This window comes from Schistocerca serialis, unplaced genomic scaffold (genome assembly GCF_023864345.2).
Source record: "Schistocerca serialis cubense isolate TAMUIC-IGC-003099 unplaced genomic scaffold, iqSchSeri2.2 HiC_scaffold_1466, whole genome shotgun sequence".
Classification (NCBI taxonomy): Eukaryota; Metazoa; Arthropoda; class Insecta; order Orthoptera; family Acrididae; genus Schistocerca; species Schistocerca serialis.
Genome location: NW_026047698.1, coordinates 155043 through 227131, shown reverse-complemented (window position 1 = coordinate 227131; position 72089 = coordinate 155043). Strand labels below are relative to the sequence as shown.

The following is a 72089-nucleotide window of genomic DNA, read 5'->3' as shown; positions in this document are numbered from 1 at the left end:
ACTAAACTGTGCTGGATTCCTCCAAGCTGTACTACTGTGCTACTTTTGGGGGTGATCTTTCAACAGGACAAGACATTTATACACTTTCACTACTCTCCAATACGTACCACAGTTCCCTCTGAAGTGACAAATCAGATACGCTCGCAGTTGCGTGGCATGGGGAACTTTAACATGAAACGATCCTCCTGTGTCTGAGGAATTACCGAACTCTGCAGGTGTCCAGAGTGTTGTCCTGCCTCTGCTGGGTGAGTAGGAGACGATGTTCCACAAGAACACCGGCCTTTCCGTCGCTTTCTGCGATAAGTGGCACAAGTTGTTCTGATGTCCATCAGCTCCCCTGGCAGTGACATGCCACCTCACTTTGAGTATCATGTTTTAGAGGAACCATTAAGGGGCTCCGGAACGCCCTATACTTGCAATGTTAAAATAACGCTTATAAATTACATCTTTCCTCACAAAGTATTTGAGGTAGGAAGTTGAAATTTTTACAGATTATTTATTGGAATATGGGCTACAACTTAACACAGGGATGTTACAAAATTTTGGTTCAGTTATTAAAGATGATTTTTTTTCAATTGTAATGAAAATTCACAACATTTTTTTGCAATTTTTTATTTATATATTCAAAAATATACAGTTTTTTGGGAAAAGGCTGTGTTAAATTATGCAGAAGGTACTGTGTAACATTTACTGAAAGTTTGAAACAAATATGTTTGGAAGATCCTTAGAAAACATGTAATTAGTGTGAGAAAATAAAAGTTTTGGGAATCGAGCGACAAAGATTGGATTAACTTTTTAGTGCATTCCAGGTCCATAGGATGGATTATCTTCATCCTCTGCAAACTCCTCCTCCAGCTTCCTCTTGTTCCTCCTCCTGTTTACTCTTGCTTGTATTTCTAGACTCTTTACAGCCCTGTCTGCAGCCCGAAGGCGTTCCTTGTCTAAAGCAAGCATCGCTCGTACCATGTTAGAACCTATCTTCATTCCCAGCTGTTGTGTTCGTAGATTTTGCTACCATTTTCTTCAGTTGCAGTTACTGCAACACTGTTCCAAATGGTGGTCATGTATGAACACTTATAACATTTCAGTTGTATTTCACTAGCAAGTCCTACGTGCTTTATTATGGAGAGTTCCAGACCAACTTCACTACAATGAATACATCTTACACAGTTTGAAAAAATTCCTTTGAGAACCGACATATCAAATATTTCATTCACATCCGATTCGCCCATAAAACATTCATAGTTTTCACTCATTGAAGCAAGCTTCTTCTGTGAAGTATTTTCTTTCCCACTTTGACTGCTATGGGCAGGTGTACTTGAGAGGTTAGGTTCACTCACTTGGTTATCGACTTTATTGTTTACAGTAATAACACATACCTTTGGCTTTCCAACATTTCTCCTTTTCTTAAAAGCCTTCAGAGGATTTCTAATAACTTTACTTTTACCCATTATTACACTTCAACAAAACAGAGACTCAAGAAACAGAATTAATTACGAATATTTTCGAGGTAACGACAGAGTAAATAAACATGGAACAATCGACAATCACACCAGCGATATATATTGAACCATCACAGGTTAGCCACAACACGTACTTTATCTCACATCACTAAAATGTACCTGATGAACACGGACGTTAATAATAACACCATTTGACAGCAGTTTAACAGCGCCACAGTGGGTCACGCCCATGTAGAACACATTTCAAAAAAAATTTAAAAATAGTTGTAGTCTTCGGAATTGAATAAGTTATTTATCTATTAAAAGGTAATAGTCTGCAGATTCAGAAAACGCAAAAAAGTAAAAATTGAACTTTTCATGATATTAAGCCTTTCCGGAGCCCCTTAAGCAAACAATCACTGATGATTGATCAATGAATAATACAGCATGGTCAATGGTACTTGGTAACAACCTTAACGAATGTATCTACTGTTTCTTTGCCATATTTAGCGAGTATGTGTAACTGAATAGATACCATTGTACGCACATTAATCTCTCTGACTTCGTTCTCGAGGTTCCTACTTCAGACGTGCATTAGTTTCAACGTAAATGTAGCACATTTTGCCTCGAATTCCTTTTCTGTAAATTTACCTAATTGAATTTCACGCCAGCCGCTGTGGCCGAGTGGTTCTAGCCGCTTCAGTCCCGAACCGTGGTGCTGCTACGGTCGCAGGTTCTAATCCTGTCTCGGGCATGGATGTGTGTGATGTCCTTAAGTTGGTTAGGTTTAAATAGTTCTAAGTCTAGGGGACTGATGACCTCAGATGTTGTCCCATAATGCTGAGCCATTTAAACCATTTTTTTTTAGAATTTCACGAAAACAACTTCGTCCTTCTGTCAAACACTGCGGTTTGAATTCCACAACCACCTCTGTTACTTCTGCGTATGCTCAGTCCTAGCACTCTTTCTGATTTTGCTCCATAGCCGCTGTCATGCCGACTTGACCAGGTCTCCAGGTGCTGCAGCAGAAGTCTACATCTACACCTACATCTACATCTACATGGATACTCTGAAAATCCAATTTAAGTGCCTGTCGGAGGGTTCATAGAACCACCTTCACAATTCTCTGTTATTTCAATCAAGTATAGTGCATGGAAAATACAACGCTTATATATTTCCGTGCGACCTCTGATTTCCCTTATTTTATTATGGTGATCGTTTCTTCATATGTAGGTCGGCGTACACTCCTTGAACATCCACATTCAGGTTCAGGTTCTTCCTGGCGTTCAAAATCAGCATATCTGTACACTGAAACGTCGTGCATTTCTGTATCATCCCCATTACATTTCTGAATTGTTACGTTATACACTGAAGAGCCAAAGAAACTGCTACACCGGCCTAATATCATGTGGGGCCCCCGTGAGCTCACAGAAGCGCCGCAACACGACTAATGACTGAATGAGTTCTAGGGAGAAATAACACCATGAATCCTGCTGGGCTGTCCATAAATCTGTGAGAGTACGAGCAGCTGGAGATCTCTTCTGAACAGCACGTTGCAAGGCTTATGTACGTGTCACCTGTCAGAGTCGAATCTAGACGTATCAAGGGTCCCATATCAGCCAAAAACGGCACACACCCAACACCATTACAGAGCCTCCACCAGCATGAACAGCCCCTGCTGACATGCAGAGTCCTCGGATTCATGAGGTTGCCTCTATACCCGTACACGTCCATCCGCTCGATACAACTCTTACCTTTCATTTTCTTTGGCTGATAATACTAAGTTTATGACACTAGTTAATTCATTTGATGCGAGGTATTCTTCGGCTTCCTGGAAGACCCTGACAAAAATACTTAAATTAAGGACGTTTTTAGCAACATACTGGCTGAAACAAAATATCAGTGCAACAAGAAACCAGACAATGTGGGATATTTCACTTTTTTATTCACTTGATAGCTAGTTTGGAGCCAGGACCCATTATCTTCCTTTTACGAGTTTCCACCCGCTCAGGGTAGATGCGTTGCTTATAGCGACTATGAGGCAATAGAGCGACTGCTGTCAGGTACGTAGGTTGTTCTTGAACATTAGCCAGATTTTCTGAAAAGCAATTTGAACCAGACGCTCTGTCTTGCAATGCTGATCGGCACACATGAGAGGAGTCAGGCATCACATCTGGATAAAGAGGGAGGACATCCTGGCCACGAATCGGCTTAATGGCAGTAACAGGAGAAAGTCGGTAAGAGGTCGTAGGAAAGGGTGACTTAAACGGAACAGACAAATTTAGAGGCGTCTCAGTTTTTCTGTTGTTTAATCATTGCAACACCAGAAGTCCCAACGACTGCCCCACGCCTGCATGTTTCTGGAAGATGCTAGGACACACACCAGCCACACTTTAGGTGATGATAAAGAACGTCGCTACTTCCTCATTATATGTTGTATGAATGCGGTACTCACAAAACTGTAGATGGGAAGGAGTGTTCTTCTTTACTACCATCTCCACTGAACGGATCCTACTGTAACTCTGTGAAGGATATTGAGTGGACTAGCGTTCACATCGTATACCCCTCACATCACTCTAAGAGACCAAAGTAAACTGTTGTTACACACGAGGACACGAAAACGCTGAGAGAAAGCTGTCCAGGTATGCACGTTCTGTGGTGAGGCAGTAAACTGGCGACCCTCCCACCTGGTGCTCGATGCGAAATACCCTTGGACCACGGCTGCAGAAATATCATAGAAGAATGATGTCGTATTTGCAAATCAGATTTCTCTGGTCAATGTGTTGCATTGGAACTGTTCACGAATTTCTGAGTGACTATTTACGCAACTTGTCTATAGAATGAGGCAGACGAATGCGTTGGCAACAAATTTCTCTGAACATTATTCGACAGTAGTCATTCATTTGATGTGCACAGGGGGCGTTCACAGAAAATACCAGCTCTGGAAAATGAGACAAGTCAATTCCCAGGTTTGGAGGTGTGGATTACATTAGAGGGATACAATTCCCATGTTTGGTCAGTAAGTAGCTACAGAAGTACCTTTCTGTTGTACACTTTTCTTGTATGATTTTTACTTGCAGTTTTCACGTTTCTTTACAGTCGAGGCGTAGTTCTGTGTATTTTAGTGAGTTAGTAATTTGGATAGCATATTTCGATGAGGCAGTAGTTATGAGGATGAAAAGTGGTTGTTTGTCTTACATAATTGCCTGGGTTTTGGAATGGCTAGATTCAAGGTGTGTCTGGTTAGCATGGTTGAGGTGGGATGGTCAACACATTGGAGGAAATGGACAGGATGTCTGAACCCGGCCGCTCCTAATGTTTCCATAAACAGTACATCTTCTTGTCAATAAGAGTAGGGTTCACTTGGAACTTCTCCTTCATTGACTGTTCACTTGGAACTTCTCCTTCATTGACATGTTCTGCAACTTATCCACTACCTCAATAAGAACAAATTTGTCGTCTTTGCAGCTCTTAACCTTCTGACTATGTGTGTGTGTGAGTGGAACAGGAAGTACGAGCTAGTCGCACAGGGAAAGAAATGAAAAAAATGTGAAGCTTCAGTCACAAACAAACACAGGAATAAATGCCAGTGTCCTACCAACTGTTTAATTGACATTCAAATAGTTATGAAAGATATGGCGCATAAAATCTTGTCCACTAGCGTAAATTCACGTGCTTTTCTTCAAGACCAGACCATGATTTCCATATGTCGTCAACCATATGTCTGCAACCCCTTGCACTCGTACTTAGACTAAATATATTCCCCAACAGGTGAGACATGTTAATTGACAATCGATTGTCCGGTATTGGCGGATAAATGCAATACTGCAGTTCCTGTGTTGTTCATAAATACGATGGAATGTTTCCTCGGACGTGCATGCGTACGTATTTGCATGCATGTCCGAAAGGACATTACAGTGTACTTGTGAAGAACACAGGTGGAGCAGTATAGTACTGGCCCACGAAAAGCTCTCGTGCGAAGCAAAAATGTTGACCAATATTTTAGTCACACTCTTTAGGTTGTTTACGTCCGTAGGACATGTTTGAGTTGTGGTCTGAGGGAAAGTCTGTATAGTTCTTTGTCATTAGCAGAACTGGAAATTATGAACAATGTGTCGCAAATTGACTTGCGCACCAGCGTGTAACGTATGGATGCTAATATCTGTATGTAATGCTTTCAGGTGTACCTACTGACGTAAGGAATTTCTGATACCTCCAACCATTCATTGCTTGCTTTTCCGATTTTTTTGCACTACCTCACACATCCTTCGGTTACCTACTTAACGATTCCTTGATATCTGAGGATGTATCCTGTCAATCGATTCCTTCTATTAGTCAGACAGTGGCTCTATTGTTTCCTATCAGTTCGATCCTGTACCTCTTCATTATATATTCTATTTCACCACCTTATCTTCAGAATTATTCTGTATCGCATTTCAGATTCTGCTACGATGGGAGCATGACACTTGTATTTTCTGGTTGCCATCATCCGCCCATAACACCAACGTATGGAGGGCCGGTGGGCTAATGTTGCAGGGCCAGACCTTCTGAAACTCATCTGGACTGACCCCCTCTAACTAAAGGACAGGCTGCCCCCCTCTCCGTGAACCATATGTTGGTCTGGCTGCTGTATAGACGCCCCTTCCACGTTGTTGCATCTGTAGTACGGCTGTCTGCTTCACTGAGGCACTCAGGCCAACCCAATCTTGCATAGCCTTGCTGCTAAACAGTGGAGGTGGAGGTGGGAGTGGAGTATTGTAGCATACGCTGTCCAATATTTTCCTTGGTTCGTAAATGACATGAGGGTATCACAGGCTCTCTATATTGTCCCTTGCACTGATAATCGTCGGGTAAGATTGTCTAGACGTCTACTGAATCCTTTTAGTCTTCTGAGTCTTTCTTCATATTCTTATGTAAAATTTATAAATTACGTATTTCTATCTCTAGGTATACAGATAAAACAGAATGAAGCGATTACCAGCGGCTGTAGATATTCCGTACGGAGCAAATTTATTTTAGATTCTTTATAGATATTTTGTATGAAGCCCTTGTCGACACAGACAGTATGTAAGCGAGAACATTTCGTATCATACAGTTAGATGCGGCTGTGGATGAATTGTCGCATCAGAAATGAGCGATTTGTGTTGTGTAATGGTTTTAGACATAGATATTTCACATAACCCCTGGAAAAGAAATGAGTTGGTGTCAGAGCCAGAACTCTAGCTGGCAGGGAACGCAGTGCCGTCGTGGCAAGGACGACGGATTCAACGTTTTGGGAGGTGCTGATTCTAAAGTGTGCAGCGGCTTCGGATTCGCAGCTCTTGCATAACGATGGAAATTCTGCAGTTAATTTTACATTCTCTGTAATGCTTATCAATGTACTGGTACGTGTTAGCTGCAGTCACGTGTCACCGCTGTAGTGATTTTGGGTTGGCCCGTACGGTGGGCCCCAAACTGTACGGTCTCGGTCCGTGTCGCTGGCCTCCCACGCCCTGCATTATAACGCCCACGGCCGCGCTGTCGCAACCGGGACTCAGTTTGGGGCACAGACAGGATTTCAGCTGACCGCAAACCGCTAGCCGCCTGCGGTCACAGCCGGGATATGACGCCAGCACTCTTGCCTGCTCTTCCCACACACACGCACGTAAGAAGCTGGAGTATTCCTGGCGCACATCTGCAATGATCTCGTTACGCAAATATGCGTTCCTGCGTAAGTGGCTTGCCACTAAAGGATAAACATGTCCTTAAAAGGCAAATGCGTCTATACTGCATGGAGGCCTGTGTGTAGCACATCCTGACACGTAACACTAGCTTTAAAATGGTTATGAATATTCCTAGCTAGGTTTGGAAGGTCATTTACCAGCTTCAGTGACACATATGTGAAAATGTGAAATATGCATTTGAGTATAATTAGTCCAGGACAATGTTCAGTTAAGCGAGTAGCAACAGTGTTTCTTGATCGCATCATACAATTGCAATCAGCACAAGTAAATTTTATAAGATTGTTTTGATAAACATTGTACTCAGAAAATGGAAGCATTATATTGTTATAATGATTTTTACTTGTTGCACCTTATCATATTTACCATGTTTTAAAATTTCACAAAGATTCCAAAATTACTGTCAGTTTTATTTGCGTCCTTATCAAAATATCAAACCAGAACACACGAGGTTTTAACATATTCTACATCTGTTGACTCATCAGCGAGAACACTGAATTCAGTGTGTCTCAGTTTTCTTCGAACATCGTTCTACGTTGTTATGGCTCTCTCCTATCACATTGTTTACGATCTGGAAACATTCAGTTCAACGCATTTGAGTAGCATCTGAAATTTTAGAAACAGGGAAACAACTCTCGAGTACGTCCCGCAGCTGACTTACTACACTCAAAAGAAGACTGTTTTGTCACGAATCCTGTCAAGTAAACACTGGATGATTGAACAGTGGAAACATGCTGTGTGGAGTGACGAATCACGGTACAGAATGTGGCGATCCGATGGCAGGGTGTGGGTATGGCGAATGCCCGGTGAACGTCATAGGCCGGCGTGTGTAGTGCCAACAGTAAAATTCGGAGGCAGTAGTGTTGTGGTGCGGTCGTGTTTCTCATGAATGGGGCTTGCACGTCTTCTTCTTTTGCCTGGTACTATCATAGCAGAGGCCTACATTAATCTTTTAAGCACATTCTTGCTTCCCAATGTTGAAGAGCAATTCGGGGATGGTGATCGCATCTTTCAACACGATCGAGCACCTGTTCATAATGCACAGCCTTTGGCGGAGTGGTTGGACTAAAAAATCATCTCTGTAACGGACAGGCCTGCACAGAGTCCTGACCTGAATCCTACAGAACACCTCTGGGATGTTTTGGAACGCCGACTTCGTGCCAGGCCTCACCGACCGACATCGATACTTCTCCTCAGTGCAGCACTCCGTGAAGAATGGGCTGCCACTCCGCAAGAAACTTTCCAGAATATGATTCAACGTATGCCTGCGAGAGGTGTCATCAAGGCTAAGGAAGGGCTAATACCATATTTAATTCCTGCATTATCGATGGAGGGTGCCACGAACTTGTGAATCATTTTCAGCCAGGTGTTCAGATAGTTTCTTAATGGAAAAATTAAAAGTTATTCATATGATGTGGGCTATAAACTGAAAGTAATAGCGTATGCAGAAGAACATGGAAACAGAGCAGCTGAGTGGCATTTCGGCCATCCACCAATAGAAGTGGTGGCTCCGTCTTGGTGTGGGCTGTCTTCCATGGAACAGGCTGAGTCCTCTGGCCCAGCTGAATCAATCGAGGCTAGAGATGGTAACGCTCGGGTATTTGGTGAACATTTGCAGCCATTCAATGGACTTTATCTTCCCAAACAACAATGCGTCATGTCACCAGGACACAAGTGTTCGCTACGGATTTGAAGAACAACCTGGACAGTTAGAGCGGATGATTTGGCCACCCGCCCAGCCCGACAGGCGTCCCGCCCAACATTTATGGGACGAAATCACTCCGTGCACACAATCCTGTGCTGGGAACACCATGCCTCAGTAGCAGTGCAGGGGCTTCCTACGTCCTGTTGAGTCCCGCCACGCCGACTCGTCGGACTACGCCAGGCAAGAGGAGGTCCGGCACGATGTTAGGAGGTGCCCCATGACTGTTACTAATGGTAAGTGGAAACCAACTGTTTAGCTGATTTACTTTCCGCTGGGCGACATTCCCTACATCTACACGTAATAATTACTGAGTAAGGCGGTGCATGGCGTAGGGAAAATCGTGTCTGTACTATTTATTTCCTTCCATACCCCATTCACGTAAAAATGACTGTCCGTAAGCCACCATACGCAGACTAACCTCTCTCATCTTATCCTCATTCTACCAACGCGAGATACACAATGAGGTGGGATACCTCATTATACCGTGTGGGACCTGCTTCTGCCCAGTGTAGTACAGCGACTTTATGTGGCATGGCCTCAGCAAGTCATTGGAAGTCCCCTCCAGAAGTACTGAGCCATGCTACCTCTAACAGCCGGACGCAGCGAGTCTACTAACAACAGTTTCACGACCATGCAGCTAAGATCAAACTGAAAAGTCAGGAGCAGGTAGATGCGCTTCCCTCTGTTGCTCCATTGCACCTGGCAATAACGTGGCAACAATCTCGTGAGCAGTAGAAACGATATCAACACAAATATCCTCCACTAGCAATTAGTTAATAGGTGGCCACTTTAGCTGATGAGAAAGCACGTCGCTAGTTCCTCATAATATGATGTATGAATGCGGTACGCACAAAACTGTAGATGGGAAGGAGTGTTGTATTTTACTACCATCTCCACTGAATGGATCCTAAGTCTGCGAAGGGTATTGAGTGGAATGGCGTTCACATCGTATACCCGTCACATCACTCTAAGAGACCAAAGTATACTCTTCTGGCCAAGACGGTGTGTTACACACGAGGCCACGAAAACACTGAGGGAAAGCTGTCCAGGCATGCGCGTACTGTGGTGAGGCAGTAAACTGGCGACCCTCCCATCTGGCGCTCGATGCGGAACTACCCCTGGACCACGGCTGCAGAAATATCGTAGAAGAATCTATATCATGACATCACATTTCCAACTCAGATCCCGCTGGACACTATGCTCCATTGGAACAGGAATTCCTGAGTGACTGATTACGCAACTTGTCGATAGAATGCGGCAGACGAATGCTTTGGCAACAAATTTCTCTGAACATTATTCGACAGGTACTCACTTTGTGCGCATTTGTGTGCGTGTTCCACGTGATGTGTACAGCTGGAGTGCCTGACATCCCCACGCTGTGGCCATACACGGAACGCCAGCAGAAACCAAAAATGTACAGGAAAAGCTGTGGTACAGAGGTAACGATCAAATCACGGTCCATCTTCCCAGATTTAGGTTTTTTGTGGTTTCGCCAAACCACTGCAGAAACCAGTGCGGCCTTCCCTTGAATACTGGTACTGTTGATTTCTGCCCTCATTCTTCTGTAGTGAGAGTACATGTCCCTACTCGAATGGTCTCGACGTCAAGAGGAGTTGAAACTTTAAACATTCCTCCTATTCTTCGAGAGCAGAACTCGCCGCTTCCTGCGAAAACTTGAATGTTCAGTACGGCTTTGCTGAAAAAGCAACAGACAGTGATCCGTATATCAGTTAGGGCACGTGCAGAGACTACATTCACAAAACCCTAGGTTATGTATGGGCGTATGCAGACATGTTGGCTGATGCTAACGACGATCTCATTTTGGTTAAAATGCATTCGTGTCCAACAACGTTCACCTCCGTCTTAACCGTTAATTTACGTCTGATGCATTCTATAGTAATTCGCTACTCGCCTGTTCTCTGTCAATATCACGAAAATGTAGTTGCAGTGGGTTGGAGCCTCGTCTCACGGCGCTAGGCAGTCGACAGTAGTCATTCATTTGATGTCCACAGGGGGCGTCATAGAACATACCAGCGACACTCCAGGCTCTGGAAAATGAGACAAGTCAATTCCCAGGTTTGTAGTTGTGGAGTACAGTAGAAGGATGCAATTCTCATGTTTGATCAGTAAGTAGCTACAGAAGTATTCTTATGTTGTACACTTTCCTTGTATAGTCTGTATGTGCAGCTTTCACATTAGTGTACAGTCTAAGGTTAGTCTTGGGTATTTTAATAAGTTAGTAAATTGGATAGGATGGTTTCTTAAGGCTGTAGTTACGAGTTTGAAAAGTGGTTGTTTGTTTTATAAAATTGCGTGCGTCTAGGAATGGCTAGAGTCAAGGTGTGTCTGTTTGCACATGATTGAGGTGGGGTGATCAACACATTGGAGGGAATGGACCTCTGAACACGGCTGCATTTAATGTTTCCATAACCAGTACATCTTCTTGTCAATAAGAGTGGGGTTCACTTGAAACTTCTCCTTCATCGACTATGTTCTGCAACTCATCCACTACCTCAATAAGAACAAATTCGTTGTCTTTGCAGCTCTTAACCTTCTGACTATGTGTGTGTGTGTGTGTGTGTGTGTGTGTGAGTGTGTGTATGCACAGGGGCGTGGACTGGTGCCCATACCACTGGTATAGACAGAACACTACCGCCTGTTACTGCTCTCACCCAGCGCAATGTATTAATTTCCATCGCTACAGCAGTCATTGCATTATCACACAATGGGTAAATAGTTCTTTATTTCTTTCTTTGTCAATGTGTTGTGTTTCTATCTAACACTGAGTCGTACAATTGTACGTCGCAGGTTACGGAGACCGCCAAGTGAGTCAGTCGGCCCTCAGACACGACGAGGCGGAGGTCTCCGTGTTGTGCCAGGAGCGTGGACTTCCCTCTGTACGAGTCAGTTACGTTCATTGATATCAGGTATGCATTACTCGAACATTCGCAGTGGTTAATTACAAGTGGCATACAGCAATGGCATCCCGATTTTTCGGTTAACAGTAGCACCTGCCCGCAGTCCCATCAGAAGCGACTGTTTGTATGTTTACAGCCCGGTAGCCACACCGACGGCGAGAGACGTCGTCAGAATTAGCAGTCTCACTGGGCAGGTACGGAACTTTCAGAATGTTTACCGGCGAGGTCAGCTCACCGCCGAGGTAACCTCGGCTGGGCTGCCTTAGCGAAGCGGATCTGACGAGTGAAGCTGCGCGGGCTAACCGTCTGTTCCTTCACAGAGACATTACGCTTTCTTCTTTCCTTTTGCTTCATTTTGAACTCACTGAGGGTTTTGTCACGCATTTGCTCAAAAAGACGTGAGTCGCTCGTGAGGGAATGAGCAGGCAGAATATCTTTTGTGTGTCCAGAGATTCTGCCGTAACCTTTCTGGCAGGTGAGAACAGATCAGCGCTTTTTAGTGCAAAGCCACTCTCTGCCACTCAGTGCCTTCATTGCTGCTTTATCTGCGGCGAGCAACCGTATGTCAACCGCACTCGCATATCGGTCGACAGTTTCAGTTCGATTATTTCAAAAATGATCTCAACATTTGATGAGTACTTAGCCATTACATTTGTACATTTGCTTTCTCCCTGCTCCGTAAGCGCTGAACGTTCCCACACAAGTACAAAGAGACAGAAGTGCAACTACTGCCTCGGAAGTGTTCAGAACAACGAATGGCAGCGCCTCTGCTACTTACCTAACGAGATATCCTGGGTAAACACGGCTACAGCTAAGAGGAAAATACAGCTCAGAGGCGGATCCCAGAGATTAAAGCGAGAGGAGAGTGGTATGCCGATTACTTCATTGGGAATTCCAGCTTTTCCGGCTGCAGTTACTTGACTGTGACGCAGTACTTGGCAGGTAGACTGTGACGAGACAGGCCAAGTGTACGGCGCTCCAGGAGATGAGAGTACAGAATGCCCGGGGGTCGTCATTCACGGCCCAGCCTGGACTGGAGATCTGAAGTCGCCAGGAAAGGCTCCCACCGACTGCCGCTCCAGTCTGGAGCGCCCTGCCGCCTGCAGCCCAGCTGCGTCTCGGCCAGCCTGGAGTCTCCTCTCCAGCCCCGCACTGCCAGCTCTGACACCAACGTGAGACCATATGTCTTATTCCCAATCTCGCCAATCAAACCAGTTAACGATAAGTGTGATTTTGACTTAAATAATACTGTCTACGCCTAGCCAGGTACATCGCACGTTCCTGTGGTAGCGGTGCTAACTCTGTCAAGCTGGGGCAGAACAGCATGGCTGACATGCGACATTAAATTATTTTGTTGAAAGGATGTCGAAAATATCGCAAGCGAGCTGTCTCAAGGACTCAGAAATGTAACAGCTGCGACCAGTGTAACCAATCACGTATTGTATACCGAGTGGCTCCCCGTGAGATCGTCGAGAGTGCAACGTGGCATTCTCCGCTCCGCTCAGGGCCTCGATGCACCGACCGCCCACACCGCTGCTGCAGTCAGAACCTCGGCTCATACGGAATGACGGCACAGTGTCCAGTGTTGTACTGTCGGCGCAGCTCTGCCCGCTCCTTCGCCAAGGGGAGCCGCAGCAGTGGCCGCCGTGCCGACAGTCGGCTGACTTGTTGACCTTTTGCTTGTAGAAGTGTGCAGCACACCTCACGCCGTGTCCATTATCGTTGGCTGCAGCTCTCTTAGTGTTTCACTTTCAGTAGCTGCTAGTAGTGATGAGCATATGAGTAGCCCGTGGAAGCTCGTGAGTCAGAGTGCAGACCTCGAGGTGACTGAAGAACGTTTTGCAGTTTGGGTACCGGGGCTCACAAGGTGCCACAGCCCGGAGCAGCCGCCCCCCGCGTGGTTAGCTGCGCTGCGTCTGCTAGACCGCCTCTGGGACTCCAGACTGCCGCCGCCGCCAGCAGCTGGAGCGGCGGAGGGAGGGGGGTGCGCCGGCGCCCTGGCGCAGCTCCGCCGCCTCACGTGGGGCGAATCCTTGCAACTCCTCGAGGAGCTCGACTGCTGGATCGCTGACGACTGTCTCGACTCCTGCTCTGTACCGAGGTATGTAGACCACTCGACGCCATTACTACTAACCGTACAACTACTTCTTTCCATAAATTTATTCTCAATGCTGTCACCTACTTTTCCTATTTTGCGATACTAACTATCTGTCAATAAGGGCACATTTGTGAGACCAAAAGAGGAAGCGCGCTAATACCTTCTGCCGCCGCCTCTTCTGTTGACACTTTCCACTGAGCAGTCAATGGAATGTGCCTCGTGGCACACGTCTCTCTCCGCTCTCTGTCTCCGCATGTCGCTACAGCAGACAGTAAATGATCTGATGATGACAGTCAGAGACTGAAAGCGGTAACGAACAAAAAAAGCTTTTCATCGAGACTGCTTGCCTTACTAAAATTGAATTTATATTCCTATTTCCCAACCGTATTATCAAAAATCAATAAAAGTACAGCGTCGTTTGAGATGACAACAGCTGTAGCTCGGTATCGTTGTTAGTTGTAAATTAGTTCAAAAGTGAACCATAAACACTGCAAGTGGCTAAATTAATTACTTTTCGAAAGAAGCAATTATAGAGTCAACACCCAGCACCACCAGATTACAGTAATACTCCACAACATTTGCTGTACATACATAATTAAAATCTCTAACATGGCAGCAGTCAACAACAGTAAAATTATGGAAGCCATAGGAATCGAACAGCCAACCAGTGGCACGTCAGATGTTTATTCACACTTTTACCTTGCTTTACTGTTCATTAAGCCATCTGGCTATACGTTAGCATTTATATGGGTCATTTTAGTGTTGACTGAGCTTTATGACCTGTTTTCTCTATTCGCACAATAAGTTTACACACGTTGCTACTTCTTGCAAGGAAGAAAGGCTTATATCCGTTTAAACCTAGGTAAGGATTCGAATAAACTTGTCAAGTACAACTAGCTGGTGCATGATTCCCATTCATTCCGTACGTCATTAAGTTATAGTAAGACAGTCACATTCAGGCCAACTTTTGCTTCAAGGATCATGAAATGGCATCACGGTATTACCGCCTCTAGCCTCGAAGACTTCGTCAACTCGGCGGGGAAGAGAGTTCCGGAAGTTTCTTCAGATACGCAGCACCTGCCCGAGGCCTCCCACTGACGCATCAGATCGCGCAGAGCTACCAGTGTGTGGGGACGTCGGCTGCCACGTCTCAGCCGCTGTTCCAGACAGTACCGTACAACGTCTGCGGCTCTGAGACCGGGTTGTCTAGTGGTCGCCTCGAGGTGCTGTAGGGCGCCCGAGTGTTCGTGAAACCGGGAGTGTATGCACGCAGCCCTGGGAACACGACTGTGTGTGTCATCTTCTACAACGCAAGTGTCCAGAGAATGGGGCAACACTTCGTCACCGACAATGTTGAAATAAACGTGCTGCTTCAGGTTCACATTAACCTTGGTGACTGAATCCAAGTCACGGCGACAGAAACAGCCCTATGACACCATGCAACCACCAGTGGCTTGAACTGCATCCCCTATAGGCCGTCAGTCCAATCGCCATAATTTCAGAAGAGGCGAAATCGCGCGACTCGTGTGACGCACCTCCACCCGGCCACTGTCCGTCTCTGTGTGGTTTGGCCCACGCAAGACGCGCAGCTGTGTGTGTCTGTGTGAACGACGGCCGCCGACTCCAAATGTCGAGTCTGTGCAGCCGCCTTCCGAACGATTGCTAGGCGGCTGGTTCAGATGGAGCTGCTTTGCCAGGAATTCGCAATTTGCGTCTCGTTTGAAAGCGATCGCCAGTCACTTGGAGTGACACTCGTCAACAGCCCTGTCGGCTAGGATCTTTTTACGCCACTGCCTCACATCACTACGAGTGGTTCACCATTCGTTGCAGATACTTGGACAGTCCACATTGGTAGACCAACAGATCGTGTAAGCCAGCAGTCTGGCTTTAGCTGTCGCCGCGGTCGCACGCTCCTCGAGTTTGCTCCGTGAACGTTCAGTGTTTACGCCAGTGTTTTCGTGTTTCGTGACTGTTTATTGGCTATTGGTCTTCGTTCATGTTGTCTTTCTACGTAGTGCTGTTGGGATTTCGGCGTTGTCCGAAATTTCTTCGCTGCAGAACACCGTGGCAAACTCCGTGAGAAAAAACACCGTGATTTTCACCTTCGACAAGTACACCCGTCGAGTACAGCCCTCTGCACTGGAAATACACGACTAGATTACCGAGGTATTTGGGCTTCATCCTGAATCTGCTCATACCATGCAGCTAGACTCTGATGAATACTGCATGTTTGTAAAGTTTAACGATTCCGTGAGTGTAGACCGCATTCTGGAAAAATTTGGTTATGAAACGGAATTTATACACCGTGATGGTACTACAAGTACTGTAAAACTCAGGAATTCCGAGTTTGTAATTAGAAATGTTAGGGTTTTGAATATTCCCATAGAAGTAGACAACTCGAAAATTAAAGATGTCCTTTCAAAGTGTGGGGTTGTCAGGCAAATAGTCAACGAAAGGTGGGCTTCGCATTTCAAGCTGCACTGCTTTAACGGCATTCGCTCCGTGGAGATGGAAGTGAAGGCAAACATTCCCTCCCACATCTTTGTTGACGGGCACAAGGCGCATGTTATTTACTCAGGGCAAACCCCCAAGAGGCGGCGGCTGTCGTGGATCCTGTTACTACCTCTGAAAATGTTGCACTTAATGTTAATGACTTTCCGCCTTCAAAACCTGCATTAACTGCTGAAATTCCGTCCCGTGACAGCGAGACTCCCACTAAAAAGCGTCCTCTAGAGGACACTGAAAAAAATGTTGATGAGGACTCTTCCTGTGAATCACCCGTTGCCAGGAAGCCGAAGCCGAGTCCTGTTGGAAGTGGTAAAAGGAGATGAAATGCAGTTCGATGTGGCTCCCACTCCCGCACAAGCACTTACACCGCCACGAGCAGATAGTGACGCAGCTCGTAGTGACCTTTCACGGAAATGTGACCCTGAGCCTGAGGTCACAGCTGCAATAACCGCATCGAGTGCACAGCCCATACAGTGCGAACAGTACGAGGAAGTACCAAGTAGACAACCTGCTGGCTCCGAAGCGCAACACCGCGCCGAGGGAGGAAATAAACAAACATCACCGCCTCGCCAGCAAGACAGCGCAACCGACAACACCCCGGAGCCAAATATTGACGACTCGCAAGCCACAGCCGTTGCGCAAGACGGCCACCGTCGGAGGCTGCGACCGAAACAAGGTCTTGCTGTCACGCGTCATCGAGCGAAAACCACACCACAGAAGAAAGACGTCAAGAAAAAGAATATTAAATATGAAGTCATCAGGGCCAACACTGACGAGGAGAAAGAGAAAGACGACAGTGACTTATAGCAATGCATTGTCAGGATTTCAGGATAATTTTCTTTTCAAGCACTTTGTTTAAAAGCAGTAAAATTTTTTCTATGAAGTTAGTGCATGTAATGGGCACACAGCTTGTAAGGATCGTGACTTGGAGAGAAGGTCGTTGCTGCTATAATCATACCGATCCTCATCCCAAATAGCTTCTTCTGGTACGTCTGTGATGCAAGTTTATAGCACTACTACTATTAACATTAATAAAATACAGTCACCCTTCAAATTGGCAGGATCAGAAGAATTCTTGTACTAGTGTGGGACAGATATCGCGTTGCTACAAGAAGTTGCGATGACGGCATTTCGGATCCCAGGCTTTTTTGAAATTGTTAGTATTTCTACGGAAGCCATATCGGTACAGCCATTCTTATAAGGGAAGGCATTCCGGTGACTGAAATCGAACGACTAGAATCAGGAAGAGCCGTAGGCATAAAAATTTTCGATATGACCGTGCTTAACCTCTACGCCCCATCAGGAAATTCCCATAAACTGGATGGTGCGATGTTTTTTCAAGATGAACTAATTTATTTATTGCGGAAAAATCCGTGTTCTCTTATATTAGGTGGACATATTAACTGTGTTTTAAACCAGAAAGATCAGCAATCCAATTTCAGCTACTCACCACAGTTAAAAAAGTTAGTAAGTGATCTACAACTCAAAGATGTATAGGAACTTCAGCACCCGACATCAGTCGACTTCACGTATATAACCAGCCACTCCCGCAGCAGACTAGATAGAATTTACGTGTCACCAAATTTGCAAAATTTTTTATTAAACGTTGAAACTGTTCCTGTGTATTTTAGCGATCACAGTACACTTTTAACTTGCTTTAATTCAAGTGTACAGCCAACCCGTCGATTCAGAGGGCAATGGATTTGAATATGTCTGTTTTAACTGACGAAGAACTGGAACAGGAAATAAGAGTAGCGTGGACTATGTGCGTCCGCACAGCAGACAAGCACCCAACAGTCACTGACTGGTGGACTAGGAGGGCTGAACCAAGGTTGCTGAAAGTTGTCTTGCAGTATAGTGTAGCGAGGCGCAGGGAGTTGAGGAATACAATGGAGTTTTATTATAAAGTTTTAAGAGACTTTTATCAAGAGGCAAATGATGACGTAATTCGTCTGAATGATATCAAAAAACAAAAGCCAAGTTATTAAGCATTAAACAGCAACAGATGGAGGGACTAAAAATTAAATCGAAAGCCACATCAGCAGCAGCTGGTGAAACTGCTTCTCTGTATCACTTGGTGCGGCATGCTGAAAACAGACGTCAAGCTTTTATTGATGAAGTCCAGACGCATACTGGTACAAGGCTCACATGCCAGCAAGAAATACTGGACCAAGTCCACAGGTACTATGACAACTTATACGCCCCCACCACAGTGGACGATGCAGCTCTCGAGGACTTTCTCACTATTTTAGGTCCACAGTTGTCGGGAACAGAAAACGCTGACATCCTGTCACCTATTACTACAGATGAAGTGCATGAGGCAGTGCGTAACTCACCTCTCAAAAAATCTCCGGGACTTGGTGGCCTCCCTGTGGATTTTTATGCCCGCTACTGGTCTGTAATTGGGGACAAGATCACTTCCATGGCGAATGTGGTCCTGACCGGAAAAGCGGTCTCTGCAGAGTTTAAGGAAAGTAAAATAGTACTGATTCCTAAGAGTAAAGGCAAAACCAACTTAAACAATTTTCGGCCTCTTTCGCTACTAAATTCTAATTACAAAATAATTTCGCGTATTATCAACAAAAGACTCCGTGCCTTTTCCAACAAAATATTGAGTCATCATTAATCTTGTTCTCCAACCAGAACGATATTCGAAAGTCTATCTGCATACAGAGACGTCATTGCAGTTACGTCAGTGGCAAGTATAAAATGTGCTTTAATCTTTATAGATTTCAACAAAGCTTTTGACCGCGTTAGTCATAGATACCTCTTTGCGACGTTGTCAAGAATGGCTTTGCACCCTCAGATTGTCAACATGCTAAGAAATATTGCAACAGGTATAAATGCGAAAATAGTAATCAATGGCCAAACATCTAAACCCATACAGATAAGGCGAGGGGTTCCACAGGGCAGTCCCTTATCTATGTTTTTATTTTCCGTACCTTTAGAGCCCTTTCTCCGCAGTGTCCACGCAAGACTAACAGGCATAACATTGAGTGGTGAGAAAACCGTCATACGAGCTTATGCTGATGACGTGGGTGTTGTAATAAGGAATAAGGAGGAGACAGTTACACTGGAAAGAGAAATACAAAAGTATTGTCTAGCGTCGGGAGCGACAACCAATGAAAACAAAAGTAAAATATTGAATCTGCGGGGCCTAGATCACCTCCGACTGTCATGGGCAAAACAAGACAACAAACACAAAACTTTGGGAATAACCTTAATGACATGTCCGATGAGGATGGCTGCTTTTAACTGGACGGAAGCTAGGAGGAAAGTTCATGGTGCTGTAATGGAGAACATCCATCGAACTGTGGACCAGGTGCGAAAAGTCAGATTCACGAACTCCTGCATTTTGTCTAAAACGTATTTCACTGCACAGGTATTTCCAATCCCCAAACTAGTATCGAAAGGGATCATGTCCACTGTTACCAATTATTTGTGGCGAGGAGACATATTCAGGGTTGGTGCGACTACCGTTATACTGGATGTCATAAACGGGGGCCTCGGTTTGGTGGACATTCGAAATAAAGCGTCTGCTCTGTTCCTCAAACGGACTTTCCATGTACTCCGAGAACTTACACAATGTATAACCGCAAAGCTCTTTGCGGCTGTGACACCCCATAGCCTGCAAGCACCGATTGATGTGCGAAGGATTAATGCCCGTCTGCAGTATGTGACGAACTTTTTCCTCGAAGCAAGTTACCTTAGTGACGAAATCAGAAGCAACACATGTACCACAGCGCGCGACATCATACTTGAAAGGAAGTTAAGTGAGGGCAGAAACAAAATTGAAAAGAAATTCCCTAATTGTGACTGGAAAGCTGTGTGGCGGAACATCAACTATGCTGGGCTATCTGCAGACGCTATTTCCGCATGGTACAAAACAGTTAACAATGTCATCAGCACTAACGAGACACTGTATGGGATCGGTTTAAACCAGACACACCTTTGTGGAAAATGCAGTCTGGTGGATACACTCATCCACAGATTCACCTGTGGCGGCAGTGTGAATAACTGGAATTGGATCAGGCAACAAAGCGCCTTTGTCGCCAGATCCTCGGCCGAATATATAACGCAATCGCTCCTCCTGAGACCAGACATGACATACTTTCCGAAATTAAAAACGAACGCCATTAGCTGGTTATTGGGAAAATATGTTAGTTATGTCATCAACAAACTTGGGTCGGACAACGAGATAGAATTCCGCGTTTACATGGAGTGTGAATACGCAGAAATCAGCACGTATCGCAACCGCAAGAAGCACTACGGCAACATGCTGGAGATCATTTTTGAAAGAATGGGTGTCGGTTAAATATGTGGAACCACTACAACACCTTGGACGAGAACGAACAGAAGAAAATTAAAAGTCAGTTGTGTTATTATTATTTACCATTACCTTGCTTCCGAATCTTCTATGTTACACGAAGAGTTTTCTCAAAACATTTTGTTCAGAATTACTCGTGTTCGACTTCCAAAGTATTTGTGTGATTCAAGAAGAATTGTTAAGTTTTTATAAGTGTTCAGTTTCTACTCAGAGAAGAGGTTTCTTTGTGTTTCTTACATCGGAGAATGGGAATTTTGCGTTAAGATTTCTGCACACTTAGTGCTATGACCCAACTGGGGACATGAGAAAAGGGGTGGGAGGAGGGGTTTGGGCCCCGACGCACCGGCAGTGCCGTGAAGAGACCCCACTGCTAGTGCGGCGTGTACCACGACCTGTGACCTTCCTTAAAAAGAAAAAAATGTAGTTAGCGCGCGGGAATAGGATACGGAAGCTCATGGGTTCGTGCGTGGGTGGATGCGAAAAATTTTCTTTTCCTCTTCATAAAAAAAGAAAATAAAAAAAAGTTGGTAGAGCACTTGCCCGCAAAAGGAAAAAGTCTTGAGTTCGAGTCTCGGTCCGGCACACAGTTTTAATCTGCCAGGAAGTTTCATACCAGCGCACACTCCGCTGTAGAGAGAAAATTTCATTCTAGAAAGAATATATTGTTACAATGGGAAACGTATAATTTTAGAATTGTACATTTGCATTCAAAACGCTCTCAGAAAGATGTATGCGTTAATGGCACATGCTGTTGCTGATGTCCCTGTCTGCTATTTCCAGTTTGGCTGGTATCTCGGTATTGTAGATGACATGCAGCGACATGAACAACGGCATGTGCTACTATGGTTTACATGTCTGTTATAACGTTCTGAGCAAAAATAACACATTCCCAAAAATATGCGTATCCCATTGCGATAGATTACTCTTTACTCTGCAAAAGAATAAAGGAAACCCGCTGGTGATAATGAAATATGGACGAAATACATATCGGTAAAAAGAGAAGAAACCGTGTTTGTTCAAGGTTGAATCTTTTCAAATTTTTGTTCTTAAATCAAAGACGAGATAAAAAAAAGTGAGATTTCATGTCGAGAAATCACCTCAAGATGAATACCTACTCACAACATTCAAAGAAACTGTATGAAGCGAAGAATCTGAGAATACGAGACGGAAGCCTGGCTGTCGCTCTCGTAGGGCCGGCAAAGACGAGGTCACGCTAATTACAGGGCGCACAGGAGCAAAGTGGCCGGGGAGACGGTCCGGTGTGTGCTACTGCAGGAAAAACCCTCTACCACGCACTTCGCAGGGGTTTGTGGAGTATGGAAGTGGAAGTTGATTTAGATATTACCAACATGTTATTTTTACAGCCTTATGACTGAATATTTACTTTCGCACAGAAAAAAATTAATTTCACGAGCTATGGTGACTGACGCAAAAGCGGTAGTGCATGATATAGAAAAATATACTGTCCCAAATAATATATGATCTCAACCACATGCACTCTTATTTATTCTGTAATTACTGCTTCCATTTCCTTACAGTTTGTATCCTTCAGCTTTACCTTTAGTTGCCAACATTAAAAATGGTGTTACAAGCAATTTGAGTGAGTGAGGCGCAGGAGTTTGAACTTTCTTCGACGTACAAGTCTTTATTGTTTAAACTTTTGCAAATCCCGTTAACGTTAGTAACGTCTTCACACTACGACATTCAGTAAACAGATAACCGAAGATTTCCGCTGCTCGCCTGACATTGTCCTCGTTATATACCAGCTTATTTTGATGTTATTCTCAGATATGTACATACTACTCACACAGCTGATACCATCAGCTGGTCTCATGACATTTCTCAAAATATTGCAGTGTTCTCTGTGATTATGTCTAGTTGATAGCTCTTGATACTGCTGTATTCCTCGGCAATATTGTGCTTTTAATATGTGTTATTCTGATGCATTGTGTTTTACACGCTTGCTGTTTGTCACTTTTAAAAATGGACATATTTTTCCTGGAAAATATGAAACGAACATATGTGATCTTACATCCAACCTGTGGCCACCGGTGACGCCTCAGGAGTTGACTGAGTGACTTCGCCGCAGCTGGGTAGGGGCTCATAATGACGGCCGGCCGCGCCGTGCCTCAAGTCACGCGTGCAGCGTGTCTGGCCCACGGGCCCGGCCTGCCTGCCGCTCGGCTCCGCTCGGTCTTTGTCGGAGGCGCCCGGAAGAGCGCCGCGCTTCGCCCGGCGTCGCGGTGCGGCGTGGCGTCTTCCGGCCGGCACAAGTCCCTCGAGTCCGGCAGACTCGCGCTGTCAGCGCTGTCTAGCCTTCGCTGTGTGATCTCGGTACGGTGGAGGTTCACTGGGCCAGTGGCTGTTTGCACGAAGGAGGCAGTCGAGCGGTCTACCGTCGCGATTCTTTAAAATGAGTGGCAGTGACAGAAGAGAGCGAAGAGGTTTCTCAATTCATATACGTTACAGGTAGTGCATACCTACTGTGAAACGACATTAGATGTACATGTACACGGATGCTCTGCAGATCACACCTAAGTGCTTGGCGGAGGGTTCATCGAATGACCTTCACAACGATTCTCGATTATTCCAATATCGAACAGTGCGAGGAAAAAACGAATGCCTATACCTTTCCCTGATAGCTCCCGTTTCCTTTATTTTATTGCGACGATCGTTTCTCCCTAAGTATGTCTGCGTTAGCAAAATATTTTCGCATTCGAAGGAGAAAGTTTGAAATTTCGTGAGATGATTCTGCCACAATGAAAAACGACTTTTTGATGTCCACCCCAAATTCTGTAACATGTCAGTAACACTGTTTCCCCTATTTCGGGGTAATACAGAACGTGCAGCTCTTCTTTGAACTTTCTCAATGTACTCCATTAACCCGATCTGGTCAATAGCACTCAACACTTCGTGCTTCACAAGAATGATGTTTTCTTAATCCGTCTTTACTGTGTGTCAATAGACCGTTTTATTCGAGGTAATTCATAGTCCTCACACGCAATATATGTTCCAAAATCCTACTGGATATCGACGTTAATAATATGGACCTGCAATTTACTGGATTACTCCTTCCACCGTTCTTGAATATTGGTGTAACCTGTCCAGCTTTCCAATCTTTTCATACGGATCTTTCGTCCAGCGGACGGTTGTGTGAGGTTGTTATGCATGGAGCTGTTGCATCAGCATACTCTCAAGGAAACGTAATTGGTATGCAGTACGGACCGGGAGACTTGCTGTTATTAAGAGATTTAAGTTGCCTCACAAATCGGAGGATACCTGCCTCTAGGTTACTCATGTGGAGAACTGTTCTTGATTCGGATTCTGGAATATGCAGAAAGAGTTTAAAGATTTGATTGACAATGAAACAGGATTAAATCACGAATGTCGACGGACGAGATTACTTGTTTTGTACATCAAAAAGCACTTTGTGCTAAACTTGCAGGCCTTTGGCACATGGCGAAATTGGAAGAAAGCATAGTATAATTGCTGAAATCACACGCATCTTCCGTTTTCAGCTGCAACGGTTTTCAGTGAAACTGAACGATTCCTATGGAGACTTCATATCGTACTGCAAAGTACGTAGGTTATGTCGAAACACATACCTGGAACGACTTAAAACTTGGTACCGTTTAATTTTTTGACAAAAAAAGCAATGCAGGAACAAAAATGAAAACATGTGTAATCTAGTGCAGATTTCACATTTTAACTGGACTTGACTGTACACTGCCCACAGTAATGCACTGCAAGGTAACTTTTTCATTTGATGGGGATGCATTTAAAAGGAAAATCGCGTTTATGGAACGGACACATTCTGACAAAGACAGTGAAGTTCCCTAAGATCACTGGTGTTAAACAAAATACGAAGTTTGAAGAATACGTTGTGGCCTAGAAAGAATTACAAGGGTAGTTTTATGAAGTTTTTGAGATTTTTAAAAGTTTGTTTGCATTAGCGCTTCATTGCGTATTAATACAGGTTACGTAACATCAGTGCTCTTGTGCCAAGTTATCCTCTTCCTTTGTGTAAATTTTTCTGTCAAAACATGTCTAGCAAATGTGATGTTTACTGTAGAAATCTGAAGGCGGGGGTGTGAAGACTGTGTAGGTTATGGTTTATTGGGGCGAATGTAGCGGCGAGGAAACTGGGTAAATAAGACGCTCTCCATGGCAACGTACGTTATGTGGAAAGGACAGAAAAGTCGCTGAAAAGGAGGTAAAAATTTGTGCCATTGAGGCTGAATTACAAAATGAGGACTTGGAATTATGTAGGCTAAGGGAAGAAACAGGGACAGGAAAGGTAGAAGCAAAAAGAGAAACTTGAAAAAACTTCGAAATTCAGTTAGTAAATCAGTTTGGCTTGCTATCTGAAGTAGTGGAGGAAGGCCCTCATCCAGATGTAGTTGAATGTATTTTGAAGCAGAATATTAGCTTCAAGAAAAAAAGACACGTAGGGATCAAATCAGAATAGGAAAAGAAGAATATTGCTTCTAGTTAACAGTCAAGGCCAGGACCTTCAGGAGGAGTTAGGTGCAGCGTACCAGCTCACAAGTTTTGTGAAAACAAATGCTAGGGAGACCAGGAAATTACAGTTGGGGCAGCAGGAAACAGCCTGCGGTATGAATCCAAGCTGTACTATTGCGAGAGACTTGGATGAAATAGGAACATGAACTGGCCACACAAATGTGGTGTCTGTGGAGGTCTTTCAGCGCCATGTTCGGTCCTGCGTAAACACTGCTGCAAGGCGTGTTAACACTCTGGCTTGCTATCTGAAGTAGTGGAGGAACGGGATGTTCCAGATACCCCCAAAACCTCACACACGCGATGTTCCTGTTGACACTACTGGTAGGTGAGGACACACTACGCATGGCCTGCACCTAAATAGGAAGGGGAAAGATAAGTCAGCTGACACTGTAAGGGGGAGCCTCAGTCACACGAGGGTGACCCCTGTGGTTAATGGCACCAGGCAGACACGTTTTTTATGTCAAGGTCAAAGTCCAAACAGGCAACACGCAAGAAAAACAGAATAACAGAAGCTTCATGTACAGTAAATAGGGATGAAGCTAAGGGTAATATCAACTCACTTCAGCAGAATATCAGGGGAATAAAAAATAAAGTAGATGATCTGTTAACATCTACATCTACATTTATACTCCGCAAGCCACCCAACGGTGTGTGGCGGAGGGCACTTTACGTGCCACTGTCATTACCTCCCTTTCCTGTTCCAGTCGCTTATGGTTCGCGGGAAGAACGACTGTCTGAAAGCCTCCGTGCGCGCTCTAATCTCTCTAATTTTACATTCGTGGTCTCCTCGGGAGGTATAAGTAGGGGGAACCAACATATTCGATACCTCATCCAGAAACGTACCCTCTCGAAACCTGGCGAGCAAGCTACACCGCGATGCAGAGCGCCTCTCTTGCAGAGTCTGCCACTTGAGTTTGCTAAACATCTCTGTAACGCTGTCACGCTTACCAAATAACCCTGTGACGAAACGCGCCGCTCTTCTTTGGATCTTCTCTATCTCCTCCGTCAACCCGACCTGGTACAGATCCCACACTGTTGAGCAATACTCAAGTATAGTTCGAACGAGTGTTTTGTAAGCCACCTCCTTTGTTCATGGACTACATTTTATAAGGACTCTCCCAATGAATCTCAACCGGGCACCCGCCTTACCAACAATTAACTTTATATGATCATTCCACTTCAAATCGTTCCGCACGCATACTCCCAGATATTTTACAGAAGTAACTGCTACCAGTGTTTGTTCCGCTATCATATAATCCTACAATAAAGGATCCTTCTTTCTATGTATTCGCAATACATTACATTTGTCTGTGTTAAGAGTCAGTTGCCACTCCCAGCACCAAGTGCCTATCCGCTGCAGATCTTCCTGCATTTCGCTACAATTTTCTAATGCCGCAACTTTGCTGTATACTACAGCATCATCCGCGAAAAGCCGCATGGAACTTCCTACACTATCTACTAGGTCATTTCTATATATTGTGAAAAGCAATGGTCCCATAACACTCCCCTGTGGCACGCCAGAGGTTACTTTAACGTCTGTAGACGTCTCTCCATTGATAACAACATGCTGTGTTCTGTTTGCTAAAAACTCTTCAATCCAGCCACACAGCTGGTCTGATATTCCGTAGGCTCTTACTTTGTTTATCAGGCGACAGTGCGGAACTGTATCGAACGCCTTCTGGAAGTCAAGGAAAACAGCATTTACCTGGGAGCCTGTATCTAATATTTTCTGGATCTCACGAACAAATAAAGCGAGTTGGGCCTCACACGATCGCTGTTTCCGGAATCCATGTTGATTCCTACAGATTACATTCTGGGTTTCCAAAAACGACATGACACGCGAGCAAAAAACATGTTCTAAAATTCTACAACAGATCGACGTCAGAGATATAGGTCTACAGTTTTGCGCATCTGCTCGACGACCCTTCGTGAAAACAGGGACTACCTGTGCTCTTTTCCAATCATTTGGAACCTTCCGTTCCTCTAGAGACTTGCGGTACACGGCTGTTAGAAGGGGGGCAAGTTCTTTCGCGTACTCTGTGTAGAATCGAATTGGTATGTCGTCAGGTCCAGTGGACTTTCCTCTGTTGGGTGATTCCAGTTGCTTTTCTATTCCTTGGACACTTATTTTGATGCCAGCCATTTTTTCGTTTGTGCGAGGATTTAGAGAACGAACTGCAATGCGGTCTTCCTCTGTGAAACAGCTTTGGAAAAAGGTGTTTAGTATTTCAGCTTTACGCGTGTCATCCTCTGTTTCAATGCCATCATCATCCCGGAGTGTCTGGATATGCTGTTTCGAGCCACTTACTGATTTAACGTAAGACCAGAACTTCCTAGGATTTTCTGTCAAGTCGGTACATAGAATTTTACTTTCGAATTCACTGAACGCTTCACGCATAGCCCTCCTTACGCTAAGTTTGACATCGTTTAGGTTCTGTTTGTCTGAGAGGTTTTCGCTGCGTTTAACCTTGGAGTGAAGCTCTCTTTGTAGATGACCTCACAAATAACAGTGGGATTGATATACTTTGTCTGAACACCATGTAACTGTGGTGATGGATAGTGTCCGTATAAATTAGTATAATTTAGCCTCTTACACTTCCAGATATAGCATGGATAAAGGAGGGGTTGCCGTTTACAAAAAAAGAAAAAAGGATATAAGTACAAAACTGTAGAAGTACGCAAATTCTGCATTGATCAGCACTTTGAAGTTTGTGCATATAAACTACAGCTAGATAATGCAGTGTTGATGCTAGCAACAGTGTACAGGTCCCCATTAGGAGATTGGGAGCTACTCATAAAAAAGTTTGACTACCTATTACGCTGTCTGTCAGCCAAAAACAGGAAGTTGTTAATCTGTGATGATTTCTAAGTAAACTTTCTAACCAGTTCAGAACGGAAAAGTGTAAGTGTTATTAATTGCACAGAACATAGAATCAGCTATCAATTTCCCTACACGTATAGCTCAAGGCAGTAGCGCTCTAATAGATAATGTATTTGTACAGCAAGAGGGTGTAAAACTAACACATGCTTTCACATTGATAAATGGATTATCAGCCCATGATGTACAATTGATTAAATTAGAAAACACAGCAAGGTGTACAGTTCAGAAACCATGAAATAAAACTGTACGGTTGCTCAGCCCAGTGTTTATTGAGCACTTCAGAGAAAATTTAAGAAATGTTAATTGGGGAGATGTGTATAACGAGCCAAATGCACTTGTGCCCGGGCGTGGCCCGTGAGCTGATGTCTTGGCCACCCCATTTCTACACTCCTCGTTTCTTTTGTAATTCCAGCAAACACTAACACCTGTATTCGTACTGATAACTAATTTAAATACAACCTACTGGTGAATTTTGCTTAATAGGTATTCGGCCACTGTCCATGGCATATTTGTGTGCCTAAGACTTCGTCTCCTAAATGTGGAGGCAATAAACAATGACACAACACTTAACTTGTGGAGAGAGACCTATCCGAGATTTCAATTCTGATGTATTCTAGAGCTTCCAGCAGATAAGGGCAACGCTACAATGCTCATGAAATAATGAACCTACTGCAGAAAAACTTGTGTTGTATTGCAACCACGAAGGTACAGTGAGATTAAAAGCAATCTCCCAAGATCAGTACTTAGGGTAACGCATCAGCTAGTAAAAGCCTCTTCGATTTCTCTCACCAACTAGAAATGTCTTACTACATCAGAACTGGTCCCATCAAGATTGTGTGGTATACCAAAAATTCACAAACCTGTCATTCCATTAAGACCAGTTGTTAGCGCTATGGACTGCTCGACAAGCGTGACTGCCAAATACCTGGACAGTCTTCAACAGACCTCTGTAGCAAAAAAAGACGTATAAAAGGTTCAGTTCATTATACAAAAAATAGAATCCCTCATGTCCATCAGATATTAGCCCATTTAGACGTTCTATTACTGCTTACTATAGTTGCTCTTAATAAAACGATGTCACATATGGAATTTACACTCTTAGACAAAAAAAGGAACACTCCGTGAAGGAAATATCCGGAAGGTACAGAAAGTAGTAGTTGTGCTGTACATGAGCAGACAAACGAGTGAATGACTTCTTCAAGAGGGAAGCTTAACAAGTTAAGTAAGTCAATAATGCGTCCTTATGTAAGCAATTTTTCATCTTGACATTGATTGACAGAGTTGTTGGATGCCTCCCTGAGGAACATCATGCCATATTTTGTCCAAATTCTGCGGTAGATCGTCAAAATCCCGACCTGGTAGGACGTCCCTGCCTATATCGCTCCAATTATTCTCAATTGGGAAGAAGTCTGGCAACCTTGCTGGCCAAGGTAGGGTTTGGCAAGTCTAAAAGCAAATAGTAAAAACTCTCCCCATATGTAAGAGGGCATTATTTTGGAAAAAAAAAGTTAGCCAAGAATGGCTTACCTTGAAGGCAGCAAAACGGGGTGTAGAACAGCATAGACGAACTGCTGTGCTGTAAGGGTACCACAGATTAAAACCAAAGAAATCCTGCTGTGAAAAAAAATGACATCCCACACCATCACTCGAGGTTGTCAGACCATATGGCGGACGACAGTAAGATTGGTATACCACGACCATCTGGGGCATCTCCAGATGCGACTTCGGCCAGGAATCTCATTGACTGGAACAGTCTTCTATGATGAGCCTCGCTTCTAATTGAGCCCCAATGTCCAGCAAAGATGTGTCTGGAAACGCCTTGAAGACTTGGGGGGGGGGGGGGGGGTTCCAACCTGACTGTCGCCCGCCATGAAGCCCAACAACCGAGAGTGATGGTCTGGGGTGCCGTTCACTTTCATAGCAGGACCACTTTAGTAGTCACCCACACAGCAGAGCGGTACGTCGACGATATTCGATGTTCCACGTCCAGCTTTGTTGTCCTTCATGGCAAGCCATACTGACATTACATATCAGCAAGGTAATGCCCGCCCACACACACAACGAGTGTTTTTATTGCTCGCCAAACATACCTTGACTAGGAAGGGCGCCAAACCTCTCCCCAACTGACAACGTTTGGGGCATACCGGGCAGGGGACTCGAACGATCTCGGGGTTTTCATGACTTAAGCTGCCAGCTGGACATGATTTCGGACGATGTCCCTCAGGAGGACATTCAACAGCTCTGCCAGTAAATGCGAAGCCGAATAACTGAGGCGGACCAAAGTGTTACTGACTTCGCTCAGTTTGTGAGGCTCTCGAATAAATCATCCAGTTTTCTGAAACTGTATTCATTACAGGAAACACACTCAGCACAGTTACAACGGAGTTCTGTACGTAAAACTGGAAGGAACAGCTCATCAGCCCAGCAAGAAAAATCACTATCGTTGGTTTTGTTATATTGATGATACTCACACTTCGTTATATAGCCTCATGGACAAAAAGAACTCGGACTTTCTAAACTTTCCGAATGATATTAGTTATAATATAAAATCCAGTATAGAAAAAGAGAAAGAAGTTGAAATATTTTAAAATGTACGGCTACTTAGAAAATCCACAGATGTTAGGCACAGAAGGTCTGCAAAAACCTCACTCACACATGTGGATACATTAACAAAAATTCCAGTCATTGTCCCTAACTGAAAAGAGCGGTAATGAGAACATTGGTGGGCTTGGCTTAAATAATGTGTCACCAGAGTAGTTGGAGGAACGCTCCGACCATTTAAACACAACTTTCAGAATAAATGAGTAATCTGAGAAATAGATAAATAGGGCAATAAGTCCATAAAGGTATGGAGCTTCTCACGAAGAAGAAACAAAGATTTACTCCCATTCGTAAAAGCAGTCACGGTTCACATGATCAGAGTACGAGGAATACATAGTGTTGATGCAGTGTTTATACCAATTATGAAAGAGCGTGAATGTTTCGAACACTGTAAAGAATGTACGGCCAGCACTTGCCACAGGAGGAATATATAAATTGTCTTGCACACACAGTGAAGCACACATGTGTAGTACAAACAGAAGAGCAGTTGTCATCTGCGAAATAGCAATAAATCGGCAGTTGCAGAATATCCACTCGGACCAGGGAAACTAAAAATTCGTCTCTGCAATACAGAACCAATATTACTGTGCTTGAATTTACAGAGAGGGCATTCAAATTCCAAAGCACGAGAGCAACTTTAACGGAAAGAAGAATGAGAGAAATTAGACTAGTTGCTGGCCTCAGTGCTGAATACAGAAACCAGCGCCAAGTGTTCCCCAGCAGAAGCTCGACAACGCACGCACTCGTGACTCTGCGCCCTTAAGCAGCCGTCTGATGACGTCACAGCCCGACTGTGGCAGGGATCCGAACAAACAGTTCAGCTTGTAGAGTTTATAGAAGTTTCAAACTGCTGCCAAAGCCTTTTTAGCCTCTGAAGATGTCTCCAGCATTTGGAGACGGAACGTTAGAGACCTTTCCATTTTTTTTTTTTTTTTTTGAGCCATCTGTCTTCTCATTCGTTTGATGTGGTCCACCACGAATTCCTCTCCTATGCCAACCTCTTCACCTCAGAGCAGCACTTGCGACCTACGTCCTCAATTATTTGCTGGATGTATTCTCCAATTTCGTACCATGGAAGTCATTCCCTGATGTCTTAGCAGATGTCCTATCATCGTGTCCCTTCCACATATTCCTTTCCTCTTCCATTCTGCGCAGAACCTCCTCATTCCTTACTTTGTAAGTTGACCTAATTTTCAGCATTCGTCTGTAGTACATCATCTCAAATGCGTTGATTCTCTCCTTTTCCGGTTTTCCCACAATCCATGTTTCACTACCATTCTAGGTTCTGCTCCAAACGTACATTCTCAGAACATTCTTCCTAAAATTAAGGCCTATCTTTGATACTAATGGACTTCTCTTCGTCAGGAATGCCTTTTTTGCTGGTGCAAATCTGCTTTCGATGTCCTCCTTGCTCCATGTGTCATTGGTTATTTTGCTGCCTAGGTAGTAGAATTCCTTAATTTGATATACTTCGTGACAATTAATCCTGATGTTATGTTTATCTCTGTTCTCATTCCTACTACTTCCAATTCCTTTCGTCTTTCTTCGATTTATTCTCAACCCATATTTTGTACTCATTAGACTGTCCATTCCATTCAGCCCATCATGTAATTCTTCTTCACTTTCACTTTCAGGATAGTAATGTCATCAGCGAATCGTATCATTCATGCCCTTTCACCTTCAATTTTAATCCCACTCCTGAACCTTTCTTGTATTTCCATCATTGCTTCATCGATGTACATATTGAAAATACGGGCGAAACACTACATCCCTGCCTACATCCTTTTTAATCCGAGCACTTCATTCTTGGTCATCCACTCTTATTGTTTCCCTCTTGGCTTTTGTACATATTGTGTATTACCTGTCTCTTTCTACAGCTTACCCCTGTTTGTCTCAGAATTTCTAACACTTTGCGCCATTTTACATTGCTCAACATCTTGTCCAGGTCGACAAATCCTATAAACGTAACTTTATTGTTCTTTAGTCTTGCTGCTATCACGGACAGCAACGTCGGAATTGCCTCTCTGTTGCATCCACCTTTCCTAAGGCCAAATTGATAGTCATCTAACTCATCCTCAATTTTCTTTTCCATTCTCCAATATGTTATTCTTGTCAGCAATTTGGATGCATGAGATGTTAAGCAGACTGTTCGATAATTGTCGCACTTGTCAGTTCTTGCAGTCTTAGGAATTGTGTGGATGACATTTTTTCGAAAGCTAGATGGTATGTCGGCGGACTCATATATTTTACACACCAACATGAATAGTCGCTTTGTCGCCAGTTCCCCCCAATGGTTTTAGACATCCTGATGGAAAGTTATCTACCCCTTCTGCCTTATTTGATCTTAAGTCCTCCAAAGCTCTTTTAAATTCTATTACTGGGTCTCCTATCTCTTCCAAATCGACTCTTCTTTCTTCTTCTATCACATCAGACAAATCTTCCCTCCTCATGGAGGCCTTCAATGTACTCATTCCATATATTCACTTCCTCCTCCTTTTTCGACGGTGAAATTCCCACTGCACTTTTCATGTTACCACCCTTTGCTAACAATTTCACTCAAGGTTGCTTTGACTTTCATATGCGTTGACTCAGTCCTTCCAACAATAATTTCTTTTTCGATTTCTTCACATTTTTCAGGCAGCTATTTCGTCTTAGCTTTCCTACACATCCTGTCTATTTCATGCCTCAGTGACTAGCCTTTCTGTATTCCTGAATTTCCCTGAACATTTTTGAACTTCCTTCTTTCATCATGGGTAATAAAAGAAATACTTCAGTTATTTATTTTAATTCCCATGGTTTCTTTGCAGTTACTTTCTTTGTATCTATATTTTTCTTTCCAACGTCTATTATTGTCCTTTTCAGAGATATCCATTCCTCTTGAAGTGGACTGCCTACTGGATTATTCCTTGTTTCTGTATCCATAGCCTTGCAGATCTTCAAGAGTATCTCGTCATTCCTTAGTACTTCTGTATCTGACACATTTGCGTATCGATTCTTTCTGACTTATCTCTTAACCTTCAACGTACTGTTTATCATTACTACATTGTGATATGAGTCTATATCTGCTCCTGTGTATGCTTTACAATCCACTATATCATTTCAGAATCTCCTTCGGACCATGATGTAATGTAACTGTTGTTCCCCATATCACCCGGCCTTTTCCAATTATACATCCTCCTCTTGTGATTAAGGGTATTCGCTATTACTAGCCGAAGTTTATTACAGGACTGAGTTAGTCTTTCTTCTCTCTCATTCCCTGTCCCAACCCCATATTCTCCAGTAACCATTTCTTCCACGTTTTCTCCTACAACTGCATTCCAGTCTCCCACGAGTAATGGAGTTTCATGTCCCTTTACGTACTGTATTACCCTTTCAATACGTTCATATACTTTTTCTGTCATCTTAAGCTTCCGACGTCGGCATGTACTATCTGAACTATCGTTGTCGGAGTTGGTTTGCTGTCGATTGTGATAAGCTTAACTGTATCACTGAGCTGTTCACTGTAACACACTCTCTGCTCTACCTTCCTAAAGAATCCTACTCCCGTTATACTGTTTTCTGCTACTCTTAGTATTACCATAATAGCAGGCCAAACTACGACAGTCCCGCCCCGTAGCAGAACCCATGGATAGAGACCTGCACCGGTGCCTGGTCACCTACACAGCCTTGCACGACGAGCCCCAGTCGACGTTCGAAACCTGTACTCGCCGGTGAACACAAGCCCACTCCACTGATCCAGGTTCCGTTTCACGTAGGCAATTTCTTCGCACTCCAAGGTCCCAGGTAGTTGTTTACTGTTGTTCGTAGTGGTCGCCTAGTGACCACATTCATCGTGTGAAACTGGCTACTTTCTGACTGTGTCGACGAGCCTCCGAGTTGACACCAAACTGAGGGAGTACTTTTACAGACAGAGGCTCCAGCAAAACACAAGTGGAACTGAGCCCACAGAGTTCTACCTCCATGATACAGAGGCACACAGGCAGTCATATGAGCCCCTGGATAGGACCAAAATTTCCTGCAGCTATTTCCTTAATTACCTTGGTGTCTCCCTCTTCCTGTCACTGTCATTTATGCAGCACTGCGCGGACCTGTGAAAGTCGTTTGGTTCTATTCTAAATCAACTGCACTACATTCCTGCAAAAAAACTGGGGAGCAAATATAGACAAACAAAACAACGCTGCAATTTCTGTTGGTTATTGAGCTGTCGCATACTGTGCTAAAGCGTTAAGGAGCCATGTTGACTCTTAATGACATTGCTACAACAGCTCCCACTTAGTGGTTGCATGTTCTGTCCAATTTTGTCCCTGCTAATCTCACAATCAAGGATGCCAAGGTACTAATTCCTAAGACAGAGTGCTATAAGAATTCAGTCCAACTGAGTAAGGTAGTGCAGTATGGTCTTTCTTGTCACGAAAGACCAAGATTCAACCTCATCCAAATGGCACAAGAGAGACATGGCAACGTCTTGAAAACGTGGTATTATAGTGGAGGTGCTGCTCGTGACTATGGCGCCCAGGAGCAGACGGTGAGCCGTGTTGTGGGGGAGCGGCCACTCCATGCCTTTGAAGGCGGTCTGCCGTGCTTGTCCAATCATAGTTCTGGCTGCATGTTTGTATGTGAATTCTTGTATTTCATCAGAAATTATCAGTTCACCAGAATATGTTAGCAGACTCGCATACCAGCCGTAATGTACGCAACAATTCCTGTCTGACACCCCGATTCGTCTCTAATGGGCTGGCGACCTCTATCAATGGGAAACGTAAGAGCTGGAGAAGGGCAAGTTCAGTTTAGTTTTCACTATTCTAGTCTACAAAATACAGTCAAGTTTCAGAATATCATCTGTCACATAAGCTGACTCCATTTTATTTTGAAAGGTTGAACAACATGGAATGGAACGTGACAACGCTGCAAGCGGCTGATCTGAGGCATCATATCCTGTCCCAGTCAGCGCGTGCTGTTCGGCGCATCGCAAGAGCCACGTCCGGCAGGGTGAGATGTGAGAGGTGGCGTGGTGTTCCGTTAGAGTGGTTGGATAAACCTGGTGAGTATATTATTTGGAAGTTCGTTATTGTTAAATAAAGCGTAATGTGCTCATTTAGGTTTTCTATAAAAACTCTCGTCGAGGCTTATGAACACATGATGATGGAGTTGCACCACATTTGAAAATTCAGTCCTAATAACAGTGCACAGAAATAAAAACATAAGAACTAAATAATAATCACACTGAAGAAAAGAAACAGTTGTCTAACCACAACCGATTGCATCTCACAAGAGAAGATGACCAACCTGGTCTCACATACAAAACGCACACTTGCAAGGTGTGAGCCCCAGCTGTCTATGTCGCGCGGAGATTTTGGCCACGATTATGACTGTATGCAGTTAAGACCTTCTGACCACATAGGTTTTTAACGCTCGTGTACCATTTGTTTCTGGCACGCTCCACTGCGTTCGCCCATCGTCGGAGCTCGAACTACTGCACGGTACGGTGAGTAAGAGGTTCGCGTTTATAGTGCCGGTGAACCGACAAGCGACAGTGTGGCACGTCCAGGAGCAGTATACAGTGACGGTCAAATTGCCACGCCTAAACGTCAAAGCTCGCGACAGTTGTGACCGGTAAGCGTCGTTATATGTGGCTATTCGACTAACTCTTACACGAGGCAAAAGAAACTCTATGAGCGTTTCTTTGTGCTACTATTTGTACCTTGCGATTTAGTTGCGGCAGTCATAGAGAAGACCCGTTAAATGGAGAGAAGAATAGTTGATTGACGTTAGACTAATCTTTATGAGAGGATGGTGGTGACAATGATGACGATACTCTTTCACCACGATCATTGTCGTCAAACAACTTCATTGGCACAACGCGACGGAGACGTCAAATCACCAACTGACTGTTTAGGAAGCTTGCTTTAAAGAGGTAATATTGTCAGATTTTACCTTGCCTCTGTCCGTAACAGAGATCTGTGTGTGTGTGTGTGTGTGTGTGTGTGTGTGTGTGTGTGTGTGTGTGTGTGTGTGCGCGCGCGCGTGTGTTTTATAAAAAACTGCTGCAGAATATGTCCTAAAATATTGCTAAACAGTGTTGACCATATATGCGCATGGCATTGAAATATTATCTGCTCATATTGCTTACCCGTTTTTCATGTTAAATAACGTGTGTTCTACTCGAAGAACAAAGTTTCGAAGCACATGGGGCAGACGTGACCGGCTCCACACACGTCTTCCCACACTTGCGACGTGAAGCGGGTCTGAGGGCTCTGGACGTCACCCCGCTGCACAGTGCTCTGCACTCGTGCATCAGGCAGCTGCAGTGGGGCGCAGCCAGTGGCAGGCAACCTGCACCTACAGAACTCTAAAAACTCTGCATTCAAGACGTCTGAAATGAGTTATATCATAAGTATGGCCATTTATTTTAAGAGCGGGCTGGTGTGTGGTATCTAGGGTTGAGATCTTGAAAGTGTACGTTTTTCTCCTTACAAAAGAAGGTCGAGTTAGTTATGTTTACGTGAAAGGTTACAAGTAAAAAACATGAAGGTTGAGGACAGATTTCATTCGATGTCAGATAAGGAGAGATCATGCTGACACAGGAGTAGAGCACACCGCCTCTAGCCTCGACAAGGGCCTAAGTTGGCCGACAAAGAGAGTCCACGAGTCTCTCCAGTTGTGTCGTGTTCAGCTGACGTCACTCAACAGGTCCCGTAGAGCCGCCAGATCGCAGCGACGTTGAGACCGCCGCTGTCCACACGCTGGAGCCAGACATTTGCTGTGAGGCTGAGACCGGATGGCTTAGCGGGCATGTCGGGATGCGGCAGGACGGCTGAGCGTTCGGTCTTCCAGCCAGGAGCGTGTCCACGTGGCCAGTGAACACGGCTGCTGTCTTGGGAGCGTCCCCAGGGCACTCAGCATGAAGGTAGCGCACAGGTCCCGATTAAAAAATCACTATGCGATGTGATGCGATCTAGACTGCACGCTCACTAAACTTCAGCACAGATCTGAGACACGTGACGTTTTAAGACTCCCGTTCATTGTCGTTGCGATAAAAGTGACAGTGCCGGAAGGCACAGTAACTTTTACGAAATTTTTAGACCTTTAATGCCATACGCTACAGAGCGTACGGGGATCCACTACACGATGCCAACCCCAGCAGAACAGACACTAAGAGTTGCAAGAAACGACAGAGCCCGTGTCCTTAGAAATAGTGTAAAGTGCGTTATAAAAAGTGGCGGAATTTGGCACATTGTGTACATTTATTTACTTCTTTATGCGTGTATTCCACCTGATAAAATTAAGGCATTAGTGCACTCTCTTACATATAACCTGACATCTCAATGGGTCAACATTACGGCATGCGAGGTACACGAGCAGCACACGGTAGTGGTAATTATACTACTTCTGATAATAACAACAACAACAATGGAGACACATTAGAATACACGTTTCTCTTGATGGGACATGCAGGACTGTTGATACACATCCCCAGTGATAAAATCAACTGCTGATGTAAAATGTTGCAACTCTAGCAGGTATTATCACTGATGACAGAAATTAATGTATGGGGTTTCATAAATTCCACATGCCATGCTTTATATCAGAATACACATACTACAAAAATTGTAGCTCTGCATCTCTAAGTTGACTTAAATGTAAAACAGTGTAACTGTCTCAAACTGTGGATGCATTACTTTTACATGTTTATTCGCCTTTCTTTTAACAAATTACATAATGATAAAAATATCAAAACTTTACGTACTGCAATTACATAACATTATTGCTTCAATACAAACAGTCATGATTGCACACGACGTTTGGCCTTGGAGCGGAGTGGAAGAGAGGGGAGTCCCTTTCTCTCTCCCTCTGTCGCTCTTTGTTTTAACTCGTAACCGTCGGTAGCTCGCTTCCCCACGGGAGGTATGCTTCGAAAAGGATCGAGGCACAGGAAAGTTCCATCTGAAGTTACGTCCTGGTGAGGCTCTTGTTAATACTCGTACTTCCGTATTTATGGGAAGAATTTTCCGATTATCTACGTCTAGAAATCGAAATCTATCGTTTTCTAAATCCTGCTCTTAGGTTGTGTGGCTCGCCTAGGGCCAGATATAAGCTCAGATCTCAATTGAATTGCGATGAAGAGTGGATAGGAGTTTAAGAGAATTGTCTGGCCGGATAAATGCGGGAAGGAGTGGGACACTGAAGTGGAGAGCATTCATGAAATGCCTCTGAATTTCTCTTGGGCTGTAGATACTACGTTGATGAATACCACACAGGCAGTTCAGTTGAAGAGGAATGGACGTCTATGAAAAGGGCATCACAGAAGTTGGACAAACAAAGTTAATAACTGGCAACCAATGCTCTACAATCGCTATAAAGTTAAGAGATGTTCAATTGACTCTTTTATTAGAACATGTTACGCGTTTCGGGTTTAACACCCATCTTCAGATATATGTTACAAACACGTACAAAACATAAGCGAACAGCACACTCAACGCGTCTCAACGTTACAGAAAGTGAGATGTAGTCATATGAGTTACATACCACAAACTTCAACTCCTTCCTACCCAACCAGGCGTACAGCCTTGACAACTCAAAGAAGGTGTCCAGTAACATATGACTGCGGCACGAGCAGTCTTGAAGCAGAGTGTATACTGACGCTAAACAAGTCAACCAGCGGCGAAGCGCCCTCGGTAGGGGGTGCTGTATGGTTTACATGTAATTTAAGAATAATATACTCATCATATAAATCTAACAGGGTGTAATTACGACTAGCAGTCGGAATAGTACTTCTGTACACGTTAACACTAAAAGTTTTAAAAAATTTTTCTAAACTCCAAATTTTTTTACATTGCCATACTATGCCTATAGCCAGTAGTGGCACTAAACACTACTCAAAACATATGTCAATATAAAATAAATAATAGGGAGAGGGGGTCGGAGTTCCTTGGCGAATAAACCTTTCAACCTCTCAAATCTCTAAAAGAATACCACCAAATTAAATATAACCAACATTATCCATCATAAACTAAATCCCTGTGATCAGCTCGCGTACACAAACGTCTTAGGCGCCATCTGTTATAGCCAACGGCAACCACATCGGCGGAAGCCATCCGCCTATCGAGTTACAGCCAAGTGATACTCATGGGCCATGATTGCCCAAACAGAAGCCTTCAAACAGCAACTTACACCCCTCTACCACATGGAAAAAGTTTAATGGTGAGAGGAAGAGCATTTTCATAAAATCCCAAAAGATACGTGGGCTATACCTCATTCATTCCTTATATAAACTAGTGGCACGACAATTGCCCGAGTCCTACCTATGCTATCTGGATACCGGAGAGCTATAGATTTTTAAAAAACAAATACAAAACAATAAAAGTGTTAAAACTTTAGTCTAAAATCAATAAAATAAACCATGGTGTCACCAAAGAGCACCCAAAGGGCACGGTGGTGAACAAATCTGTAAATGCCAACCTATACGCCCATCTAACGTTCCCTGTATGACGTTAAACTAGCCAACCACTCGGCAAAAAACCTAGCTTATCGTAACGCTACGTGGACAGAACACCACCAACTCCTATAAAATACACAATCACACTTCTAATGAGGGGATGATAGATACCAAGTTCAAAACAGTATCCGTTCAAACAAGTCAGAAAACCAGTTGTTCCCACCGGAAGCCTGTTTATTAAATACTGGGTGTGCAGCGTGCTGTATACGCGCGTAGATCTCCATATCTTCAAAGTTATCTAAAATCTTCCCTTTAGGTTATAAATGCTGAATTCTTAGGCTATCTTCTATCAGGGCCCGCTTTTGGCCAGTCTCCCTCATATAACACCCCAGCCCACTATTATTACTATAGTTATGTTCTGTAAACCTTGTGGCAAAATCCCTATCCGTCTGGCCAATGTATGTCCCAGCACATCCCCCACACTTAATTTCGTATACACCGGATTGCTTAAACTTATCCGTTTTCCCTTCGTCCGTATGTACTAATATTCCTCCCAACTACTTCCTTGTATGGAAGCCTAGCGAACGCCAGCCTTCCTAAAGGCTCTAGTTGTTTTTTTGGCAACATGGTCCAACATATTCCATTGACACAATATTACTATTTAATTTTTGGCGGCCTGACTGCCGCGTCTTGTTAAGAATTTTAGCTCCAAACTGTCGTATAAATTTTTCCGAGTACCCGTTAGCCCGTCGTAATTACACCCTGTTAGATTTATATTCTGAGTATATTATTATTGAATTACATGTGAATGCATGGAGCACATGACCATGCAGCGCCCCGACACCTTCTTTGAGTTGTCAAGACTGTACGCCTGGTAGGGTAGGAAGGAGTTCAGGTTTGTGGTATGTAACTCATATGGCCAGATCTCATTTTCTGTAACGTTGAGACGTGTTGAGTGTGCTGTTCACTTATGTTTTGTACTTGCTTGTAACATATGTCTGAAGATGGGTGTAATCCCGAAACGCATAATATGTTATAATAAAAGATTCAATTGAACATCTCATGCGATTGTACAGCATCGATGGCCAATTATTAACATAAAAATGATTGCAGGCCTCAGACGGGATTTTATGTTCCATATATCAAACAAAGTTAGATATAAGGAGCTAAAGGAAAAGAAACCTTGGCAAACAGAAAAAAACACTGCAACTGATCGGTAAATGTAGAAGGTGCAAAAACGTTCAGAGGAACACAGGAATACAGCAGTATAAGTCACTTGGGAACGGAGTAGCTAGGGGTAGATGTGAAACCAAAGCGAAATGGCTGTTGGAAAAATGTGAAGAGAAATAATAACACATGGTCGTCTGAAAGATTTATTCATTGTACAGATTACTCAAAAGAACATTTGACGTAATTAAAAGTGAAGACGTCATCTTTAAGAGAGCATTGGGAATTCCACTGTCAAATGCAGAGGAGAGTGTAGGTAGGTGGAGAGAGTAAACTGAAGGCATCAACGAGGGGAAAGACCCGTCTGATGACTTGACAGGAGAAGAAATGAGAATCACAACGGAAGACACTGGAGATCCCACGTAAGAGTTGAGTTGAGTTGTTTGGGGAAGGAGACCAGACAGCGAGGTCATCGGTCTCATCGGATTAGGGAAGGATGGGGAAGGAAGTCTGACGTGCCCTTTGAAAGGAACCATCCCGGCATTTGCCTGGAGCGATTTAGGGAAATCACGGAAAACCTAAATCAGGATGGCCGGACGCGGGATTGAACCGTCGTCCTCCCGAATGAGAGTCCAGTGTCTAACCACTGGTCACCTCGCTCGGTGACCCCACATAAGAGTCAGAGTTTAACACAGCTTTGGAAGGCAGAAGCGATAGGTAACATACCTTCGGAGTTTCCGAAATCATTGGCGAAAGTGTCAACCAAGAACTACTGAAGTTGGCGTCTAGAATATACGAGAATGGCGCTATACCATTAGATACAACCCTGAAGATATATGCAGATACTTGCGAGGCCTATCGCACAATCAGCTTAACACCTCATGTATGGAATTTGTCGACAGGAATAATATATACAGAGGGATGGAAAGGATAATAGAGGATACGATAGATGACGATCATTTTGACTGTCAGAAGGCTATTAGCACGTCTGACATTGTAACTGATGAGGGAAGCAAAACTTGGAAAATAAAATGGACACATTCATAGGCCCTGTAGACCTAGAAAAAGCATCCGGAAATGTAAAAGTCTGCAAAATGTTCGAAATATTGACAAAAATAAGAGTAAGTTGCAAAGAAAGACGGGTAATACGTACAAGAACCAAGAGGGAACAATAAGGTTGCATGACCAAGAACAAAATGCAGTCCCATCGTCCTACCAAAGTATTTGGTATGTTCCATTCTTCACCGATTCTGATGAGAAACTCATCATTTCTTTTCTTATCAGTCAATCTAATTTTCGACATTCTTCTCTAGCACCACATATCAAACGCTTCAGTTCCCTTCTGTCCCGGTTTTCCCACTGTCCATGATTCACTTTCATAGAGTACTGTGCTCCAAACTTACACTATGAGTTACTCGTATTCCAGCTAAAACTGAAATTTAATTGGATAGATAAAAAAAAACTACTCACCAAGCGGCAGCAGAGCACACACATAAAAGACTGTTGTGATTGACAAGCTTTCTGGCCAGTGGCTCCTTCTTTAGGTAGGAGGGTTGAAAGGGAAGGAAGAAGGGTGAAGGAAAAGGACTGGAGAGGTCTAGGAAAAGGGGTAGATTTTGGAAAAGTCACCCAGAACCGCAGATCAGGGGAGACTTACCGTACGAGATGAGAAGGGAAGACTAATTGTTGGGGACTGCATCGGACGAGATTTGAAAACCTAAGAGCTTAAAGGTAGAAGACGAGGTGATATGTACGACAGAGATTACTGGTAAGACATTTATCACAAGTTATAAAGAGTGAGAAGCTAAGTGCATTGTACATAACAGAGGTGGGATGGGGCGGTGAAAAACAGATGGGAAAGACAATGAAAGATGCAGGAAACTGAAACGGAGTGAAGCAAAGAGTAGTAACAGTGATAAAAAGCTGGGTGGCGAGAACGAAGGACATGTTGTAGAGGTAGTTCCCACCTATGGAGTTCTGGGAAACTGGTGTCTGGGGGAAGAATCCAGATGGTGAAACAGGCGCCGAGTTCACGAATGTCATGCTGTAGAGCACGCTCTGCCACAGGATATTGTGAGTTGGCAGTGTATACCCTCAGCCTATACCCATTCATGCTAACTGATAATCTGATGGTAGTCATGCCTATGTAGAAGGCTTAACAGTGTTATAATAGCTGGTATATGACTTGTGTCGTTTCGCAACTGGCTCTCCCTTTGATAGAATATGTTTTCCTAGTTACGGGGCTATTATAGGTGGTGACAGGAGGACACACTCTTATTAACTTGTGATCACTGTTTTAGCAGTAATCTCTGTCTTGCATGTTACCCTGTGTTCTTTAAGCTCTCAGGTTTCCAAATCCTGTCCGATGCAGTCCTCAACAATCAGTCTTTCATTCTCATCTTGTACGGTAAGACTACCTGACCCGCTGTTCTGGGTGACTTTCCCAAAATCTACCCCTTTTCCTAGACTTCTTCAGTCCTTTTCCTTCACCCTTCTTCTTTCCCCTTCAACCCTTCTGTCTGAAGAAGGTGCCACTGGTTCCAAAAGTCTGCCAATCACAACAGTCTTTCATGTGTGTTCTGCCGCTGCTTCGTGAGTAGATTCTTTTATCTATCCTATTAAATAATTTCATCAATAATTGTTTGTTTTCGTTGTTACAAAACTGACATTTGATGTTAGTTGACTTCGTTTGGCCAGGAACATCCTCTTTGGATGTTCTTCTCTGCTTTTCATGTTCTCTTTAACTTGGCCATTATGAGTTACTTTATTCTCAAGGTAGCAGAATCTTTCAGTTGGTCTAGATCCTCGTCTACAGTTCTGACCTTAAGTTCAACACTGATCCCATTTCTGCTAGACTTCATTCATTTAGTCTTTCTTCGGTTTAGTCTTAATTCATAGAGTGTACACATTAGATTGTTCATTCTATTCAACACTTCCTAGAGTTACCTCTCCCTTCCACTGAGAACTGCAATGACATCAGCTATTCCTGTCATTGATAGCCTTTCAACACGAATTTTAATTCCATTTCTGAACCCCTCGTTTATGTCTGTCATTGCTTCTTCGATATACAAATTGAATGGTAGGGGCGATTACATGTATGTCTTCCACCTTTCCTAATCTGAGCAGTTATTGGTCTTCCTATTTTTTCCTCTTGTTTGATGTACATATTGCACGTAACCCTTCTTTTGCTAGGGGTTACACTCATTTTTATGAGAGTTTCGGAAATCCTGCATCATTTTAAATTATCGTACGATTTTTATCTAACTACAAATCCTACGGACGCTTCTAGATTTTCCTTAAGTCTCGCTTTAATCATCAATCGCCAACCCAGAAGTCCTTCTCTGATGCCTTTACCTTTCCTAAAACCAAATTAATCGTAATCTAGCACTTCCTCAATCTACTTTTTCCTCTTATATACATATTCTTGTGAGCAACTTGAGTGTGAGAGCTCTTTAGGTAATTGTGCGGATGTCCTCGCACTTATGTGTCCTTGAACATACAGAACTATGTGAATGATATTTTCAAGAGATACTGATTGTTTATCTGGAGAACCAGTTCGAATAATAATTTGGCTTCCAAATTTCTGAACAATTTTCGAAATTCCTAAGAACTCTTCCACATGCCTTCCATATGATTTGATTGCGAGTCTTCCTGACCCCTGTTTGTTTCTGTGGGCTGGAGAGGTAGGCCCCTCGACGACCGCTGCTTCCCGTGACGTCTCACGAGGCCCCCTGAGGACAGAGCAGCGTCGACCTGACCGCCACAGGCAGAAGCGACTCCCGCCGCTGAACACCACAGAACGCCCTACACAACGCTGCTTGTGGTGTGGTGTCAGTGGTAGCCACAGATCTCAACCCAGGTTACATCGGTCTGTCTGTGATGGCTGGCGAACTTCTCCCAACCCGTTGCTATACATTCTGCAGTCGTTGCCCTACAGCCAGATGCCAGTGTAATGTGTCGGTACGATGCTCTCAAGTCCCTCATGCCGATGATTCGTTTTTTTTTACAAAGTCGTAAAGATGCACGTTCCTTGGACTTTCTCTTTTGCGATTTGCCGCTGAGTAATTCCAATAGCATTAGGAACGCAATAAACATCGTGTACACACATCATTCTCCATCTTTAGCAATGTCTTTTCTGTACTGAAAATAAGCTCGCATAAGGATGAAATGCGAAAAATAATGCAGTATTTTTGTTAAAGACGTCGTATCTGCCATTAACTGTAACATTATTTGTTTTCACGACTACATTTTCAATCCTATGCACTTTATACAGGTATACAGCAATAACCGAAAAGTGAAGTGCACATGGCATGTATAGAACGCCACTATCCTCCCATACATGAGGCAGTTATATTACAAAAAATGCTAAAAACACCACATCACTTGCATCGGGCCACTGGAGGTGTCAAAATTTACGAATCTTCTGACGTGTGTACATCTCACTGTTGTCTCTGTATGTTGAGCCTCCTAACTCCGAGTGTACATCAACTTTAGATGAGCGTAAGGATCATAGCAATGGCATCAGGTAAATTTATTGTTACTGATGTTAACATCACTAACATGAATCTCCTCAAATCACTGTTCATGATGTTTATACGACAACTGAGGCGGTTGGTGGGGAACATATTCACAAGTCGTTTCTTCTTTGCCCTTAGCAGTGATTGTACATGCCACAGTAAACGTTTTATACCAGAGTATCTTAATATCGTGTTTACATTTGTTAACAAAATTTGGCATTCTGTTTACGATACAAGCATTTGGTGTAAAGAAATAAGATAAGACATTTCTTTATTGTGATAGTGCGTAATAGTACATATGGTATCCATCGTCAAAGGCTTACAGTAGCTTGGCTGCTCATAAAAACATGGCAGTAATAATCATATATATATATATATATATATATATATATATATATATATATATATACATGTGTATTCTTTGTACCATATTAACATCACAAAGGCATAAATCGCCTTCACAACAAATTTCGTACATGAATTGATCCACTGGACAAATAAAAAGAAAAAGGAGTACAAAAATGACGTAAAGACATGTGATGAGATATTTCTCACAAATTACAGAACATTATGTGTATCACCATGTAATTGCAAAATGTACTGTTAATATGTAAGGTACTGTACCAGTACAAATGTGGCCATACATTTCCATGGCCCTTAGAACGTTTAGGCCGAGAATGGCTTTTTCAGCTACACTTGCAAAACACATTATTCATTTTTTTACTGAATTATTCAAATATATTACTTATGTTAAAATAAATACACCCTAATTATAAAAACGTGTATGAGTGGACATAATTCATTCTCATTTCCATACATATCATACAACTCACAGGAAACGTCGTAAAGACTACTCATATTATAAAACCAGCATAGACACGATCCTGTGCAAATCGTTACGTCCTATGCTTGTCAGTAAGTCAAAGTCAAATAGCTAAACTATACATACTCATTTATGTTGCTTTCTATTATTAGCACGTAAAACTGACTGGAATTTATCTCGAGGTCTCTTATTTCTTAAATCTATCTTATTGTTGGGCAAGCCGTGTGGGTGATTTTTGAAATAGTTGTATATTTCCACTTCTTCAGATATTTTGATACTTCTACCCTTAGGTTAATTTTTATTACTGGATCTACGTTAGGTGATGGTACTCCTCTCTCTTTGCTTGATGTGCTCTTTAAATTTGTCGCTGGAATATGAGCTTTGTAACGTCCGGTCAAGGTGTCCGTGCTGTAACTCATACGATTACTGACATTGTATATTGATCTAGTTTCAAAAGGTAAATGCTACCTGCATACGCTTTGTGGGGGCAGAAAGCGAAAGCTGTGCTTCTACAGAAGTCTGATCCACTGGCTTGTTCACCAGTCCGTCGTCTCCCGTCTTGTGCAGGACTGCAGGCCCAGGCGGCTGTTTTCCGGGGACGACTCTCCAGCTACTGGCGGGACTCGGTGCAGCTGCTCTCACTCAGTGCGACGCACGCCTCACAGCTGTTGGTTCCCCTCGCATTCGAAAGTATGGTAAGTGGAGTTTTCTTCCTCCTCTTATAAACTGTATTGTACGTACAGGGGGTGAGAAAATGACACACACCACCTGGTCAGTTCTTGGGGAGTGTTTCCCAGTTTACCTTCTTCACACTGTAGCTATCTTTGGCTCTCCAGTTCTAATACTAACCATCTGGAAAAATTCTGAACCAACCTCTACTTCTGTGAGCCTTTTGGGGCCATGATACAAGGAGGCTAAGCTCGAAATGGTTAGAGATCGAAGAAAATCGTCTGTATCTTTCTTTTCTCGTATTTGCTAGCTAATTCTCTTACAGATTCAGATAACTTTGCATCCAATCCTGCTTTACAAGCTGAAGCATGTTAGCTTCATATTTAGTGGAGAGTGGTCTAGAGTCTCAGTGTGGCATTTAAAGTCTCCGTCAGCATCAACCTGCAGCTGGGGTCCACCAGTTAGCGCGTGTTGCGCCAGCGAGTGGCTTTGTTAAAGGCACTGTGCTGCTACAGTCACAAGCGGAATATCTGGTGAATGCGTCAAGGCCAATGAAAATCTGTGTCAGACCAACCTGAAACCGGATGCTGCTTTCTGAGAGCATCCATCTCAGTCGTTAGCCTTTCTGCACGCATCTCGTGGCCTAACTCGAACCATTATCGAGTCTGAATTCTCTGTCTGTGATTTATGAACACCACCACCAGTGATGTTCCCACTGCCGAGAGTAAAAGCTATGTGCTCTTAACACATACACTGGACTCGCATTCGGGAGGACGACGGTTCAATCCCGTGTCCGGCCATTCTGATTTAGGGCACGGCCGACTTCCTTCCCCATCTTTCCCTAATCCGACGAGGCCGATGACCTCGCTGTCTGGTCTCCTTCCCCAAACAAACCAACCTTAACACATAGAATGGCCACTGTGCATTATGACTGTTTGGATTCTGAAAGTAGTATACATGGAAAGCAAAAGCACGCAGTATGATCTGTGTCTTTGTGTAACTTTTGGTGGCGTATGTAGCAACGTGCCAGTCCCTAAAGTATCGTGTGAGCCTCAATTTCGATCGTTTGAGAAGAGAATTAGGCGATACCTGTTTTAGTGAACTGAAAAGGTTCTGAGTAGATTAAATCTTTTTCCTATAAATATTACGGATGTTTGCTGGATGGTAATTTCAAAGATTGATAGTTGCGGGTTCCGCATTTAAGGATGGTTTCTGCCGACATCGTGTCATGTCCTGTCATTGCATCTTGTTTTCGTTACCATCATCTATGCATTTCACTGCAGGAAAGGCAATTTACCTGATACGTATCCATTATTTTGTAGAGTTAGTACCTCACAGCTTGCGAGAATGTTTAAAGGACGACTTCTTTATTACATTTGCGGTGCAGATACGCTTCGTTGATCATACACTGCACCTGCTTAGGAAAAGTGTAATTGCGAAAAGTTATTCCGTGAAACCAATGTTGTACAGATAGTTTCGATTTAAAGACACACTTTGCTTTCTGAATGAAACTTGAGTCTTCAGACAGCTGCAGCAGTCTTGAGGTATTCGTATTCGAGATAATTCCTCTCGTGGTTCTTCACTACAGCCCTGCAGAGTAGTTCGGCAAAGCGTGCTGTGGCCCAGGTAAGGACGCAGCTCACGATTTTGACCCTGTGCCCCTGGTAAATGGGCTCTCACATAATACTGTGTACAAATATGTATGTATGTATGTATGGTCAGAATAGTTCAAATGGCTCTGGGCACTATGGGACTTAACTTCTGAGGTCATCAGTCCCCTAGAACTTAGAACTACTTAAACCTAACTAACCTAAGGACATGACACACATCCATGCCAGAGGCAGGATTCGAACCTGCGACCGTAGCAGTCGCGCGGTTCAAAACTGAAGCCTTTAGAACCGCTCGGCCACACCGGCCGGCATAGATTAGGTCTAGATGGCAGAAAGCGCAGTGGCGCCATGGCAAGGACGACGGATTCAACGTATTGGAAGGTGCCGATTCAAAAGTGTGCACCAGCTTCCAATTCACTGCTCCTGCACAACGATGGAAATTCTGAATTTTATTTTTCGTTTTCTGTACTGCTTATCGACGTACGGGTAAGAGTCGACTGCAGCCACGTGTCACCACTACAGTGATTTTGGGTTTGTCCGTACGCCGGGCCCCCTACTGTGTGGACTCGGCCCGTGTCCCCCGCTGGCCTCCCTCGCCCTGTGTTGCTGTGACGCCCACAGCCGGGCTGTCGGAAGCGCGAAGCGGCTCAGACCGCAAACGGGATGTTAGCTGCCCGCTGACCGCTAACCGCATGCTGTCACTGCGAGGACGTGACGCACGTCCCACACACACACACACACACGTAAACGCGTGCAGTATTCCTGGCGCACATCCGCAAAGCTCTACTTACGCAAATACGAATTGGAGGCGATAAATCGCGATCCTGTCTAGAACCGGTCGGCCATGTATGTATGTATGTATGTAAATTTAAAAAAATACTGTATTCGAAAAGGATTTATTTTTCTCTGGCTCCTGCCATCAATATAAAACTGATAAAGGAGATATTTCATTCAAAAAATATGAAAAAGAAGAACCACTGTATTGTGAAAACAACTGAAAGCTTTTTAATTTCCATTTTTTCTCGTATTTGTTATATACGTAACAGTTTTGTTATTTCGTAATTGATTCATTACAATATACACATTCTTTTGTGAATAAGGTAATTTTTTAATTTCCAATGTCTATTAAACACTTATTAGTAACTCATAGAGAGAGAGAGAGAGAGAGAGAGAGAGAGAGAGAAGTTTTCAGTGTGTACATACAGGGTGTTTCAAAAATGACCGGTACATTTGAAACGGCAATAAAAACTAAACGAGCAGCGATAGAAATACACCGTTTGTTGCAATATGCTTGGGACAACAGTACATTTTCAGGCGGACAAACTTTCGAAATTACAGTGGTTACAATTTTCAACAACAGATGGCGCTGCAAGTGATGTGAAAGATATAGAAGACAACGCAGTCTGTGGGTGCGCCATTCTGTACGTCGTCTTTCTGCTGTAAGCGTGTGCTGTTCACAACGTGCAAGTGTGCTGTAGACAACATGGTTTATTCCTTAGAACAGAGGATTTTTCTGGTGTTGGAATTCCACCGCCTAGAACACAGTGTTGTTGCAACAAAACGAAGTTTTCAACGGAGGTTTAATGTAACCAAAGGACCGAAAAGCGATACAATAAAGGATCTGTTTGAAAAATTTCAACGGACTGGGAACGTGACGGATGAACGTGCTGGAAAGGTAGGGCGACCGCGTACGGCAACCACAGAGGGCAACGCGCAGCTAGTGCAGCAGGTGATCCGACAGCAGCCTCGGGTTTCCGTTCGCCGTGTTGCAGCTGCGGTTCAAATGACGCCAACGTCCACGTATCGTCTCATGCGCCAGAGTTTACACCTCTATCCGTACAAAATTCAAACGCGGCAACCCCTCAGCGCCGCTACCATTGCTGCACGAGAGACATTCGCTAACGATATAGTGCACAGGATTGATGACGGCGATATGCATGTGGGCAGCATTTGGTTTACTGACGAAGCTTATTTTTACCTGGACGGCTTCGTCAATAAACAGAACTGGCGCATATGGGGAACCGAAAAGCCCCATGTTGCAGTCCCATCGTCCCTGCATCCTCAAAAAGTACTGGTCTGGGCCGCCATTTCTTCCAAAGGAATCATTCGCCCATTTTTCAGATCTGAAACGAGTACTGCATCACGCTGTCTGGACATTCTTCGTGAATTTGTCGCGGTACAAACTGCCTTAGACGACACTGCGAACACCTTCTGGTTTATGCAAGATGGTGCCCGGCCACATCGCACGGCCGACGTCTTTAATTTCCTGAATGAATATTTCGATGATCGTGTGATTGCTTTGGGCTATCCGAAACATACAGGAGGCGGCGTGGATTGGCCTCCCTATTCGCCAGACATGAACCCCTGTGACTTCTTTCTGTGGGGACACTTGAAAGACCAGGTGTACCGCCAGAATCCAGAAACAATTGAACAGCTGAAGCAGTACATCTCATCTGCATGTGAAGCCATTCCGCCAGACACGTTGTCAAAGGTTTCGGGTAATTTCATTCAGAGACTACGCCATATTATTGCTACGCATGGTGGATATGTGGAAAATATCGTACTATGGAGTTTCCCAGACCGCAGCGCCATCTGTTGTTGAAAATTGTAACTACTGTAATTTCGAAAGTTTGTCTGCCTGAAAATGTACTGTTGTCCCAAGCATATTGCAACAAACGGTGTATTTCTATCGCTGCTCGTTTAGTTTTTATTGCCGTTTCAAATATACCGGTCATTTTTTAAACACCCTGTACTTAGAACAGCAATGGCAGCTCAAAAACAATACATACACACACACACACACACACACACACACACACACACACACACACACACACATGGACGCACGCAGTGTGCAATGAAACATTCATAATCTCAAACATACACTCAGAACTGTGACAAACAGCTCATCAAAGTAGTCCACACACACCCAGTCAAATGGAACACCTTTTTACCTTTTTACTAACAAATAAACCCACCCAGACACATCAGTAAATAGTCTGGGTGCAGCAGATTTCCACACCTATGCCCCCCGATGAACCACTTGTGATCGTGATAGGACACCCCTGCTTCCAGCTGGAATTGCAGTATATACCTCAGTATATAACCTCAATGGAAAGGTCTCCTGATAAGCGTTTGTGGCGCAGTGCCAATGCCCTAGAGGAGCCACCTGTTGAAGTCCCTGAACGTGAAAGTCTTTCAGGCTGTGCAAATCACCGTGTCTGTCATGCAGACTTGTGGGATAGTCCAGCTCTACCTCTAGGACATATCCCTCAACAGCACCAGCAGCCACATATTTGCTTTCCCGAGTCTGGTGATTTCCCCTTTGGACATCCATGAGAGCCCTTCAAAAGGGAGACTTTGTTGCATGGTTTGCATTGAGAGACAGTTTACATCCAGGTAAAGGATGAAACTGAAATCGTCAGACAACCTGTACTCCCCCTCGATTATTTGCAAGTTATTTGCCTTGGCATACCTGCGCACACATTGGCAAAGTCACTTGTGGACCGCATGTTCCAGGAAGACATGCATCTCAACGTTGGTCAAGAATTCGCTGCTGGCTTGTGTCTTTCTTAACATGGCATCCCACGAAATCTCAGCCATATGCTACAGAACTTCTCGAAGATGTTGCCGGTCAGATGTTCATTCGTGTTCATCATTTTACATGTTCTGATAAATCAAAGATGCCGAAGTCCTGCTGTTCATTCACCAATTGCCCGTTCTTTCTATTCATTATGGAAATGCCTCTTAGTTTACTAGAGAATCCAGATATTCGTATGGAAAGACCCCTTCTCCGTCACAAGTTGAAACTCTTGAAACTCTACATCATCGAGATAAGTGGCTCCCTTTGCTAAGAATATCTCCAGGACGCGTTGGTTCAGCAAATTTCTAAAGAGACGTGAGCATGAACCGTTGTGAATCCAGGAAGCGGCAGGTATTTGTGAACGGTGTCAGCAATGACACTGATCTCATCATCCTACTACCCAGACTCGTCAAAGTGCTGAACTAGAAAGTGGGCATCATGCTCACTGAAATTGTGGAAAAGATGGCTGTGTGCTGTGGCAGTTGGTACTTACAGTTACATGGGTTGTCAGCTGCACTCTGGGACTTCCCCGTTACGTGGCCACAGTCTCTACAGGGAGCTTCCTCACCTCTGTCCAGACAAAGTCCCCAGGTATAACGATCAGCTGCCTGCTTGTACAGTGCATCGTTCTCCTTCACGATGGTCATGAGGATGTTTTCACTATAAATGTTATAAACATCCCGTACAAGACTTTCAAGCTCAGTGAGCAGCCATCTCGCACTATCCCCTTGACGTAAGACTTTAATTTTAGTGCACAGAACTTGATGGCTAGCCACATATCGTATGCATCATTTTGTGACAGTGATATGGGAGGCAGAGGCACCACGTTCACACTGTACCACAGGAGCTAGGACAGAAGTGTTGGTGAGAGGCATTCTTAAACTTCGAGAACCATTTATCCTTGATAAGCATTTCCACACCTATTGTTTCCTGGCTCTAGCAGTCAATCAAGTGTCTTTCAAGATACATGCTCTTGGTAAACGAGACATCCACAGCAAAAATGTCTTGCACCTTTTCTGTTTTCATTTCAGAGGAACGTAGGTGGGACATGCATTTGATCCAAACGTTGTGTTGCTTATCGTCTTTAGAGATTAGCAGCACGTCTACACTTTTTGGATGTTTCTCGGTTAATATAGACAAGAAGAGGGGACCACCTAATTTACGCTCGACTTCTTTGTCGATGTACCACACAGCGTGTTAATGTTTGTCTTCTTCTTATAGCTTTCCTACATTCGGGTCATAAACGAGAAATTAGAACGTCAGTGGACATCTGGTGTTTGTTGTGTATCTGTATGCCCTGTATTTTTAGGGTAATTTCTATCGCTAGCGAGCAGAAACCATGGAAATCAATTTAAATTCCTCTCGTCATGATTCTGGGCATTAGGACATGCTTTTTGTTAGCAGTATATACTTTTGAACAGAGATGTAACTGAACCCCACAATAAGTTGATCAAAATCTTATGAACATAAATCAAGGCAGAGCATACAGCTGAATGTCTTACAGGACTCCCTTTCCTGCACCTCAGAAAAGTGACTCAGTATGACCGCTCTGGTATCGACTCACCCCATGATGTCACGACAGCTTTCCCCCTAACTTGGACAATGCTCTTCCCCTCAACGACACGTCGAACTCCTAATAACTCTGCACACAAGAAGGAGAAAGAGACGCAGTTGATAAGTATCTAAGGAAGGAGAAATAAAAATCCGTATTCGTATAATAATAATAATAAATTCTGAGTACTTACAAGTAAAACTGTTGTTGTGTTCATTACTGGAATACACTTCCAGCAACTCATCATCAGTGGGCACATTTGTCATTAAGGGCATATCCAGCATGGGATCTAGAGGAGGTGTATGACGTCGGCAGGGGAATGTGTCTGAAAGAATACGGACAAACCCAAACGAAAACACAGGTGCAAAAGAACTAGTAGCTGGTGGTCGTGTCTAAACACCTATATTCGCATTGAGAACATCTACAAACAAGAGCATCTCAAAAATAACGACAAAAAATTTAATACTTTAGAATACTCACATATCTGCCTCTGAACAATCGAAGTCGTTCCCCAGAGATCATCATCATCGTCATCATCATTATCAGATGCTGGGTTCAGATCCCACAGCGAGTAACGCCTGCTCACACCTAGAAAAGAAGAAGTAGAACCCATAAGAATAACTTACACTACTAGCCATTAAAATTGCTACACCAAGAAGAAATGCAGATGATAAACGGGTATTCATTGGACAAATATATTATTCTAGAACTGACAGTGATTACATTTTCATGGAATTTCGGTGCATAGATCCTGAGAAATGAGTACCCAGAACAACCACCTCTGGCCGTAATAACGGCCTTGATACGTCTGGGCATTGTGTCAAACAGAGCTTTGATGGCGTGTACAGGTACAGCTGCCCATGCAGCTTCAACACGATACCACAATTCATCAACAGTAGTGACTGGCGTATTGTGACGAGCCAGTTGCTCGGCCACCATTGACCAGACGTTTTTAATTGGTGAGAGATCTGGAGAATGTGCTGGCCAGGGCGGCAGTCGAACATTTTCTGTATCCAGAAAGCCCCGTACAGGACCTGCAACATGCGGTCAGGAATTGTCCTGCTGAAATGTGGGATTTCGCAGGGATCGAATGAAGGTAGAGCCACGGGTCGTAAGACATCTGCAATGTAACGTCCACTCTTCAAAGTGCCGTCATTGCGAACAAGAGGTGACCGAGACGTGTAACCAATAGCACCCCATACCATCACGCCGGGTGATACGCCAGTATGGCGATGACGAATACACGCTTCCAATGTGCGTTCACCGCGATGTCGCCAAACATGGATGCGACCATCATGATGCTCTAAACAGAACCTGGATTCATCCGAAAAAATGACGTTTTGCCATTCGTGCACCCAGGTTCGTCGTTGACTACACCATAGCAGGTGCTCCTGTCTGTGATGCAGCGTCAAGGGTAACCGCAGCCACAGTCTCCAATCTGATAGTCCACGCTGCGTCGTCGAACTGTTCGTGCAGATGATTGTTGTCTTGCAAACGTCACCATCTGGACATGGCTGCACGATCCATTACAGCCATGCGGATAAGATGCCTGTCATCTCGACTGCTAGTGATACGAGGCCGTTGGATCCAGCACGGCGTTCCGTATTACCCTCCTGAACCCACCGTTTCAATAGTCTGCTAACAGTCATTGGATCTCGACCAAAGCGAGCAGGAATGTCGCGATACGATAAACCGCAATCGCGATACGCTACAATCTGACCTTTATCAAAGTCGGAGATGTGATGGTACGCATTTCTCCTCCTTACACGAGGCATCACAACAACGTTTCACCAGGCAACGCCGGTCAACTGCTGTTTGTGTATGAGAAATCGGTTGGAAACTTTCCTAATGTCAGCACGTTGTAGGTGTCGCCACCGGCGCCAACATTGTGTGAATGCTCTGAAAAGCTAATAATTTGCATATCACAGCATCTTCTTCCTGTGGGTTACGTTTCGCGTCTGTAGCACGCCATCTTCGTGGTGTAGCTATTTTAATGGCCAGTAGTATATAAACAAAAACACTATAGAAAATATGTATACTTGCTTTCATCCTCAGCCAAGGTGACCATGATGAGTGACATCACAGCGTCATCGGTAAACAGTGACAACAGTGCGGCGTCGTCATTGTTGTCCAACGTGCGTGGCCATGACTGCAGTCACCATGGCCGTCACGCATACCGCACGAGCGCTTGACTCCAATGTCAGGGCTGGCTGGCAGTCGGAGAGAGAGCAAGACTTGGGTCGCCCTCCGCAGGGCTGTTTACAAACCCCTTCAGCCACGCAGCGTGCGCTGATCAGCAATTCAAGTCGCAGTCCATCACGCTTCTTCTCTCCCCACTAACGTTACTCACACATAGCGCATTGCGACACTGCCCAGCGTGTTGGTACACATTTGAACACGCCCCTCACAACTTGCTACTGCTCTCACTACTTACCAAGCGTGGACGCAAGGCAGCACAAACGGGTTTATTTCTCGTAAGAAGAAGAACTTCCACATATTAAACGAGTGGGATAGTGCTGTGACAGAAACGCACGAAATGGAATATGCTGGCTGCAAGTAGCTGCTGATCGGTTACGTTTTGAGTGACACATTGCAGAAACTTGGGAAATCATCTCGACATTTCTCCAAAAAGAGTGTAGATGTCACCTGGTAAATAAACGTAGCTGACAAAAGAACTGTAAAAAATGAGCTCGGGAGTATCTAAATAAGTACAAAAATTTTATTAAGAAAATAATATTTGCAAATATCTGCAACACAAGTAAATCCGTTTTTCTCTCCATCACCGTACACTTGCCTAAGGTGTCTGACTGACATACAGTTGAATGATTCCAAATTCAGGATGGCAGTGTTCTTGAAAATATCCCACATTCACACCACCACCTCACGACCTTTGACGTGCATGACGCTCTCTCTGTGATCACAGTTTCGGAGTGACGTCAGCATATCCTCACAGGTCATTCCTGTATCGTGGCGGCTACTGCGATAGTGGGATCGAGTCAATCACGCTACTGTCTTCCAAGACATGCAACACTTCGTTGTTCTGAGCAGCTGGGCGGAAGTGACAACTGTGTAGAAACTTGTCGAAACACAGACTGAGTCGACGCGTGTGACAACAGCCGCACCTTCAATCATCTTTAAACATGAAGCGGCCGCACTCGTCGTGGAGGCCTCGCCCGTGAGCAACAATGTTGTACCAGGAGGCGGGCAGCTTGGACCCTGGCAAGCAGGTCTTCAGCTGTATCTACAGGTGTTTCGTACACCTGCATCTAGGCATCACCTCAGAGAATGAAGTCGAGCGTTGTAAGATCCAGCGATCGCAATGGCCATCAGAGAGAACCCCCGTTTCCAGACCTACAATGAGCGTGAGTATTCTTGAGTGTGCTTGCAAACATTAACATCAAAGTCGAATGATCTTGGATAATGCCCTAAAATACCTTGACAGAGAATCTTTGCTGATGGCCTCCGATATGGGTGGCGTGGGTGTTGTCCTCATTCTAGATCTGCCTGTTTGGCTTTTGAAAACAACATCGCGGATGAATGAGGCCTCATCCGCAAACAATACGAACTGTATGAAGTTGGAAAGTACAGCTCTGTGAACGATACTGGATTGACACAAGCAGACATAGGGCTCAAAATCCGTTCGTTGCAGTGCTTGCACATTTCATCTTTGATTACTCATTGTGCACTGTACACAGCAACACACCTCGCCATGAACACGACACAAGCTATCTGATGCAATGGACAGCTGACAGCAGGGTCAGTGGTGTGCTTGCGGCACAGGTTAATGCGCCACTGCGATGCTTGAGTGCTACGAGCCTAGTTGTGTACAGTAGCTCCGTTTAGTGGTCAGGTGTCCACACTGTTTATCAGCTGCTACTGTTCGAGTGCACAACGGACACCCGAGATCTTTGCCAGAGTGTGAAGAGCTGCAGGCATCATTGCAATACATGCATTCATTCAGACTGACAGTCGTTGCTTTGAAGAATTGCTGTGAGCTGCATTGTTGTTAGGTGGTGTATGCTGTGTATGTCCTTAACACAATAAATATACACTTTCGAGTATTGGTTCCCTATCTCAATATAATCTATTGCTGTGTATGTCCTTAACACAATAAATATGCACTTTCGAGTATTGGTTCCCTACCTCAATATAATCTATTGTGTAACTACTGTCACCTGTTTCAGTGTGACCCAAAAGGATTGGGGACCCCACGTACAGAGAACAAGAGCAGTTCTGTCCCACTTCTCTCAGACTCTCCCGACGGCACCCATGTCTGTGGTGAGCACTCACCTTCCACAACAACATACTGGGTGATGCTAGGGTAGATAGAAGAAAGGAAAACAGAATGGGCAAGTGCTACAGGGACTCACGCACTAAGGGTTCTGTACAAACTCCCTGTCCTGGGAATCGAGATTCCCAATGATTTTTGCCTGTTACCGAGACTCTGTAACTTTACAGGCAAGATACTGCTCCCAGCAATACCAAGATCGGTCCAGAAATTCTTCGTTATTTCCTCAGCCCAGCCCAAACAAACAAGAACAAGCAAGCAGAGGACTTTAGTTTACATATGTAGGGAGAGAAGATTTAATAACATATTTCCGTTTACGTACTAAATCATGAATACAACATACATTTTATGTTTGGATGCAGTAATGTTCGTATGTTATACTTTCAACAGGTCATGAATACAATGTATGTCCAAATCGAAAACGACATTTTTATGTGATATAATTACAAGTTAACAAGTTTCAGATTTTTTGCTTTACTTGTACCGGAAAACTTAGTTGTTGCCAAATCTCACGATTCCAAGTCAATGGAGAGCACCCTATAGGTTTCGATGACTGAGTTTTCGATTATCAAAACACGAGACATAAACGGCCGTATCTGTTGACTGGAGTCAGTTATAAGCTTACAGATTTTACGCCGCCAAGGGTCCGTATACCTTTGTATGTGACATAATTTGAACATGATACCCACAACGTATCCAGAGAAAAAGATTCCTAACAGATGGACAGACAAATAGACAGACTGATAAAAAATAATACGAAAAGTATTTTCTAGAGTTATATAGTTACCAATTATGGATTTTAAGATTTTTTTCATTTATTTGCACTGTGAAATCTGGCTTCATTCAAAATGTCATGATTCTAAATCAACAGGAAGCACCATATTGATTTTATGAGTGATGTTTCGAGTATCAAAATATATAATTTAAATGGCCGTATCTTTATTGCATTGACTTAGAAGCTTACGATTTTTACAACGCCAAAGTAACATAGACCTTAATATGTGACACAAATGTGAATTTCGTACCCGAAAATGGTCCAGAAAAAATGATCTTAACACTCGGACAGTCAATACATTCCTTCAAATCTGCAATATTCGAGACGTGTTCAGATACAGACGACATCGTGTTAGATGACGAGCAACAAACGCAAATTTTCGGCAAAAGCGATCAGCCAGGCAACAGACAAACGCTACAACATTTTGAGTCAAACTGACATTTCGTGTGTGCACAATAAACTCAGACAATGTTTCAGATATGGAGCGGCGGATGTCTATCGTTGCGTTTGTAGAAGGTCATAACATGTGTTCAGGTTTGTCACAGCGTTGGTAACGAGTAGGATTTTGACGGATTTGTCAACAGTCTGGCCATTCTATTTTCGAAAATCGTTCAAAAGTTTGAATAGAATCTCGTCAGAGTTCCAGCTACGCCATGTGGCTTTACACGTAGGAACTCGACGCTGCTGGCAGCTCCAGAACATTTCAGTTGGATACATCGTCACGGGAGTATACATTCATACATTCAGACGTCTGCAATGTCAACTACCAAGAAATATCTGCACCTCTCTTATCGGATGTCACAGTTTGAGAAATGTATTTATTTAATAAAACCCCACTAGGCATCTGCTGTGCATTAATGTTTTTATGCCTGTACAAAACTGAATGTACTACACTCATGCGCTGGCAGTAATTTCAGTGTCATGTAATAGCGCTACATGTAACTGTATACTAAGACAGGCTGCTGCTTGTGGATGTTATGAAAGTAATTTGAACTATTTTCTGTGTGTCTCAGGGTAACCACGCAAGTGATCAGCAACTCCACGGTTGGATTAAGGACATGGAACGTGTGAAAGACATGCTGCGCACGAAATTAACCGGATGTGTACATGACATGCAATTCGCCAGCAAACAGGTGGAGCACTACGAGGTGGAAGAAGACAAGGACAGGCCAGGGCACTTGATACTCAGGTATAGACCAGTGTACACTCAAATGTCTGTCACACTCACTATGGTTTATTGGAGTTTATCTCACTTTTATCCATTAAAGTATTCATTAAAGTTATAGAAAACACAGGGATCATTTAATTCAAAATGGAGTAAAGAACTAGCACTAAGAGACAGTAGTGAAGGACATGGTTACAGAAACTCGTGATTTACAAAGTTTTTTGACTCCGCTAAGCCTTCGATTTTTTGATTCGTATTGTGTCTTAAAATGTGCCACGTATTACGTAACAGACCAGCGGAGAAAACTGACACAAAAAACGATGCTACTGCGTTTACTAGAGAAAGCATTGATCGTTACAGACACTTCCGAAGTTTTCATAATTTGTGGAAACAATGATGTGGAACCTGACACGAAAAGTGAGCGTGTCCTCGTCTTATTCGGGACAAAAAAAAAAAAATACACTTCGGGAGAAATTACGGTAATACCGTCTAGTTGCGACTCTAGTCCAAATACTGGCATCCAGTCGGTGAGGGAAAGAGGCCACAAGTCATGTTCATCTCAATACATGGAGGAAAAATCTAAGCAGCGATGAGGGAAGATGGGAAGACGTCAGCAGAGGGCAGGAAGCGGATAGCCATCGTTCTTATATTTTGTCCTGTGGTTGGTGTGTTTAAATCAGTCCGTAGTATAGAGCGTAAATAGTGGAGGTTGTGAGCGGGAGGAAAGCGGAATAGTGTCTCGAGTGTTTGACATATGGGGCCGTGGAATGGAGTGTTGTAGGAGATATGTTGGCACTATGGAGGGTGACCAGGTGGCTTCCTGTGTGGGAATGGGCAAGCTCCCAGCAGGCACCCCAGGTCTTGTGGCGGTGTTGTTGGACTCTTTCAGGTGGCTTATTGTGGAATAGCTATGGAGATGGAGAACATGGATTAGGATGGACAGTTAGACTCAGTCGTGATTGCTATCAATAGGATGAAAGACTTCTGCAGTTATATCTGAAGATGTCGGTAGGGGAGCTACTTTGGGATGAGTGTGTCTGGGAAATGGACTAGACCTTTTGAAACGAAGGTGATCAACCGACATCTACAGTTAAGTTCATCGTGGGAACTGATGTGGGTAAACAGCTGTGGAGAGGCAGTGGTCAGTGTGAGGAACGAAATTATGTGCTATAGGATTTCTCGGACAGAGACAGGCAGAAGGTCAGATCACGGCCAGGGTGGTAAAATACACACTCACGATAAAGTATTATGCAGGATGATTGAACATGATTTGTAGCCAACTGGAGCTGTTTTTGAGGAACGGTATTGTTACTCCACAATGTTTATTGTGTGGGGATTTTTGCTTTGCTACTCCACATCTGTCATCAGAACTGTGATTGGGTTACCGGTTAACTGTGTACGGACACATGCAGATAGTGTGACAGGATAAAACTATCGACATTGTGTCAGGCAGTGGGAATGAAGGTAACAGTGGTTGGGAAGGTGAACTGAAAATCGGAGATGGGTAGATTTCAAGACAGGGGTGCACTACACAAAGGAAGCAGCTGATCGGATAGCAGAGTACTTGTGGAGTGCACGTGGGGGGTTTCAGGCTGGCCAGTAGTTTGAGGTACTCTCATGAACACTCGCCAGTTGGTACACATTTAGGGAAATCAGATAGCTTTCAGAGTAAAGTCAGTTCGACTCTGAAACTTTTATCAGTCAACTGTCGAAGTATTTGTAACATAGTTCCCAAATTTGCTCTCCTCCATGAACGCTCTCAGTCTCAAATTATTCTTGAATTGAGAGCTGGCTAAGACCCAAAGTAAAAAAAACTCTGAGATATTTAGCGAGTCTTGGAATGTTTATCGGAAAGACCAATTCGACGCCGTAGGAGGGGAAGCGTTCATTGCAGTTGACAAAAAATATTCTCTTTACTGAGGTTGAATATGAGTGCAATAGTGAAGTTACGTGGTCGCACATAACAGGACTAGGTGAAACCATATCAGTTGTTGGATGTTTTTACCACCCACCCGACTCCGCTGGGACAGATGTGGAGCCATTCAAAGAATCAGCATTGCATAAATATCCAGATCACGCGACACTAGCTGGCGGTGACCTTAACCTACCGAGTATAGGCTGGGACGTCTATGGATTCACTGCAGGTCGTGCTGACAGACAGTCTTGTGAAGGACTTTGGAACACATTTTCCGAAAACTGTGTTGAGCAGCTAGTTCGGCAGCCAGCACAAACAGGCAGGACCTTATCGATGGCGTCAGCATAGAGATGGGGATTAGTGATGGTGATTCCATCATAGCGACTATGGTTACGAAAGTCAGTAAATCAGTCGCGAACGCTAGGAGAGTTGATATGCAGTTGTCAGCGTCTCACTTAGACAATAAAATACAATCATTTAATTCCAGAATTATGGCCATAGAGGAATTATGGCTAAAGTTTAAAGAGATTGTAAATCGTGATCCGGAAAAGTATGCACCTACTAAGTGGATCAAGGGCGGAAAAGACTCATCGTGCTTTAATAACAAAATTCGGAAAAGGCTGAGGAACGAAAGGCTGTTACATTCTCGGTTCAAAAGAGAACGCCCAAATGAGGACAGCAAGGTTTGTAGAGATTCGTGCGTCTGTGAAAAGATCTGTGCGCAAATCATACAACAGGTACCACCGGAGAACCGGAAAAAGTTTTGGTCCTCTGCAAAATCGTTAAGCGGATGTAACGCTTCCATTACAGTCACACGTTGACCAGTCTGCTTTGGCGCTAGAATATTCCAAAAGGGAGGCCGAAGTTAAAAATTCCTCGTTGAAGAAATCGTTCACGCAGGAGAATGGTACAAACGTGCCGTCGTTTGACCATCGCACAGAGTCCCGTATGGAAATCATAGTAATGAGTACCGCTGGCGTAGAGAAACGGCTGAAACAGCTGAAAATAAATATGTGGCAATGCCTAGGTGGAATGCCAGTTTGGTTTTACTAAGAGTAGTGTACGGCATTGGCCCCTTACTTAGTTTGCATTTACCGCGAATCTTGCGATCAGCGCTAAGAACCAAGCGAATGGAAAAAAGTGCAAGTGAAGAAAGGTAAAAGAACGGACCCACAAAATTGCAGACCAATATCCCTGTTTCCTGCAGAACCCTTGAACATATTCTCAGTTCGAACATAATCAACTTTCTTCAGACTAAGGAGCTTATGTGCACAAATCAACACGGTTTTGGTAAGCATCGCTTCTGTGAAACTCACCTTTTCCTTTTCTCGCATGAGAGCTATGGATGAAGGGCAACAGACAGATTCCATATCTCTAGATTTCTCGAAAGCATTTGACACGGTGTCCCATTGCGGGGTGATAACGGAAGAACGAGCAATTGGAATAAGTTGAGTGACTGCAGGTTGACACAAGATGACGTCGACAAAATTTGTTGTTGGTGTGATGAATGGCAGGTGGCTCTTGCTGTAGAAGAAAGCGGATGAGCAGCAAAAACGAACCCGCAATATCCGGATACGGCACTCCAAGTGTCCTGCTTACCACAGTCGAAACAATTCAGGGGGAGCAGGTAGATTTCTTACCGGAGTTTCGATCAGCATGCAAGTGTTACGTATATGCTTCTGGAGCTCAGCGGGGAAGAAGACACTCATTTCGAAGAAAACAACAGAGAAAATGTAGAGAACCTGGCTGCAGAACGATCCTAATAATGCCAGCATACATTTCTGGTAGGGACCACGAAGACAAGATACGAGGAATTACGGCTCCTAAGGAGGCATATAGACAGGCGTCTGTCCCTCGCTCTGTCAGCGAGCGGAACAGGAAAGGCAACGACTAGTTGTGGAACAGGGTACCCTCCGCCACGCACCGCACCGTGGCTTGCGGATTATGTATGTAGATGTAGACACAAAAGACGATAGTTGAGAGGAATTATTGGTTTCATGTCCGTAAATTTAGTGAAATCATTTTTGGCTTGGTTTCATTTGGAATCGTGAGGTTTTATCTATTCTATTTCATTTGTTTGAGTCTTGTGACTGCATGCATGAGGGTTGTGGTGTAATAGGTGGCCCCAGTTGGGTGTAGATAAGGACATTGACAGGAGTTTATGACGGCGGTGACGAATGTGGATGTGGTTGGAACTTCTGGCTCCGGCAGTGGTGCGGGCGTTGGGGCGGGCCGCGGTTTGGGGCTGGCGACTGTGTTGGCGACAGAGCCAGCGGCAGAGGCTGCTGGAGAGGGAGTCGACGGTGGCGCAGGTGGCGGCGACGGTGGTGGAGCATTTGACGGAGGCAGTGGCGATGGGGCTGCCGGACTACGGCTCTCTGTGAGTGGTGAAGCAATGAAGACGACGACGAAGGGTGGGAGATTGTCGGCGAAGAACCACTGGGAGAGTCCAGGTGAGAGCTGAGGTGCTGGCGAAGTGTAGTGGGGCGTGTCAGTAAAACGGAGGATATACTTCGTACTGGAAATTTTGGGAGGACATTTTGAGGTTAACATGAGTAAAGCGAGTCAGAGAATATACTCCAGCCGAGAATGTGCTCATCGCGAGTAAAAGGGTGAGGGATGTTGCTCAAAACAAAGAACGTTCTCCGATTACGTATGAATAAAACTAGAGGAGCTTCTCACAATCGGAAAATATTGAAGCGAGATCTGTAGCAGTCTTCGGGCTGAGTAAGTTCTGTTAAGTTTTACCTACATTTTGGCAATGATGGCAGAATTCATATTGCTTGGGAGGCAAAAAAAGAAATATATAGCCCAACGAAGTGCTGAATTGAGGAGCTGTAGAAGTTTATATCGCTTTGACAATAAGAACATCATCTACGGACGACCTCTCAAAAGAAGTGAAAATTGAAACATTTTTATTGCTATTTAGTAGACCCAAGTTTTCAGACTGACGTACGAGAACATTTAGCTGTAGGCCTACACCAAACAACCGTGTCGCTGACTTTTCCAGACGTTCACCATCATGTATTCTCACAGCATAAGTCTTATATAGTGTGATGTTAGAAATAAGTAGGGTTACCAGAAAAATTAATAACTGGTTTATCGCAAACCTAGCTACCTGTTACTCGTAAGGAACGCATGGTGGGGCGCTTACGTGCTTTCCAAGCGAGCAGACAGTTGTGGGCCGTATTTAACCAAAATTATCTCGTGTTAGAGAACTCTGACAGAGTTCCAGCTTGGAGTAGATAAAAAGTCATGTAATCTTAAGATTTCGTTCGCATAATCTTCGCCTAACTTCTATAACTGAAAAGTTTTCCGCATGTTGTAAATTCGGTAACCTCAATAAAATGCATTTTCATAAGCTGTACGTAATTGTCTTCATAATTTGTTGCCGCACATAAAATAAACAAAATGAAACGTAGTGCAACTCTGCCTGAACACACTGGTGCCGGTTCCAGACATGTCGCCCGTTTGAGCGAGCTGAATGACACGTGACACTGCACGTGCTTTCTGTGCCGGACACGGCAGACCACACACACCGAGAACTCAGCAGGGAGCAGAGGTAGTGAGAAAAAGGAACCCTCTCGTCAGAGATTATGGCTTCGAATGTTTTGCTCGTAAGAACTTTCCCTGAGAATGTTCTTTTGCTCCGAGAATTTTCTCCAGAGAACGTCGTCTTGTTTATTCATACGACCCAGCGTGTTTACCTTCTGTTGGATGTCAGTACAAAGGCGAGAACCAAAGACGCATGAGGGGCCACAGCGGCAGTGGTGCAGCTTAGGTACCACCCTCCTAGTCCAGGCAGCGCACCATTTCGTGTCTCTTCTGTAGTTCACGTATCGCCATTTACAGTCGGTCATTTCTAAATTCCGTCAATCCACTTCGTTACTGGACTCGCATGGTACGTTCAGTAATGGCTCCAGCACTACAGGCCAAAGCCGCCTATAGCACACAGACCCTGCCTCTGTACCCTAATTGACGACGATTGCCTTCCGTGGCAGCGGTCTGCCCCGCTTGTCGACACTCCAGCTCCATGTGGCGAGCATTTATTTCGTCCTCTGTTGATTTGCCAATTTGCGTTGCAACGCACTTGCTCCTAAACTGAATATGGCAGTCAGTGTTGTATCATTATAGCTGTGTAGTACATTCGCAACTGTCCAGAAGTTTCGAGATTTTCTTTAGAGCTTGTTTCACTGGATATTGTTTGTTCACTACCTTGCTGCATTTAAATCCGTTCTTTCGTTGCCTTATGGAATGAACGGCTCCATTACGTTAAAACAGCCCTTTCCCGAAATTCTTCCACAACCAAATCTCCGTATAATGTTTATTCAGATCATTGTCAGTATGCACGTACATCCTCCATCTGGGGCGTAGAAATGATGATTTTCATCACGGCACGGGTTCTGAGTCCCAGCTTGTCAGTGGGGTAGGTGTGGTACTGTACCTCCAAGCAGAACAGCGTGCTGGTGTACGAGGCGTGGAAATGATTTGCGAGCCTTAGCACCATGGCACCACATGTCTTATGGGAGGGACAGCTTTCCGGTCAAACTGAGGACCCAGACATCACACGGAACTCATTATGATGCAGCTTCATGCTTTAATTGGCAATGACGTTGTCAATTAAAAGTGATAACCAAGGACCATACTACAAGGAGTACACGGAGTACGGATTATTCTGCATTGTATGGAAACTTTCCATCGTTGATGGGCTATAGGGAATGTAGTCGTAGATTAATCAGGAAAAAATTGTCTCATACCCGATTCTGAGGGCTCCATTCTCATCATAATATGTACCTGACACATATGCATCGAATCGATGTACCGAACACTGACCTTAGGACAGAGTTTTACGGCCAACAATTTCTGTATGATAATTTTCACTGCCAAACTAGACACCCGCACCAACCAATCACGAAGCGAGACGGAGCGAATGCTTGAGAGCCAAGTAAACAAACATTTTTATGCAATAGTGAAGCGTCATTTTGTCAAGTTTTACGTCAGCAGACATGTACTTCTGCACGTCAAGCATAGCAGTGTGAGATGGTGGGATGCACACTGCCGGATGTAAGCGGAAACATTGTAAAAATGCCACAACTGATAAGGGTATAATGAGTAAAACGAAAGACCTATTGTGAAATGAAAACACATGTTTGGTATTTGCAAAGACGGATTTGAAATAGTGTAAGTCATCGTATCGCGCTGTCCTTAGCCGTTGGATTGGCCGAGAGGGACTGAATAAGTGGACCTGCTTGACGGTACACTCACGTTTGTCCATAGAGCTCTTCTTCCTGTGGGAGTTCTGCTTTCAGCTGTCATACAGTCTTTACGGAAAATTATCGCAGATGCCACATCACCTAAAGCAGATAGGAAACTCCCTGGCAGGTCAGAGCCGTGTGTCGGATTCCCGACGTTTCAAGTGACTGCACTCTCCACTGCAGAGTGAGGATTCGCCTAGGAAGCAACTCCCGAGGCCTCTGGTCACTGCAGTGCCCATCCTTCCGGGAGCGCTGGTCCCGCCAGCCGTGCAGGGGAGCTTCTGTGACGGCTGGAAGGCAGCGGCTGAGCTACTGGCGGAAGTAAGGCTGTGACGGCGGCTCTCGGTTCCTGCCTGCCCAGCTCTAAGTCTATTTTTTTAAGGACGTCATATTCGCCATTGACTTTAGAAATTGTTTTACAATTGCAGTTTCGACCTTATGAGCCATTTTCAAGTGGTAATGTGGAAGATTTTGCTTCAGCTAATGACAGACATGTCTACATGTCAGCGTCTAAAATCATCTATAACAAATTCGAACAAGTCATTCATATCCTTAACATAAATATCACATGTTCACTCTCTTGCAATGCATACGAAATTCTTCTTTAAAGAAAAGAGGTATTCTGCAGGAAGCGCTGGAGTTCTGCTGTTTGATGTGCCTGAAACCTGTTAAAACGATATAGCAGCACAGAACGGAGTGGATGATCTGCAAGAAATAGTTACAATTGGTATCTCACTCAAGTGCTCTGAAATCTAAAGATGAAATCTCGATGCGCTAAAATACTAAGAAGATTTGCGATTGTTTGCTTTGTTACTATGCATCCTTTAAAGAATGAAAAAGTTCCAGGTTTGTGTCCCAGTCTGGCACACAGTACTCATCTGCCAGGAAGTTTCTAATGCACTGCTGAGTGGAAATCCGCTCTGGATACTTTTAGCCGCGCGGGATTAGCCGAGCGGTCTCAGGCGCTGCAGTCATGGGGTGCGCGGCTGGTCCCGGCGGAGGTGCGAGCCTTCCCTCGGGCATGGGTGTGTGTGTGTGTGTGTGTGTGTGTGTGTGTGTGTGTGTGTGTGTGTCCTTAGGATAATGTAGATTAAGTAGTGTGTAAGCTTAGGGACTGATGAACTTAGCAGTTAAGTCCCGTAAGATTTCACACACATTTTTGGATACTTGTACGTTCTTGCATAAACTATACATGCTAGGTTTTCAACTTTTAACCTGGCAGCTTGTGTGCTACAGGCGGCCGCTGTTGAGTGAACGCCTGCTGCGCTATCAGCCGTGGAGCCCCTCCTTTGACGACGACTACAGTGCGCTGTGCAAGGAGCGGCAGCCAGAGGCGTCGCAAATGTTCAGCCTCGCTCACGAACTGTACGCCTTCCATCGTTTCTACTGGTACCATGCAGCTGAGAGCGTCGGTTTATCCTACGGAGATGATGCCAAGATTGTAGGTAAGTTTAATACTGGGACCCGGCCACTTCACGGTTATGCGCTGAACACTGTTCAGTTGTTCGAGGAATGAGATTTTCTGATTTGTAGTTTTAGATATTGCGTGATTTTCCACGCCACGCAAGATAATCTCTGGTGCTCTTTCCAAAGTCAGTTTTTAGATTCCTCGGCAACTCTCCGTCTGGATCTATGACAAGCTAACTACTTCATTTCGATATATTATTGACTTCTTCATTATGCAGGGACTAAAAAAAGACTACGTACACAAAATTTTGGATTGTTTAGAGGAGATTAAAAAGAACAAATTTTATGTGAGACAGATGTCGCAGGTGTACCCTCCACCTGCTCGTGGCCCGTGAAGGTTTCGACGCCAGCGATGTACAGAGGCTGTGTGATGTTTTAGAGACGTTACTCAAGTGCCAGCTGGCTGCTAATGGTTGTGTAACACACTCGAAACAAGTGGGTGTCTCACAAATAATGTTTGCAGCCTCAGCCTAACAGGCAACCACCTCACCTGGGGTGTCCGCCAGTGCCTGGTACACTGAACAACTCGTCTCCCTCCCGTAGGAGGCACGCAACACCTCTAAAACAGTGCCCATCCCACAGCACTTTGAACTCCGTCTCTGAACGCCAGTGCAGATAAGACCTTCATACGTGTGCGACACGTGCCTCATATAAAAATGTGTTCCTTCTTATCTTCTATAAACGCTCTAAAATTCTGTACATGTAGTTTTTTTCAGACCTGGTCTAAGGCTTTTTAAAAATGGCGAATGGTTTCTGCAACTTAACGGCTACAGACAAGCTAATGTTTTGTCAGTACTGTAACTTGTGTAGTGTTCTACATTTCTCATCTATGATCCTGGCATGATACTGTTCGTATTTACTAATTTTCTTTGACGAATAATATTTCCATTTGTAACTGAACACTTAATTGTACGAAATACATTGTTAATATTATCCTTAGAAGTGTTAATACTATGAACTGTAGTAGGACTGAGGAAACACTGCATTTTCAGCTATCGCACCTGTCTGCTAAACAACTCTATTTGTTCAAATCACTATATTCTTTAAATTTATTATTTTATTCTCGTTGCTGGATCATCTATCGATCATCTATCTATCGTGCACCAGACATGAAACGAGTTGTAATCGTTTAATTCTCTCTTTGTACCTCCCTGATAGCTACTTGTTGGGTAGGGAGTAACTCCATTTAAATGAGAGGAAAGTAGGACAGTGGGCTTGTGCTCTCTCAGCGGAAAAATTATTTATGCCTGCCGTTATCAATCTTGACCGCTTCAGGCAATCGAACTTGCAGGGTTTTCATTGGTAGTAAGCCGACTAATTAAGAAACTAAGGTGGTCGCAAAGGGTTACAACAGATAAGGAAGTAAGTTATCATAAGAATATCCGTATACTAGAACCAGGAACTGTAATACTGAGAAGAAAGGCCTTTCCAAACTTTCGGCTGTCGCCGATAATTTACTGCAGACACTCATACAAATAATACTGGCACATAAAAGGAAATACGCATTGTTAGCAAGTTACTAAACAAGCAGACTCTTACCCATCTGTTGCCAGACTGAGCTGCACTCTGCAGCATGTCTATAATTATGATTGTAACTGTTATGGACACCGAGAACAAACGTGTGAGCTTTAGTTGATGTTTCAATTCCTCAAGAGTGGCGACAAGATATTAAAGAATGAGCAGCGACAAGACCTTACAGAGTTGTGGACCACTAGCCGTTTGTCTGGAAGCTAAATTTAAGCCCGACCTTAAAGATATCTTCAGGCGCTGGGCGGTGTGGCCGTACGGTTCTAGGCGCTTCAGTCTGGAACTGCGTGACCTCTACGGTCGCAGGTTCGAATCCTGCCTGGGGCATGGATGTGTGTGATGTCCTTAGGTTAGTTAGGTTTAATTAGTTCTAACTTCTAGGGGACTGATGACCCCATCGTGCTCAGAGCCATTTTATCTTCAGGGGAAAGTTGTCGTGATAATCCAGAGAGATCGGAGAGGTTGTGGCAGTACGGTCGAGATAAGGGGGGGGGGGGGAGGGGGAGAGAAAGAAGAAACCGGTGCGAACCTCTTCTGAGCACGTGGCGATGTTCTAAATGGTTTGCACCATCCAGCAGGCTGCTGCAACGCCCCTGTCTGAAAGAGTTGCCCTCGCCACTATTAAAACCGTGGCGCTTCTCTGCCGGCTTCTTTATGCATCACTGTCCAGCAGAACTAGATGCTTGCCCACAACAGACCAACGTATCAAGAACTGAGCCCTGATCTGTTGTCGCTGCCATTGTGTAACATCACCTAAATCGCAAATCCAAGCCTACAGATGTCACAAATACTTCCTGTGTGACGACTATCTGACCCAGTATCGCAGAACCACCTGGCCTATCCCAGTTACAAACACGACCACCCATCAGTAGGACGAAAAACCAGTCCAAGCTGCAAATTTTTATTTTTTATTCATTCGATGACTTGATTCGGACCGAGACCCATTTTCAAATCACCATAACATAGTCGAAAATGGCATTTCCGAAGATGTCAATAACGTGCAATGAATATTTGCAGCGCATACAGATAACTCGTCGAAAGAACAAAACCTTGGAACGGTTTTTCGTTCACTGATTACCAGAAGCTGCTGACCCAAACTACTGCAGCATATTGGAAGTTTGGGAAACCACCCATGTTAACTGTGCCCAAATATACAATCCTTGCACAACTGCATCATCTATACAGCCTCAACTCGAATGATCTAATAAATATAAAGTAAACGCATTATTCACGACACTAAACTTACATTCCGCATCCCAACAACTACGTGCATTGCATCCTCACCATCAAATATATTGAGTTCAGATCCACAGTGTTCTACACCATCAGTCGAGCTCACCGTCATCATCTCAACAGTTTTTTGTGTCGCATCCCTAACATGAAAGACATCCAGTTTTTCCACAACATTCACTCGCCTTCTACTCTCGTCCAACAGATGACGACAACACCAACAGTCACCTTCCACTTTTAACATCCAAGTCACCTATTCCAAAAAGCAATCCAACTTTACCTTCAGCCACACCAAAACATCGGCTTAAAACCTATACCTAACCTTGTTTCACCACATAAAACATCAAGACAATGCAGCAGCATAGCATTCCACCCATATGTCTGTTCCC

At 44.1% G+C, this 72089-nt stretch overlaps 1 protein-coding gene and 1 long non-coding RNA gene across 2 annotated transcripts in view; both read left to right on the top strand.

The window, feature by feature from the left end:
- The first annotated feature begins 13751 nt into the window (after window positions 1-13751).
- Window positions 13752-47313, top strand: LOC126443351 (uncharacterized). The gene is made up of 3 exons (XR_007581853.1): window positions 13752-13886; window positions 35596-35762; window positions 47232-47313. It is a non-coding gene; the product is annotated as an uncharacterized LOC126443351 (long non-coding RNA).
- A 12867-nt stretch (window positions 47314-60180) lies between these two features.
- Window positions 60181-72089, top strand: part of LOC126443354 (uncharacterized) — a 20971-nt gene continuing 9062 nt past the window's right edge. The window contains exons 1-2 of the mRNA XM_050090947.1: window positions 60181-60330; window positions 68713-68921. Coding sequence (XP_049946904.1) covers window positions 60200-60330; window positions 68713-68921 — 340 coding nt within the window. The 5' untranslated portion in view covers window positions 60181-60199. The remainder of the gene's footprint in view (window positions 60331-68712; window positions 68922-72089) is intronic.